This window comes from Perognathus longimembris, chromosome 5, assembly GCF_023159225.1.
Source record: "Perognathus longimembris pacificus isolate PPM17 chromosome 5, ASM2315922v1, whole genome shotgun sequence".
Taxonomy (NCBI): Eukaryota; Metazoa; Chordata; class Mammalia; order Rodentia; family Heteromyidae; genus Perognathus; species Perognathus longimembris.
Window position 1 is genome coordinate 46,600,322 of NC_063165.1, and position 72,089 is coordinate 46,672,410.

Below are 72,089 nucleotides of genomic sequence, written 5' to 3' on the forward strand. Positions count from 1 at the left end.
AAGAAAAGATTTATTTATTTTGCAGCACTAGGAATTAGACCCAGGGTTCCAAGCTCACTCTACAAGCATTCTACCACCTGAACTGTACCCCAATCCCATTATTATTATTATTACTATTATTATTGAGATAGGGTCTTGTTAACTTTGCCCTGGGTGGCCTTGAACTTGGGATCCTTCTGGCTCTGCCTCTCAAATAGTTGGGATTACAGGTTTGTGCCACCATGACCAGTTCAGACATAGAAGAGATTTTAGGCAATACACATTAACTTTTCTCTTTACCACTTTCAAAGTGATGTAGTTCTTTAAAAGCATGCCTTCTACACCTGATGCGTTTTCCTCATGTTGATTCTACAAAGGGTAGAGGGTTTCGAACAGGTCAGGAAATAGTGGCAGATCTTTGTTACAAAGATGTACCGTTCCAGCCCCAAGATTTTCAATCAGCAGAGAACATACTCTGGGGGCAGAATCAGGCCTGGCTCTAGGCCACACCTAGTGGCGTTGTTTACTTCTCCAGGATTCCTTTGCATAATAGACTGTGCTTTCTTCAAGAGCATAACCAAGCACATGCCAAAAGTCAATGGCACACTCAATTCCATTGAAAATTTCATCACTGGGTTAGCCCACCTTGGGAAAATGCTTTAGGGAAAGGAGATGGTGCACCAGGTGACAGATTTTAAGACAATCCTTTGGGGCACACAGTCATAGTGCCTGGCATATAGTTTTTGTGTTTTTTTCTCTCTCTCTCTCTTTTTTCTCTAGTCTGTGGCTTGAACTCAGGGCCTGGGCACTGTCCCTGAGCTTCTTTTGCTCTAGGCTGGGGTTCTACCACACAAGCCACAGCTCCACTCCAGTGTTTTGCTGGTTAATGGGGGAAATTAGCAGTCTCTTGGATTTGTCTACCAGGGCTGGCTTTAAATTGTGATCTCAGCCTCCTGAGTAGCTGGGATTACAAACAAGAGCACTGATGCCTGACTTCTACCTGATTCCTGAAGTACAGACAATGTACAAGGTCCACTAATTGAGGAAAGAAATTGTAGATGGAGGATGTTGGAGGTGTGGGAATGCATGGCAGGTGGGACTGAGATCTAGACGCAGACCCCAGATAAGGCTAGGAAGATAGCCAGGTTCCACATCAAGGAAGAATTAAGTAGGTTGGCGGTGGTGGCACACTAGGTGGGGGGGAGCTGGAGGTGGTGAAGCCCAGCCACACCAGGACTGGGTGTGGAGAAGCCCAGAGTCTCCAGTGTTTTTTGTGACCACTAGGTGGAGTGTCTCCCAGACAGGAAGACCCCAGGGCCACAGAATCTATTACAAATGGAAGTTGGACTGAAGATATGTGTGGAGCCCCAGGGAACCCAGTAGAAACTGTGAGGGATTCTGGATTCCTTCTTCTTTAGGTGCTTCAGTCTTCCCTGGGCCCTGCCTCCCAGCTCAAGACCACCATCTCAAGTGAAACTTCCATTCAGAGTAATTTTTATTGATACCAATAAAATGGCACACAAACAACACACCGAATCTACACCCCCCCACACAGAAAAAAAGTAGCAAATTTGCATTGAAAAGTAGACAATGAAAGGAGCTGTGCTATCAGGAAGACCATTAGGTCTGAAAGGTCATGAAGGGTCACCATACCTAGCGAGTCTGTGATAAATCTAAAAGACATCTAGTGCCAAACGCCTCCTCTCCAAGGTCCAAATTTCTTCCTGAAACTCTATGCACACCCCCAGATGTGGCAAGGGTGTGGGAGAGAGGGCGGCTTGTAAATCACAACCAGCTTATCCACAAGCAAAGTGGACCCAGCTGCCCCTGTGGCTTTGGTGATGGCTCAGTTCTTGGCACTCACCCTTTCCCAACTCCCTGCCCCCACTGGGAGGTACAGGTGCATCCCAGAAGCTGGGAGGAAGTAAGTGCAGGCTTGCTTCCCCCACCCCCCGCTGTGGGGATGGGGATGAGGGTGGGGGATGGGGGTAGGAACCCAGCTTTGTTCTTCAGGGTGAACACATCTCAGTTTCCTCACCTACCCTTGCCTTCCTGGCTGGCTGCCCAGTAGTGTCTGCCACTCCCACAAGAAGGAGCAAAGAAATGCATCCCCAGAGGAATCCGCCCACTTGGAAGACCCAGCAACAGTCTGCAAATTCTCCATCAGCAGCTCTTCAGCAGTGCTGCTACTGGAGAAGTCCCCATTTTAAAAAGAAAAGTCTGCTTCATAAGGAATTACTGCAATGTAATGTTGCCATGTAGCTAGCTAGACTCAGGTGAAATGTTCACAACCCGTCCCTTGCCTTCTTGTCATCTATTTTTTTCCTTCCTGTTTTCCCATTTGATTTCCAGATTTAGGCAACTTTGGTGATCATGCAGCCTCAATGACAATAAAAGCACCTATTGACCAGCAGGATTGTCCCCTCAAAAAGAAATTGCTGGTGAATGTTTGCTCCCAAGAAAACACCATACCACTGGGAGATAGTGTGGTCTTACCTGGGCCAGGAGAGAGAGCTGAGTGGAGCATACAGAAACCTGACTTGACAGGAAGATGGTGAGTGAGGTACTATGATGATGGATGGACAGGAAGAAGGGATAGTTGGATATCGAGGGCCCTGATCTGAGTCTGTCTAGGACAGGGACCAGAGTGGTAGTGTTTACAACCTTCAAGCCAAAAGAAAACTAGCCCTTCCAAGAGTGTCAGGTCTGTCCACTGTAGATTCATTCCACAGATCACAATCCACAAAGTAAGTTCTCAGAAATCTTTCACCCATCTCTCCCCCTTTCTGTCCATCCAGAGGGAAATCTGGTTTACACGATGAATTTTGTAGAAAGCAGGCTGATCTGGAAGGAAAAAGAAAAAAACACCTCCGATGTGCTCATTTAGCACCTTTAATTCAAGGGTCACTCATCAGGAGCCTGCTGTGAGGTAGTAGACAAGCAATGCCCCTGTTTGGGTACATCAACACATGGTCGAGTAACACCAAGAGCTGCAGTACAACTGGATCACGGCTGGATAGATAAGGCACAAGGCTGATCTCCCTCTCAGGCCTTGGTTAGGCTGGACCTGAACTGACCTATTGGTCCAGACCTGTGCTGCTGCATCTCATACCAGTGTAGGTTTCAAGTCATCCTTGAAGTTCACGATGGGCTTGGAGTGGGCCCACAGCTTTTCCCAGGAGGCTGGCCCCCTAGCAGGCTCAGGGTCAGTGTCTGATGTGTCACTGTCACTGGAGTCAGAGGAGCTCTGGAAACAGATTTCACAGTAAGGCCGATGGCAGCGGCAGAAGAACTCGTCGGAGCTGCTGGACTCCGTGTCTAGGTAGTTGCAGTGAGCAGACATGGAGGGCCAGAGGGACGACCCTGGGAGCTGCAGCTGCTGCTGTCCAGGCAGATCTGATGAATGGGGCACGCGTGGGACAGTGGGTCTTTGTGCCTGGGTAGGAGAAAAGGGCTGGTGGGGAAAGGCTGCGTGGTGCCCCATTGCCTCTGGGGACTCAGTCTGGCATTGTTCTATGCCCTCCAGGGTACTAAGCTTCCCTGGAGGACCTGGGAGTGGTGAAGCCTTCTTGGAAGAGAGCCTTGGTATCTTAACATTTGCACTCTGGAGGTTCTGCTGAGGACTCTCCTCATTCTTCACATTCAGCTCTTTGTGTGCCCCAGATGCAGTCCTGCCTGCCCTATGCCTCCCATGGGAGGGTGTGGAGCCAGGGAGATGTAAGCTGGCCCGTGGGGCTGCCCGCCTCCGCCTCACCACATATGGGCTGAAGCCCAGGTCCCTGGAGTGGAGCAGCTTCTGGGGGCTGCGGGTAGCACTGCTCTTCCTGGGCTTCGGAGGGCAGGATGGGGATGTGGAGAGGGGAACCTCAGGGTCCAGGTTCAGCTCCTGCAAAACTTCCCATAGCTTCTCCCTGACCACTGAACTGACCCTTGGTAGCATTGCTGAAGGCTCCTCTGTGCTCTGTCTCTGGGGCTCACAGGCCCCTCCATCTGGCATGTAACTCTGATGGGAGGCCATGGGTCCCTGGTCTCCTCCTTGTGGACCCTGGCCTTGCTCCACCCGTAGCTTCTGGCTACAACCTGAATGTACATGACCTGTCAAGTTTTTGAAGTCAGATGTCTTCTCCTGGCCTGGGGAGGGGCTGGCATTCCTGTCAAGTGCTCCAGGGCTTTGCACATGTGGAGAGGATGCTGAGCTACACTGGGAGTCTGCAGCAGCCATGAGGGTATCACTCTGAGAAGCAGAGGGGCATCCTGAAGGCCCTGGAATTTCCAGCTCATGGGCAGAGGCTGCATCTGGGATTGGAGCAGCCCGCTCTGGTGCGTCATAGGTGTATTCACCATCCATCAATCTCACTAGCTTCTCTTTGGCATTGTTTACTTGTTCCTGCAAGCTTTCAATCACAGCATTTTTCTGTAAAACACAAGCAAAATCATCATCAAAAGGTGTCACTAAGGGTTCCATTCTGCCTTATAAGGTGAAGAAAGTGAGACATTGGAAGACTTTGGTTTACATCTCAGGTCTTCCCACATTCTGGCTCAGGCTCTGAGGGGATTCCTTCATCAGAGGCAATGAGTTGATCTGCACTCTGCGGCTTATGTTATGGTACCCACTCAGTCTAGGCTACCATGCTGTCTTATTGCCTTTCTCATCACCCACTCAGCTGCTTGCTGGGAACAGTAGGGCCCTGTCACCTGTAGGACGCCAGCCTGATAGTGTTCCAAAGGGACTCCCTCTGGGTTTTCCCACACTTGTGATAACTATTGTTAAGTCTGAAGCACATGACCAAATGGAGAAATAGGTATTTTTCCTCTTGCTGAGCAGCCTGGAAAATGTGAAGAATGAGGAGAAGGATGGTGATTCCTCGTCCCAACAAATTACCCTGGAGCCAGGAGAGGCCAGTGAGACTTGGGACTTAGCACCTCCCCAGGCTGGATCTCTGGGGATGAGAGATGTAGTTCCCACATGACAAGGACGACTGTCAGTATCTTCTAAAGAATGGGTACATCAGAATTTATGTAGCAGCTTAACAAGAAACAAAAGCGGGAATTGGCAAGTAGGATTACATCAAAACAAAAAGGCTTCTTGCACAGCAAAGGAAACAGTTGCCATAGCAAAGAGATGAAATCAACAGGATATGAGAAAACACAGGCCAGCTATTCACCTAACAGGGGATTAGTAGCCAGAATACATAAAGAACTCAAAACAACAACAGCAAAAGGAGTCTAATTAAAAACTGGGCAAATGATCTGCATGGATATTTCTCAAAAGAAGAAATTCAAATGACAGAAAAATGAAAACAAGTTCAACGTCTTCAGCTATCAGAAAAATGAAAAATCAAAACTACATTAAGATTCAATCTTACTCCAGTTAGAATGGCTATCCTCGAAAATAAAACCAAATCAAAACTGAAAATAAAAATGCTGGCATGGATATGGAGATAGAAAACCTCTTCTATACAGCTGGTAAATTCATCCAGTTACTGTGAAAATAATATGGAGGCTCTTCAAAAAACTAAAATATTCAATGGGCTATCAGTCAGCCATAAAGAAGAATCTTGCCATTTGCAGGAAAATGGAAAGAACTAGAGGACCTCATGTTAAGTGGAATAAGCCAGACACAGAAAGACAAGTATTTTGTATTTTCTTTCATGTATGGACGTGTGGAAAAAGTCCTAAAAATAGTATAGGGCCTACTAGGGTCTAGGAAGGGTGCCAGAGAAAGGTGATGAAAGAGGGGAAGAAGTAGAATAGATGGACATGATGTATGCACTATATGGACATATCAGTGAAATCCATTTGCTTATTTAATTTATATGTTATAATAATTACATAAAAAGAAACATTCAGACAAATAAACACAAAAAACAATGATTGAGGCTACATCCCTGATGGCTTGACTTAGTTACTCTAGAATGGAGTCTAGAAGATGAATGAAACTAGGACAGTTCTGCAACTGCCCTTTCCTGCCTACTGCATGCACATTAGTGGATAAACAAGCTGTGGCCCGGAGGGCTGGCAGGTGACAGCTGTGGAGGTGTGCACATCCTCACTGCAAACTTGCAGGGCAGGAAGTAGGAAAGCTGGCAGTAGATGGGTAGGGCACGACCATATTCTGGCTATCTTTCTGAGGGACAGCAGTGAGCTGGTGATGTAGCTTCTTGTTTTGATACTCCTGTTTTCCCTCTAGTTTAGTCTATGTCTTTACTATCAGGACAGAACCAGGAAGTGACTCTCAGAAGGAAGGGATGTTCAGGGAAGACCTTCCTGCCTAGTTTTCCTGTCCCTCCCTTCAAGGTGGTGGGGCCAATCAGATGGTATATGATACCTGGGAGATTCTAGATATCTTCCTGTGGATGCCAGTGTGACTGTGAAGGCAGAGAGAGAGAGAGAGAGAGAGAGAGAGAGAGAGACAGACAGACAGACAGACACTGACCTTGCCTTCTCTCCCTTCCTCTCTCCCCCTGCCCCCTTCTCTCTCTCTCTCTCTCTCTCTCTCTCTCTCTCTCTCTCTCTCCCACTTTCTTCTTGTCTCTTCCTCCTTCTTTCTCCCTTCCTCCTTCCTCTTCCCCTTTCCTCCTCCTGAAATCTACTGTGAATGATGCTGGCCTAAGCACCCTTTACTTTACCTCTTCCCTCACTAGGAAGAAGCCCTATCTATGACAACACAGCAGTGGGTAAAATCTGAGACCAGCCCCTTGTTTTCTGTGCCTTCCTCACAAGCTCCTTTAAGTGCAGGAAAATAGCATCAACCTGGAGATGAGGATAGTCTTTATCAAAGCAAACATCTGAAGCCTGCTAGCAACAGATTTAGAAACATCAGCGTAAACAGTGGATTTCCTTCCTCTGCAGAAGGAAGGGGCCTCTGTGTGCACCATAAGTCACATTCTAATTAGAGGCCTGGTGCAAGGCCCAGTCCTCACGAGGCCAAACTCAACCTCCTGTGGGAACTGCTTTTAAATGAGCTTATTAATGATTACTTTTGGCAAGGTGGGAGAAGCAAAATGTCCACAGGAGCATTTTCATAGGGTGTAGGCCCTGAACAGACACAGAGCCCACCTCTTGCTTCTCTGGGAAGGTTTGTCTGCTGCCTTCGCAGGGGACTGGGAAGTCAGTGGCAGATGCTAGCAGCTTCTGGGGGAGCCTCCACTAGATAGGCAAGAATGAGGTCATGGGAAAGGAAGAGGAAGGCCCTAGAAGCCGAGGGCTGCAGATAGGGATCTGCAAACCAGGAGGCTGCACCATGGTTCAGCACACACGTGGGCTGGGAGAGGTTATTTGTGCCTAGCTAATGGACAGGGCTGGCTCTGGGGCTGCAGATCATGGACCCTCTCTTTCCTGCTGGCCACAGAATGAAGGACTGGCTGCTACTTCTTAAGCCTCTGCTAGGTGCAGTGGGTGTCAGAAAGGCAACTTGGTGGAGCCTAGGAACCTGCTCCCATCAGGGTCTGCCCTCTGCAGACGGCATGGCACCCCTTAGGAGAGCGGATTCAGCTGCTATGTGGGAAGCAGCATAGCGTGGCAGTGGTACAGAAAGCACATCACGAATTACCATAAGGCTAGAGGGCCATTATGCTTGGCTGTTCCCGTACTCGCTGATTGTAAATGAAAACCATCCGGGTAGTGCTGGCCAGATTTCTGGCTTTCTGTGTAGCTGGAATAAAATGCTGCTTTGAATACTTTACAGAATCTCCAAGACAATAATGTTCTCTAGCCAGGTGAGACGAAATCTGCCTTTGAAATGATGTCCTAACTGTTTACTCCATAGTAGGGAAATGTAGGTAGAAAAGATCTTGGAACTAACTTACAACATGATGTGGGAGGCTAGGGCAGGGTCTGTGGGGGGCCAGGCAGATGCCACTCCTCATCTGGGGTCTTGTTAGGACCTCATCACACCATCCCTCACAAGACAGCCCATACCTGTGGGTACAGTCCTGTCACTAAGTGGTACAGTTTTCCTAATAGCATCTATTCAGGTAGAGTGTGTGTGTGTGTATGTGTGTGTGTGTGTGTGTGTCCGTGCCAATCTGGGGCTTAAACTCAGAGCCTAGGTGCTGTCCTGGTTATTTTTGCTCAAGGCTAACATTCTACCACTTGAGCCACAGCTCCACTTACAACCTTTGTGGTGCTTAAATGGAGATAAGAGTGTCACAGAGTTTCCTGCCCAGTCTGGCTTTGAACAGCAATCCTCAGCTCTGAGCCTCCTAAGTAACTATAATTATAGGTGTGAGCCTCTGGTGCCCTCAAATATACTCAGGTATGTTTTGCACCATATGTGTGTGTATGTATATGTATATATATGTGTGTGTGTATGTGTATATATATATATATATACATATATATATGGAATGTGATTTAGTTAATGTCAAAATACTGACTAATCCCCCTGGGCCTTTTTCCTGAGGAATGCAGTCCTCAAGCTTGTCCATGTGCATGCCTCAAGCCCACACAGTGCTTGACTGGGAGAAGGGCCAACTCTGCTTCCAGCACAAAAGAAAGCAGTGCTAGGGCTGCCTGGGCCTGTGCTGAGATGGCTGTGATGACGCTCCGAGCTCTTGCTCTGTCCCCTTCTGCATCAGTAGACATGCCTGGACTTTGTCCGGACAGGATGATTGGGATAGTTTAGTACCTCGGGCAGACAGTGAGGGTCCTGAAAGATCCCCAGCAAGAGGGTTCTACTCGTATATAGAAAAACTGTATCACCCAGACATGAATGTCTTGTGCAACTTGGGGCTTTGCTAATGCTGCTCCCTTTGCCTGGAATGCATTTCCCAGCCCATTTGTACTTTTCAGTTTCAGTTGTCCCCTTCAGAGCCTATTTCTGACTGCTCTACATTAGGTTCCTAAATACTCACCATCCATGATTCTGACTTACCACCCTGATCCCTTCCTTTGTAAATCTTATCACAGTATGATGCTATGTTTACATGATCAATAGCCATTTGCTTCCCTAGACAGTTTGCTTCACCAGCATCTGGCACACGGACTAGCATGTGGTTGTGACTCAATGTACACCTGTCCAAAGAATGTACCGGTGGACAAGGGTCCTTGGGGAGATGTAGAGGCTTTGCTTGCTGCCGGGCAGAGTGCAGGGTGGAAGAAGAGAATGTTGGCCAATGGAAGCCAGTGGGGGCCGCGGGAGCCCCAGGGGCCACCCCCCTCCCCCCCCCCCCCATGGCTGGAGTTCTTCCCAGGGGATCCGCTGGGCAGGACGCAGCTTACCTCTGTGAGGAGTCTCTCCATGGAGCTCTTCTGGTCCCTTGGCTGGCAGCCTTGCTCCTCTCCAAGCTGGGTATGGAAGGCTTTGTTGGGAGTGCTGAAATATTTAGCCATGCGTCTGATTGTTTGGTTTTCTCCTTCAAATGCCTTCCATTGCTTCAGCTGTTAGTAAAAAGAACACATGTTATTTATTTAATTACACACCCAGAAACACATTCCCTGGCTCTTTCTCATAAATACCAAGGACTGATACTGTCCCAGATGTCTCTTCAAAATGCCCTGAGCTCTGCAGGCCTCATGGATATAATGAAAGAAAGAAGAGAGAAGGTTAAGATTACGTAGCTTTAATAAGTGCTAGGGAGAGCCAAATGCTGGTGGCTCATGCCTATAATCCTAGCCACTCCGGAGGCTGAGATCTGAGGATGGTGATTGGAAGCCAGCCCAGGCGGGAGTCTATGAGATTCTTATCTCCAAGTAAGCACCCAAAATCTGGAAGTGGAGTTGTGGCTCAAGAGACAGAATGCTATCCTTGAACAGAATACCTCAGAGACAGAGCCCAAGCCCTGAGTTCAAGGCCTAGGATCCATGCATGCACACACGAGCGTGCACACGCGCACAAAGTGCTAGGGAAGGAGATGATGAAACAGAAAACCCTTAGCCTCTCTATCTACCTATTGCCAAATGGACCAAAGAAAAGCAGAGTAGAAATATACTTCTGGAACTGTATGCTAAGGCCAGAGGTTAGGAGCTACTACAAGGTTATGTTTCAAATGAAACAGTTGTATGTAGCAAGGTTTTGTTGGTTGGTTTTGTGGTACTGGGATTTAAAATCTGGGCTTTGCACTTGCTAGACAGCCACTCTACTACCACTTGAGTCAGGTTCCCAGCCCTTTTTGCTTTATTTTTCAAAAGGATCTTACTTTTTTTTTTCCCTGGGCTAGCCTAGACCATAATACTCCTATATATGCTTCACAGGATGTTGGGATGGTAGATGCACACGATCAAGTTCAGCTTTTTATTGGTTGAGATGGGGTCTCCCAAACATTTTGCCCCAAGCTGGACTCTAAACATGATCCTCTCCATCTCTGCCTCTCAGGTAGATACGGTTGCCGGTATGAGTCATTGCACCTGGGTTTTGTTTGTTTTTGAGGTAGGATCTCTCTCTCTCTAGTCTGGTAGGCATTGACCTTGAGGCTTACCTGCCTCCACCTCCCAGGTGGTAGAATTACAGGTGTGTACCTTCACATCTGGCTTGTCATTGCTCTTAATTATTCTTCTGTTGTTGAATAATGATGTACTTCCTGCTATTGAAAACCTGGTTCCTCGTTCTTTTTTATTTTTATTTTTTGGCCAATCCTGGGTCTTGGGCTCAGGGCCTGAGCACTGTCCCTGGCTTCTTTTTTTTGCTCAAGGCTAGCACTCTGCCACTTGAGCCACAGAGCCACTTCTGGCCATTTTCTATATATGTGGTGCTGGGGAATCGAACCCAGGGCTTCATGCATACGAGGCGAGTGCGCTACCATGAGGCCATATTCCCAGCCCTTCATTCTTTTTTTTTTTATGTCAACTGATTTTTTTATTGTTCAATAAAAATGACAGAGCTTACAGGTATATGTATCCTAATTTAGCTTTGAGTCTGTCTTTGATAAAGATGCCAAACAATTCACACTGTCCATCTAAACCATGCTTTCCTTTTTTTAAATTTAATTTATTTATAAACTACCTCCTCCCTCATTTCCTCCTCCTCCCATGAGTTGTTCAGTTAGTTTACACCAAATAGTTTTGCCCTCGTTGGTGACCTTCTAACCCAAATCACTGACGAAGACTTAGACATATAGAAAACCAGATGCCAATAAAAGTGGTGGAAACTTTGATCCAACATGTGACCGGACTTTCCTTATCCAATGAAAGAAGACTCAAGTAGAAGGAGAATGACTGGTCTAGGGACCCACTACTAGTTAGCAGTAGCAACCAGGGCCCAGTAATGGCATGCCCCATAGAGCTGACAGAGACTGACTTGGCTATGAGTATCCTGGAGGAAGTTCTTCAGCAGAAACTATGGCCTTGAGGAGCCACTTGTGAAGGCATGGGCTGGTCTGCTTTCTGAGCAGCTGGGACGCTGTGTCCACCTGGTAAATGCCGGCAATGCAGGTGACAGGGGGGTCACAGTAATAGAAACCTCTCTTTCCCCTAGCTAAGTTGCGCTCTTTGGAGACAGGGCCATGTTCGTTTGAGAAATGATACTAGAGTGTCTCTGGGTAGTTTCCAAGGGAACCTGGGACTTTGTTGTTTACGCCTTCATCCCTTCCTAAGCCTGGAATCCAACAGCACTCTCAGATAAGACCACCTCAATGAGATCTGTAGTTAATGATGTCAGGGGGGAAAAGAAGGAAAGAAAGAAAATGAAAAAGAGCCCACTGAGCTCAGGTAAAATTTGGAACCCCATACTCAGCTCCAGCACTACTGCCTCCCCCAGGTCCTCTGGGGTGCTCTGTTGACTTGGCTTGGGTTGCCATGGCACTGCAAGCCTATGGCATGTTGCTAGGTTAGACCTAAACCTCTTTCTCTCTCAGAGCCTCCTTGAGGTCCCTCTGCTACAGAAGGATTCTATCCATTCTCCCTCATCCATGGCTACTGCTGCCTACACCACAGGGCCAGTCTCTGGTCTCCCTTGAATGAAGCCTGTAAGCTTATAGAATGCCCCCCGCCCAGACATAAGATCTGCCCTTGGCTGATGTTACCTGAGGGGCAGGCAGAGCACCTCCTACCTTAGTTGCATGAAGGTATAAAGACCCCCTGAGAGAGAGTTCCCACACCATTTTCCTTTACTCCTCTGTGGGAACTTGGCCTTGCCGGCCCTGCTGGCAATAAACTCTTGCTCTACGTGACTGTCTATGGTCTGTGGTTTTCTGGGATAATTTTCCTTTCAAAGCCAACTCCTAAATTGTTCTCTCCCCAGTTTCTCTCAGTATCCCTCCCTCCCACCCTTCCTCCTTTCCCTCTTTCCTTCTTTATTCTTTCCTTCTTTCCTTTCCCTCCCTCCCTCCTTTTCTTTCTCTCTCTTTCTTTCTCTCTTTATTTCCTTCGTTCTTTCTTTCTCTTCCCCCATTCCTCCCTCCCTCCCTCCCTTCCTTCTTCTTTACTTCTTTTTATGTGCTGGTTCTGGGGTTTGAACTGAAGATCTGGACACTGTCCCTGAGCTTTTTTTCTTAAGGCTAGTACTCTACCACTTGAGCCAGAGCTTCCACTTCCAGCTTTATGGAGTTCCATGGACTTTCCTACCTGAGGCTGGCTTTGAACTGTGATCCTCAGATCTCAGCCTCTTGAGTAGCTAGGATTCTAGGCAAATTTTCCTATCTTGTCCTCACACTTCCAGTCAGCCTTCACTAGAGGCCCCAAGGAGCCACACATAGAGTATGAAGCATCTTGGGGACTTTGAGTTTCACCTGACACTGGCCAAGAATGCCAAGGTGAAGCCCTCCAACCCCATGACTTTCCTCACCTTGCTTCTGAGGGTCCCGATCCTCCACACTTTGACCCTTTGGGTTTCTGGAATACAGCCAGAGCTTTGTCTGGCTCAAAGCCCTTCCTCCAGCATGGGCCCTCCCTTGGGTTCTCAGCTTCTGGGCTTGGTGGGCATGGTGGGTTGAGGAAGGGCCCTCTGGGAGATGCAATCGTGGCTCTGAATATGCGACCTTACACCACAAAAGGCAAGGTGAGGAAGGATTTAGGGTTGGAGATAGGAAGATTATTCTGTGTTATCCAGGAGAGTCCAATCCAAGACAACAGTCCTTATAAGAGGGAGGCAAGAAGATTAGCATCTGAGGAGATAAGATAATGGCAGTTGAGGGTGAGGCCTAAAGGAAGAAAAGTTGACTTGAAGGGCCACACTGCTAATAGAGAAAGGGAAGGAAAGGACATTGAGCCTAAGAATGCAGGTAGGTGTGCTGTCAAAGTCAAAGGAAAGTCAAGTAGGTGTAATTTTTTTTTTCTGGAGGGTTACAGATTTCTGAGTTCCAGAATGGCAAGATAATACATTTCTATTGTCTTAAGCCATCAAACTTGTGGTAATTTGTTATAGCAGCAACAGGAAGCTAATACGGTGGGATTAAATGAAGGAGTCTCCTGCATTACACCGGAGCTTTCTGAAGCTCACCATGTATGCTTTTCTTGCTTTCTCCCACTCTCCCTTGTTGCCATTAGTGCTTCCAAAATAGCAAAGACTTGTGTTTATTCCAAACATACACACATGACATATGGTCTCTCCCACCACCACCCTTTCTCCGGTCATCGTGTTATCCCATCTGAGATGCCTCCCACTATCCCTTTCCCATCTGCTCAGTGAATTTTTACTAGTCCTTTAAGACTTATATCCAACACCCCATTTTCTTGGAAGGAGCTAAGTACCTACAGAGGATGAGGTCACTTTGTGTGTGTGTGTGTGTGTGTGTGTGTGTGTGTGCACATGCACACATGCACACGTGCACACTGCTTCTGAGGCTTAACTAAGGGCCAAGGAGCTGTTCCTTAGCTTTTTTGCTCAAGGATAGCACTGAACCATTTGAATCACAGCTCTACTTCTAGCTTTTTTTTTTTGCTAGTTAGTTGGAGAAAAGAGTCCCATGGTATGTTCCTGCCTGGGCTGGCTTTGAACCACAATCCTCAGATCTCATCTCTAATATGGAGGTCAGATCTGGCCAGCGCCATCATTGGCTGTTGAGGGGTGTCAGATTGACTCCATCTCAGATTAGTTAAAGAGAGCAGAAGCCAATTCCATCTTCACTAAGATCTCTCTCCCACAACCAGGGAAGTTCCTCTTCTCTGTGACAAGATTGTGTAAACTGCTTGACCACCTGAGTAGTGGAACATTCAAGGTTAAACCTGAACCCTCCCATGAGTAGGCGTATCTGCCTGCGTCATGTGAGCCCCGCCAAATCCATGCGCCAAGTCTAACTAACATGATAGATTGGTTCAGTTACTGTGAGGCAGATTGTAACTCCATTGGCCACCTGCATGTGGCAAGCTTGACCATATGGTGTTTGCCTTTATAACCCGACCCGAGCGAGGCCCGGGGCACACAGTCCCAGCTCCTGAGTCTGGGCCGTGACCCTGGCCAGTCAGTATACTTTTTACTTCCCCAATAAATCCATCTTTTTGCTTGAGACTGTCTCTGAGTGGTGGACTCTTGGAGGGATAGGGGATCCCCCTCCATTGGGGGGACCACATTACATCATCCACCTGAGTGTCGCCCACTGAGGCCACCTTTCCAAAGCACTAAACATGTGCATTTACGTTTCTCATGTCTTTTCCCTATTATATTTAGAGGTGTAGCATGTGGTTCATGACTTGTTCCCAGTAGTGGAAAAAATGGTTGAATTGATCCCTGAATTAATGAAGGAGACTTCCTTCCTTCCTTCCTTTTTTCTCTGTCTCTCCTTTCTTCCCTCTTTCTTTGTGTGTGTGTGTGTGTGTGTGTGTGTGTGTGTGTGTGTGTGTGTAAGTACTGTGACTTGAACTCAGAGCCTTGGCACTGTCCCTTAGCCAAAGGCCAGCACATCCACTTCAGCTTTTTGGTGGTTAATTAGAGGAGAGTCTCACAGATTTTCCAGCCCAGCATGGCTTTGAATTATGATCCTTAGATCAGCCTTTTGAGTAGATAAGATTACAGGGGTGAGCTACTGGCACCCAGCTAAGACATTTTCCTTTAAAACTCTCTGCAGTGTATCAGTGCACCAGGACACAGGCAGATGACAGTAAGGCAAGGTGGAGAGTTTACGGCGCAGCCCAGGAGATGCTTTAGGGGCAGGAAGAGAGAGTAATGTCCTACCTCGGGACACATCAGCCTTTCAGAGGGAGCAGGGAGGGGTTGGTGCATGGATTGCATTCCCGTCACAAAAGCAGGAGCTGGCAGATTGCTGGTGATGACCTCAGTGCTGAGCATAAACACTGAGGCATTTCCTGAGTGCCTGTGTACAAGCTACTTGGGCCCCTCGCCTCAGTCATCTATCTCACCCAGCTCTCCATCACCCCCTAGAGGCCCTTGTGGGTACTTGTGCTTTGGCAAACACAGAAGGAAGCTCACTTCCCTGCTAAATACCCATTGCCCTCCATATAGCTCCCCTCACACACTGTCTTACTGTCCTCAGGGCAAGTGTCGAAGGGAAAATTACTCTTCTACCAGAGACCTGTGAGCCCAAAAGGAAAATCCATCTAGCCACAAACCTCAGCAAAGTCGTACAACTTAAAAAAGAAATTTACCTTCAAAGTCTAAGACACAATAAACATACATGTACGTGAATAAGTAGTGTGTGTGCCAGTACTGGGGCTTGAAATTGGGACTTGTGTTTGTGCTTGGCTTTTTACACTCAAGACTGGTGCTCTACCCCTTGAGCCACACTTCCCCTTCTGGCTTCTTGCTGGTTAATTGGAGAGCACAGTCTCTTGGCTTTGAATCTGATGCTCAGATCTCAGCCTCTTGAGTAGCTAAGGATGACAGGTGTGAGCTACCAGCAACGGCTTAAAATATTTTTTTTCTTAGATTCCCATCATGGTCAGTGTAAGAGGAAGAAGAGCATGAGAGAGAAAATGGAAGAAGAGAGCTGATGAGAAAAGAGACTCAGGAAACTAGGATGGAGCCAGGGAGGAGAGGGTCAGGGCTGCTCACCCTTTCGGCTCCTGTTCCCAACAGTGTCGCCGGATATCTCTAACTGTAAAGGAGGCCAACCACACAAACGCCTACCTCTTTCAGCCTAGCCAGGGGAGGTAAGCAAGGAAAAAAGGGGTTGGCAAAGATGTTAGCCAGTCAGCCATGCTAGTCTTGGGGCCTAAGAAGCAAGCGCCCCAAAAGGCTCTTCCTTATTTGCTTCCTCTCCCATCTCCCAGGGAGGAACAGTCCTTGCTTTTCGGAAACCAGCTCTGCTACATCACAGGCATCCTCAAGGGCGTCCTTCAATCCAGTTCTGACAATAAGATTTGGCAAATATTCCTCTGATTTCTGGCACTGATACAACACTCAGCCTTAGGTTCTAACACTGTTGCCGCAGATTTTCCTGTATTTCTTGATTCTGCTGAATACCTGCTGGAGAATTAGTGAGCACAAAGGACAGTGTTGCCAAGGCTGGGCCACAGGCACCAAGGAGTGGCTGCAGAATCAGCTGCTGGGGGGTGGGGTGGGGTGGGGTGGATGAGGGAGCTCTGGAAGGAGGGAGAGGAGCACTAGGAAGGACTAGAAAGGAAGCTAGTGCCAGACCCGGGCTTCCTGTGAGGTTGGAGGTGACCAGGGACCCTCAGGCCCAGAGGGACAGTCCAGGTCATCCTCCCTTCCAGCTTGCAGTCTCCTTCGCCTCCCCTCTGACTTCTTCCTTCCTCTTTGTTGTCTGCATAGTTCTGATCCTAGCTTCCTCCTGATTGGACTGCTTTTATTCTCCCCTTAATCCTCATTATATGAAACACATTCTTTGATTTCTTCCTGTTGTAAAAGGTATACAGGAACATTCTATATTTATCTCAATAAAAAAGAAAAGGAAAAGCATTTTAAATCACAGCGTTCCAAACCTATCCCCCCCCCCCCCCCGGCCGGGAATCTGCCATCTTAATTGGAAAGAAAGACCCTCCCTCTCTTGGCTCCCTCTTCCCTTCCTTCCCTCTCTCCCTCCCTCCCAGACACATGGAGGAAAAAGGGGGAATTGGGGGGAGGACAAAAGGGGGGTCTGGGAAGGAGTGAAATCAGCTGGAGGGTTGGTGAGAGAGCAGGTACAGGACATGTGGCAACTGTGCCACCCACTCCGACATGCCGATGGGGGGCGGGTGGCAGGGCTCCCTTGGACCAGTGAGGAGGGGTAGAGGAGGCCCATGTGCGGAACCTGACCTGATCTTCAGGCCAGCAGACACCGGAGCATCTGAAGGACCAGGCAGCAGAGTTCTCTCTCAGGCTCACCTGGGGGATGAAGATGCAGCAGTTCACCGTGGTGGTGCAAATGAAGATGCCTCCTGACGTGAGTCCAAACACCAAGTTGGGCCAGGAATGCAAGTACCTGGTGACCACGAAAAGCAGCCCTGCTGTGAGCACCAGGAGGTTGACCCCAACCATGATGGCCAAGGACTGGTTCACAGGAGGAGAGCTGACGTGGTCAGTCAAGCCAGCTAGGTAGGCACCGTACAGCAACAGCAGCCCCTGGAGGAGGAAGTGGGGGGACCAGAGGCATAGAGAAGTGGAACTGGGTAATGCAGTAGCTAGGTGTGGCGGTGCATGCCTGTGATCACTACTACACAGGAGGGAGAGGCAGGAGGATCACTTAGTTGAGGCCAGCCTATCAAAGGTCAGTGAGACCCTACTTCAAAAGAACAATCTGGGCATAATCCCAGCTACACAGGAGGCAGAGGTAGGAGGAACAAGGTCTGAAGTTGGGCTTGGCAAAAGTAATACAAACCCATTTGAGAAATAAACTACCAAAAAAGGGGGTGGGGCCATGACTCAAGGAGTACAGAGTCTGCCTAGCAAATAAAAAGCCCTGAGTTCAATCCTCAGTATCACCATAGTACGGGGGGAGGGGGGGGAACCAAACAAGAAAACTGGGGTGGGGAGCAATGTTCTCATCTGTAAAACGGGGTTAGTCATATCTGCCTTAAAGGGCTGTGGGAGGGTTTGCTTAGGGGTGGTTGGTATACCTTAGGTACTTATTAAATGCTACCTTCTCCCCTCTCACAGGGGGCCCTGCTGATCTCTGATAAACTGGGTAGGGCCTGACAGAAAGGGGTGGCTGGCACTAGGAGGGCCCCCTGCTGCTGTGGTTCTGCTCCATAGGAAGCTGAGGGGCTCTGCTTGTCTGCTGGGATGAGGAGGGGCCCCCATCAGCTTGTCAAATTCTATGCCTGCAAGATGGAGGTGCTGCTTAGAAAGCAGGTGGCTTTTTCCGCTCACCCAAAGGCCCTCACCCTGTGGGGCCCTGGGTAGTGGGGCAGCTGGGACAGAGAGGGAAGAGAGGACCAAGGCAGGCTGGGAGCTAAGGATCCTGGGCAAGGTCAAGACACCAGGCCCTCCATCTGTACTTGTCCCAACTTGGTGACATTCCCCATCCCCAGGGGGAAGAAGGGAGTCTAGTGCCTGCTCTTTCCTCTCCACATGAGAATAGGACTGCTCTCTGAGCTCCCGCTTGCACTCAGGACATGAAAACGCACAGCACATAGCTTGCAGCACTCTTCCCCAGCCAACCTACTGACCTACGAGTCACTGCTCTCATGAATACCCTGTGACATTCAGACCCCACACCTGCCTGCTTGCCAACAGCATACACAGTGCCAAATTACCAAGAGTAAGACACCCTGGGTGGGTGCTCATGTCGGTAATCCAAGCCACTCAGGAGGTTAGGATTTGGAGGTTCATTCAGAGCCTGCCCAGTCCCGCTCCCCAAAAGAAAAGTCTGCTAGACTCCATCTCCAATGACCAACCAAAAGCGGGGCTGGAGGAGTGGTGCAAGTGATAAAGCATCAACTTAGAGAATGAAAGAATGCAGAGCCCTGGTCCCAGATACAGTCTTGCCCTGTGTCCTCACAGCCTGTTCTCTGCTCCTTGAAGCTGAAACTCAGCTGGCAGAAGAGTCCTGAGGGACCCTTAGGGCCCTGTTCCAGCTCCCCTGGTACTCTAATGAATGGGAGGTGAATGAATTCAAAGATGGGAGGTTGGAGAGGGCAGTATGGGACACAGTGAGGCAAAAAAGTTAGGCAAAAAAAAAAAATGGTTGCAGGATATCTGACCCAAAGGTTGTTTTGTTTTTAACATTTTTTAATGTTAGAAATTGAACTCAAAGGTCTCAATCGTTAGCACTCTACCACTTGAGCCACTCCCTCAACTTTTTGCTTTGTTTATTTTTCAGATAGGGTCTCATGCTTTTTGGCTAGACCAGCCTGAACAATCCTCCTAACCTATACCTTTCATGCAGCTGGGATTATAGTATGAACCACTACACTCAGTTTATGGGAGATGGTCTTGTGAAGTTTTGCCCAGCTAGTCTCAAACAGCAATCTTCCCAATGTCCACTTTGTAAGTAGCTGGGGTTACAGTTGTGAGCCCTTGGTATCTGGCTCTTTGTTTGGCTCTTGTTAACTTTGCCTGGGTTGGCCTCAGACTCATGATCTTTCTGCTTCAACTAGCTGGGGTTACATGCATGGGCCACCATTCCCAGCCCTGACTCAAATCTTCCCTAAGAAACAGGGATTCATGAATGCTAGGCAAGCACTCTACCACTAGGCCATATTCCCAGCCCACTCGTGAGTTTTTGGTTTTTGGTTTTTTTTTTTTTTTTTTTTTTGACTGTTAAACAGAGTCTTACAGACTTCCTTGCCCAGACTAGTTCTAAACCATGATCCTCAGCACACAGCCTCCTGAGTAGCTAGGATTACAGGCATGGGCCACTGGCATCCAGCTTCATGCCCACTTTACTGCTGACACACAGGCTGCATCCCAAAGAGATGTGGTTTACTGACCTTGCACCCCAAAACAAGAGTAATCCAGACATCTGAGTAGTGTGAAGCACAGAAGTGTGTGTTGGTCAGAGAGCAGGACACATCTCTCCCTGTCACCTAGGAGGGACACAAGACCAAGACTGACATACCCTCACTTACAGAGCCACACAGCAGATGTCTGAACATGGTGGAGCATTTCCCCTCAGCATGTCAAAATTGGAAAATGTAGGTGGTGACATCAGAATTTCACTGAGAATGACAGATGATAACGGTAAGTGCATGAGTAGATGCTGGGTATAGAGGGTTTACCCCTCAGTCATGGTTTACAGCAGTGCCCCAGCAAAGTCATAGATGATGTCATAGCATGGACAGTTATTTGCAAACATCGGGATACTCACACAGTGGACCCTGGGACACTACAATTCTATTGCAGCCACTCCTTAGCCCCTTGCAAGGCTGTGAACCTAACACACTTCCTATCACTGGAAAGCTAGGCGCCAGGCATATTAAGTGCCAGAATTATTCCTCTTGATTGTCACCTGAACGCTAAGGGCAGTAGTAGTACTATCTTCATCATACCTGCCAGAAAAGAGACTTCACGAAGTCAAACCAGTTTCCCAAGATTGAGTGACTAGTGAGCTTGGTAGAGCTGGGATTTGAATCCAGGCTGACTGGTGCTACAAATTGCTTCAAGAGAATATAGCTATCTCTCAACAGCTAGTAGAGCTGTGTGCCAATAGCTCACACCTGCAATCCTGCTACTCAGAGGCTGAGATCTGAGGACCATAGTTCAAAGCTAGCCTGGGCAGGGAGAACCATGAGATCCTTATCTCTGATTAACTTCCAAAAAGAAAAGAAAGGAAGGAAGGAACTAAGATAGAAAGAGCTGGAAATGGAGCTATGGCTCAAGTGGTAGAGTGCCAGCCTGCCAGCTAAGGGACAGTGGCCAGGCTCTGAGTTGAAGCTCCATTGCTTTGATTAAAAAAAGACAAATCAACCAAAAGAAACCAAGTAGGGGTAGGCAACTTCTCATAGCTGGAAGTTCTCATCATGGATGACATGGAAGCAATAACTGACTAGGCAGATTCCAGCATGCTGACATCTCAGGGGCTGCTCATGGGAATCCCCTGCAGGGGCAGTGGAAATATTGGGAGTGGCAAGACAGCCTGCAGACAAGGAGTAGGGCACCATGCCAGCTACAGCTTTTCACTGTCCTTGCTGTCATCTTCCTGTTGCAACGATGGCCACTCAGTGGACACTGCTGGGAGAATGGCCTTGTGTCTCATGGAGGCCAGCCCCGGTCAGGATTTGGACTCCCCAGGGCCTGGAGCCCTCACCGTCATGCTGACCCCGAGGATCTGGAGGCACTGGATGGGGTCAGTCAGCACCCATGTCACAAGCAGGATCACGTCAGCCATCACCAGAACAGCCACCAACCCCAGAAGCTGTAGGTCTTTAATAATCTGCAAAAGAGTCAAGGTCAAAATGTCCCCTGGCTTGCTGGCCATCTGACACAGGCATGGGAGAGGCACACAAGTTGCAGCCCTCCCAAGGAACTTGAAATGTAGCTGCCAAAGATGAAACGGTGAACATGTACATGTGTTTATCGTTACTGCCATCCAATATTTTCACTTATTTTTTCGCTTCCTGCTTTTTTAAATTCAAAGGGCATTATAAAATAAATGGGCTAATATTGAATGTTTCTGTGAGCATATAGAGAAGTATGGAGTGTGTGTGTGTGTGTGTGTGTGTGTGTGTGTGTGTGTGAGAGAGAGAGAGAGAGAGAGAGAGAGAGAGAGAGAGAGAGAGAGAGAGAGAGAGAGAGAGAGAGTACGTGCGCCCATCCTAGGGCTGAACTCAGGGCCTGGTGCTGTCCCTGAGCTTTTGTGCTCAAGGCTAGTGGTCTACCACTTGAGCCACTTCAAGTTTTTGTTTTGAGATTCATTGGAGGTAAAAGTTTCCTGCCCAGACTGGCCTTGAACAGTGATCCTCAGACCTCAGCCCCTTGATTGGGAAGAATTACAGGCATGAGCCACTGGTACCTGTCAACGTGAGCATTTTAACCTCAAAAGAAACAACTTACCCTAAGATGGTGGGGCTGAGAGATGGGGTGGATACCAGAGGAATTATTAATAGTGTTTATGTTCACAACTCTTTGACATAATATGAAGAGACTATTCCTTTTGCAACTCTAAAACTTAAGAAAATATACCTACCCTGACAGGATAGAACACTGAAAAATGGCAGGGAAAGAGGAAAGAATTGTGGGGAAGGCCCAGGTAAGGGGTGTAGGCAGCACTGATGAATTGAAGCAGGAATGGGGAGCTGAGCTTTGCCAAATGATGACAAAAAGAATCACAAATAGCGACATGATTCACCATGTTCATCAGATAAAAATGAATCAGTTGCCTAATCTCTGTTCAAAACCAGAAACAAAGGGAAGCTCTTCACACCAAGCAGAGAAAGTAGACATATTAGATAGGCTGGAGGTGTGGTTCAAGTGGTAGAGTGCTGGCTATGAACAAGAAAGTCAAAGAGAGGGTGAGGTCCTGAGTTCAAGGCCCAGCACATGCCCATGCATGTGCATGTTCATGTGCATGCACATATATTATGCAGAAAAACAAGAGAAGGAAGATATGACTTCCCCTAAGACATTAGGCCAAGTGAGAAGACAATGAGGGAAAATTGCCAAGTACTGATAAAGGAAAAGAAAGGAACAGAAAAGCCTCAGTTTCAACTTCTAAACTCAGAAATTTCTCTTTCAGAGGTTAGAGATGTAGCTCCATGGTGAATTTCTTGTCTAGTGTGAATGGGGGTGGGGTGGAGAGAAAAAAGAAGAAAAAGGAGGAAGAAGAGGAGGAAGAGGGATTCAAAGGCAAATATTTTTAGTTATACAAAAGCAGAAAGAATCCAGCCCTTGTACAGACATACAGACACACATACATGTTAGATATTTCTCAGGCAAAAGGAAAATGATATCAGAAGAAAACATGGATCTATGCAAGAAATTAAGAGCACTAGGAATGGTAATTCCATAGAAAAATATGTAGTTTACTTTTATGATTTAAATACCATTAAATAGATTGTTTAAACAAAAATAAAGACAATTTGTATATAAAACTTATGTATGTAAAAGCAGAAATAATAAGACAAAGATTGGATGGGGAGAAATGGAATTATACTATTATACATATGTATACCACACACAATTAACTAGAAGCTCTTCTAGAAACTGAAAAGAAAGAAGTAGTTTCTAACTTACTATCTAAGTAGCATTACCTTGACTCAAACTAGAAAAAGATATTATGAGAAAAGGAATTTACATATCCAATAAGAGCACAATTCTAGGCACAATTTTATAAAAATGAACATAACAATATACAAAGGGAATAATATATCAGGATCAATCGGAATTCATCTCAGAAACACAAGGTTGGTTTCACATCATAAAAATCATTTGACATACTCATTATATAAGCAAACTGAAAAAGAAAAACCATACAATCATTTCATAGGCACAGAGGGAAAAAAACTCTGGAAAAAAAATTTTTTTTTTGGCCAGTCCTGGGGCTTGGACTCAGGGCCTGAGCACTGTCCCTGGCTTCTTTTTGCTCAAGGCTAGCACTCTGCCACTTGAGCCACAGTGCCACTTCTGGCCATTTTCTGTATATGTGGTGCTGGGGAATCGAACCCAGGGCCTCATGTATACGAGGCAAGCACTCTTGCCACTAGGCCATATCTCCAGCCCCTCTGAAAAATTTTATTTTATTTTATTTTATTTTTTTGGCCAGTCCTGGGGCTTGGACTCAGGGTCTGAGCACTATCCCTGGCTTCTTTTTGCTCAATGCTAGTACTCTGCCACTTGAGCCATAGGGCCACTTCTGGCTGTTTTCTATGTTTGTGGTACTGGGGAATCAAACCCAAGGCTTCATGTATATGAGGCAAGCACTCTTGCCCCCAGGCCATATTCCCAGCCCCCACAACATTAATTCTTTATTTTTCCCAGCCCCCACAACATTAATTCTTTATTTTTCAACATTAATTCTTTATAAAAACTTTCCAAAGTGGGACACTGGTGGCTGGCTCATGCCTGTAATCCTAGCTGAGATCAGGAGGTTGAGATATGAGGATTGGGGTTCAAAGGCAGCCAAAGCAGGAAAGCCTGTGAGAGTTTCTCTCCAATTAACTAGCAATAAGCCAGAAGTTGAGCTGTGGCTCAAGTGGTAGAGCACCAGCCTCGAGTGAAAAAGCTAAGGGACAGTGCTCAAGCCTAGAGTTCAACCACCAGTACTGGCACAAACAAACAAACAAAACCCCCAACAATATAGACACTTTCAGAAAAATCAGAATAAGCAAGAACTTCCCCCAAGTGGATAAGTAGCATCTGTGAGAGAGCATTAACTAACAGCCATGCTTATTTAGAAAAGCTGAACATTTTCCTCCAGATCAAGAATGGCTCAAGGACATCCGCTCCCACCATCTCTATTGGAAGTTGTATCATTGTTGGTAGCTGGAGACACCAGACCTATGTCTATTGATGACCTGATCTAGGTAGAAAATTGAATAAATTTTCCTTTGAAAAAGCTTGGAGAATGAATATGTAGTTTAGCAAGAATGCAGCATACATGATCAGCACACACAAATCAATTGTATTTCTGTATAGGAGGAAGAACAACTCTGGAAGTAAAATAAAAACACAGTATATCAGATAGCACAACAATATAAAAGGTATAAATAAGATGTTAAAAATTCTCAACGATATTGGGCTGGGAATATGGTTTAGCAGTAGAGTGCTTGCCTAGCATGCTTGAAGCCCAGGGTTCAATTCCTCAGCACCACACATATAGAAAAAGCCAGAAGTGGCACTGTGGCTCAAGTAGTAGAGTGCTAGCCTTGAGCAAAAGAAGCTCAGGGACACTACCAAGGTCCTGAGTTCAAGACCCAGGACTGGCAAAAAGAAAAAAAATTGTCAAAGACCTTTGATGAAAAATACAAAAAGTGCTGAGAGAAATAAAGGGAACCCTAAACGAATCAAAGAAAACCTAAATAAACTGTTTGTGGATCAAAAAAGCACATTGACGAGAAATCAGTTCTCTACAGTTTGATCTATGCATTAAATACTATCTCCAAAGAGATTTTACAGAGGTTGACAAAGTGATTTAAAGAATTTCTATGGAGCTGGGTGCTGGTGGCCCCAGGCTTATAGTCCTAGCTATATAAGAGGCTGAGATCAGAGCCCAGGCAGACAAAAAGAAAAAAACAAACCTCTTATTTCCAATTAACCAGTAAAAAGGCTGGAAGTGGCCTGGCTCAAGTGGTAGAGCACCAGTCATGACCATAAAAAGCCAAGTGAGAATAGAAGGCCTGGAGTTGGAGCAACAGTACCAGTATGAAATTAATTAATTAATAGATATAAATAGGTTAGCTAAAACAACAATGGAAGAGAATAACACAGTTGGAAAACTAATACAAGATTTAATACAAAGCTACAGAAAGCAAGGTAATGCAGTTTTTGACAAAGATGCAAAAATAATCTAGTGAGGAAGGGACAGATTTTTCAACAGATGATGTAGGAATAAGTAGGATCTTAAGTAAAAAATAAGACCTCTGCACTAGGTGTAGTGGCTCATACCTGTAATCCCACCAACTCAGGAAACAGAGACTGAGAGAACTGTGGTTTGAGGCCTAGCATACAGTACATAAAACAACATGGTAGAATAACTACAAAATTCATCACAACAACTATGCTAGTAAACTAAGCCAGACACACAAAAAGTATATATTGTATGGTTGCATTTATATAAAATTCTAGACAATGCAAACTAATCTATAATGACAGGAAGTCAGTCAGTGATGGCCTGAGCTCAAGGGCAGGGACTGGAAGGATGGAGAGAAGCCTGAGGAAACTTGGAGGGATGGTAGACATGTTCATTGCACATCATGTTTCATGGGTGTCTACATATGTCAAAACTTATCATGTCATGTGTTCTCAATATATGCACTTCACTGTATGTCAGTTATATCTCTAAAAAGCTATTTATGAAAAAAATCAGTGTTTTAGAGGGATGGATGAAGCTTTTGTCCTTAGAGGTAATCTTCATCTGGGTGGTTGTGTGTATGCTAAGGTTTTGAACTCACCATGACTCAATGATGGTTGCTAAAAAAAAAAAAAATTGCCATTATTCCAAAGAAAAGATTGAATGTGCTTACAAGGTCTGGGCAGTGCCTCTAGCCAAAGAAGGTGACGGTCAGTCAGACTTTAGGTCTGGATAGCCATATAAGAAAACCTGATAAAATGATGGGGGTGTGGTTCCTCAAGCCTGCTATCCAGGACTTGTGAGTGAGTGGGCTGAGTCTGTCTGCTGAATGCTGAATGCAGAATGCCTAATGGGCCGCCTCTTGCTGGCTCTCTGCTCCAGCCACATGCTTCCCAGTACTTTTCTGTGCTGCTGCATAAAGAAGAACTGGGTTCCAGGGAGGGAAATGACTGCTTGCTTGCTATAGCTTCTTTGTGGGCACTCTCCTCCTTCCACTTCAAGCTCACATCGGTGCCAGGCTCTTTGGGCATCTTGTTCTCCCTCCCACTAGTGCCAGGGATTGGCTAACTCCCAGGTCGCACAGGGTCTGGGGTGGGTGTCCATGCACTAAGGCCCAGCTCCCACTAGCACCAACTCACAACCTGGGGCTTCATGAGATCACATGGCTCAGAAGTTTGATGTGAGGAACACGCTTTAGACTGCTCTAAAGGGATTAAGCCCAGCTTCTCCAATTTTTGATCTACGGTGAAGCTGCCATCTGCACCCCAAGCCTTGGTACCTACTCACCACTCTCTTGTCCGGGACCCTCTGGGTAAACACCTTGTAGAGTCTCCAGCTCTTCCCCAGAAGGGGGCCAAACACCAGGGAGGTCCCAATGCATAGCAGGGACAGCCTCACCTACAGGTGGTGATAAAAAGGGATAAAAGCAAGGGTCACAGAGGATCCCGCATTGGTTCTCCATGCATTCTGAGCTTCTCAGGCCCACCGAGGGTGTGGGGAAGAAAGTGGGCATGGATGTGTATTTTCCTCCTCTTGGTGCCCATACCAAGGATGCAAGGGGTCACCCACTCATATGAACAGCTGGTGAACAAAAAAAATGATCATAACGTAGACATTCTATTCCAACTAAAATTTCAAAATGTCACCTACCTGAATGAGAGTTTCCATTGAGCTCCCCATTAAGACATCTTGAATCCCAAAAAGGTAAGCGCTACTGTAAGTCAGACAGCTACCCAGTAAAGTTACTATGTTTAGATTAGGGCTGGACATCTTCACAATCCTAGACAGGGAGAGAAGAAAGGCAATGTCATGACTCTTCTTCTAGGCTCAGAAATCTACAAGATAAAAAGTTCTTCCCAGCTGGGCACCAGTGGCTTATACCTATAATCCTAGCTACTCAGGAGGCTGAGAGCTGAGAATCATGGTTCAAAACCACAGGAAAGGCCATGAAGCTCTTATCTCCAATTAACCACCAGAAAACCAGAAGTGGTGCTGTGGCTTAAGTGGTAGAGCACTAGCCTTGAGCTGAAGAGCTGTGAGGGACAGTGCCCAGGCCCAGGGTTCAAGCCCCACAACTGACTAAAATAAACAACAAGAAGAAGCTTCTTCCCCAGTGTCAACTCCATGCTTCCGTCCTCTGAGTTCTCATGGGTCTCTTATCTATCTGTCTAGCCATTCATTTAATTTTGTGGTGGTACTGTGACTTAAATTTAGGGCCTGGGCATTCTCCCTTAGCTTTTTCATTCAAGGCTGGTGCTCTACAACATGAGCCATACTTCCACTTCTGTCTTTTTTTTGGAGGAGGGGAAGGTAGAGGATTAATCAGAGGAAAGACTTGCATGAACTTTTCTGCCTGGGCTGGCTTCAAACTGTGATTTTCAGATCTCAGCCTCTTGAGCAGCTAGGAACACAGGCGTGAGCCACCAGTGCCTGCCTTTCATGTGTCTCTTTTTTGCCCATTTATTTGCAAAAAGAACTAAATTCTAACACTTCTTGGTCATATAATTCCATGTCTCTTAAAAAGAAGGCTGACAACCCACACACAGGTGTGTCAGAGAAGTGTTAAGATGCACCCCTTGAAGCTTTGGGTTGCTAAGGGAGTGTCACATGCAGCCACGTGTGCACATGACTGGCAAGCAGGTTGATACGCAGGAAGAAGTTCAGAGCTGTTGGCAAGAAGCTGTATGGTAAATTATTAATTTGGAAAGAGGTTTGGGATTTTGTTTTGCATATACTATTTACTTTATTGGATACTTAAAATCATTTTGCTTTCTCTACTTGATCAAGAAAGAGGTAAGAAGAATGAAAAGCAGAAAGTGGGGCCAGGATCTCTTCTTAGAATATTTTGAAATGAGATTACAGAGCAGGTCAGAGGGCAGTGTGTCCTGGGCACCAGCGCAGGTTAAACGTGATTTTGTTATTCTAAGAGGAAACTAAGTTTATTGGATCCTGATTGATAACAAAGGAACAATCAGAACAAGTAGCTGGGTGCTGATGGCTCTGTATTCCTAGCTACTCAGAAGGCTAAGATCTGAAGAGTCTCAGTTTGAAGCTAGCCCAAGAAGAAAAGTCTACAAGACTCCACCTCCAATTAATTAGCAAGATGCTGTGACTCAAGTGGTAGAACCCCAAGTTCAAGCCTACATTCCAGAACATACACACATAAAGGTAACACAAAGGAATGTGATTATAGTGTAACATTTTAGTCTGAGTTCTGTGTTCAATATAAATGTAATATTACTGTGAATAGGTGATTTGATTGCTATACTTTTGTGTGATATTGGAGTTTGGACTCAGAGCTTTATGCTTGCTAGGTGGGTGCTCTAGAGCTAGAGCACCATCAGCACACCTCCACTTCCAGCTTTTGAGTGGCTGATTGGAGATAAGGATCTCGTGGACTTTTCTGCCCGAGACTGACTTTGATTGGCAGTCTTCAGATCTCAGCCTCCTGAGTAGCTAGGATTACAGGTGTGAGCCACTGTACTCTACTTGTATTTGTTTTTTGTTGTTGTTGTTTTTAGTCACCTTTATTCAACCAGTCACAGAATCCCTTCTTGTTATTCCAAAATCTTCTTCTGCATTTTCCCTTACCACCTAGCTATTCCTGTTTCCACATTTATCCAGGATAAAATCATGCTAGGAGCAATGAGTGGACTAGAGTCAGGTATGATGGATGAGAATACTGACATGTGGCCACAACTCTGCAAACTCTAGGTGGTACAAGCATATTTAGTTTCAGTTTTTGTATAATCATCAGCTTGTTGTAATGCTGATTTTCCTTGATCTAATACATTTTACAAATTGCTTTCAGAATTATTTTCTTAAGTAGCCCCTTTATCACTTTGCAAATGAGGGTAATATATAAAGAACATTCAAGTGTTTACCTTAAGGCCCTGCCTCCAAGATCTAGCTCCCTGCCTGCACCCAAGTGTTCATTCAGGTTATCACCTGTGTCTCCTCATTTTCAGATTGAGGTCTTATGGAAGGTAGCCTTGCTTTCTTTGTCTCTTCATGGAAGAAGGGAAATATGTGACAAAATTCTAACCAACAGATAAGACTGAAGCTACCTAACATCTTCACAAATTATATAGTAGTTGTCACAAGGAGTTTCATCGTGATGTTTCCTTTCAAGTGTACAATGTACTCTATCAAACTCATCCTCTCCATCGCTCTCCCAGGTCTGTCTTCTTGCCTTCTGAGAACAATGTCAACAGATTTCATTGTTCTACTTTCATACATGTAAATGGCATATTTCAGCCATATTCACCTCCATACTTTTTTCTTCTTCACTTCCCATTGGCTCCCACCCAAAACAGAACCTATTTTGCATTCCTTTCATTTTGGTGTTTAAGGACTAGATTCCACACATATGAGAGACCATGCTATATTTGGCTTTTTTGGTCTAGTTGATCTTGCTCTACATAGTGATGTCTTATTCCACCCATTTTCCTACAAATGACATAATTTTATGCTTATTTATGGATGAATAATAATACGCCATTATGTATACATGCCATATCTTCTTTACTCATCAGTTAATGGGCACCTCAGCTGATTGAATATTGTGGCTGTAATAATAGTGATGCTTTAGACATGAGTGTGCTGGTATCTCTACTATATATTGGTTTACATTCCTTCAGATATATGTCCTGGAGAGTGCTACAGCACTGTTCCTGAGCGTCTGTGTTCAAGGCTAGCACTCTAACACTTGAGCCACAGTCCTGCTTCTGGTTTTGAGTGGTTAATTGGAGATGAGAGTCTCATGGACTTTCCTGCCAGGCTGGCTTTGAGCCACAGTCCTCAGATCTCAGCCTTCTGAGTAGCTAGGATTATAGGCGTGAATCACTAGCACCTGGCTCTGTCTTAACTTCTAACAAAGCACTAGGAAAGAAAAATCCTACCATAAAGAGACCAGTGCCAATATGTACTTTGATTAGAGAGTACTGCTGGCCTGGCTGGTCGTGGCCTAGGCAAAATTCAGGCAGTGGGATAAAAAAAATGGGTGAGCGCCTACAAATCCAATCCCAGAAGCTGTTCCTTTCATGGCCACACACATGTTCCTGCTCATAAGCCACAGATATCCAATAGTGGCTTCCTCACCAAACACCGGGTTGGCTCTCCATTGTGTCTACATCACTGATGAGTGGGTATATCACTTAGTCCTCCCTGCACCCATTTTGTTTGAACACTACAATCAGGTCTTGTTGATGTGATTCAGTACCCAACGCAATCAAGATTTAGAATTCTTCCCCTTTCTGACTTAGTACAGAAGAACTCAATTCCATTTGCTGTGATGAAATAGACATTACACAGTCTTCCCATCTCAGCTGCTGGTACAGGTTCACTCTGAATGGATGTTCGATGGGCTTACATACATATATTTTGATGTGTTTTTTTCCTGAGCAATTTCACTGAAAGTTTGCCTCAGAGAAAGACAAAATGAATAGAAGCTGATTTTTTTTTCTGTTTTGTTTGGCCCAGTGAACACCTGCAAAGCCACTTAAAGGTGAATCATCTCCAATTCAGTAGAAGAACCATGTTTGTCTGGGGAATGTCTTTGTCATTATGGTAGGAATTCAGCCACCAATGTCATTTATATTTCTCTGTTGAACTCAAAGATGAAACCTTTAGGGCTGAACATTTTAATGCAGCCACAACACACCTACTTCCATAAAACTGGAAGATTTAAGCATTGCAGAGTTTATTATAAACAGTGGCAGCTATGTTAACTTGTGTTCCATTTATGAAAAGTTAAAGGTCTGGATGGTCTAAAACAGGTGGGACTTTTAAGACGATTATATAACTGTCTCATTATTTCTCTACCTCTATCTATTGACTGGAAATGTGAGCAAAGAACTTTCTTGATTTTTTTTCTGTATTCAAGTAAAGCTTCAATACATCTATCTACATCTAGAGAGCTTCTATAATTCTGGGTTATCATTTCAATAATTTTTAGCACATTCGGATGCTTAACTTCACATGTATGACATTTTAAAATTTTTTCTTTTGGAGATGTATTTGGAGTTATTGAGTCTGAAATGTGGCCCAAGACTGGGGGAGAAGGTATTATTTTCATAAGCTGTAACTACTAGACACCTTTTCTAAGATGTCACAGGGCATACATTCTGAAGTGCTTCATGCACTGATGTAAATGGTGCCATTGAGCTTTGAAACCCAGTATGAATGTCTTTCCAAAAAGTTCCTTAGTAAAATAGGATATAAATAATGAGCACTTCCTGAATTTCCTTTCAAGCCACTGTTTCTCATCTGTGCCACAATGGGATAATAAATCTTTTTCATACAAAACTACAGAGTTCTAGAATGTTATCTAAGGTATGCCCATAAATCTGATGTATTTTTCTGGTTTGCTTGTTTTTCATATGTGAATCAATGTGAACTTAATTCAAATTTTGCACACCTCAAACTAATAGTAGTGTGACCTCTAACTATTTATATATTTATTTTTTTTTTGTCAGTCCTGGGACTTGGACTCAGGGCCTGAGTACTGTCCCTGACTCCTCTTTGCTCAAGGCTAGCACTCTACTACTTGAGCCACAGTGCTACTTCTGGCCTTTTCTATACATGTGGTGCTGAGGAATTGAACCCAGGGCTTCATGCATGCTAGGCAAGCACTCTACCACTAGGCTTTATTCCCAGCCCTCCTTTCTCTCTTTCTTTTTAAAACTGAAATCCATCCAAAGGCACCAGCCTTGAGAGAATCTAAGAATAGTGCCCAGACACTGAGTTCAAGTCCCAGGATTAGCACAAAAAAATTCCTTGTCTTCTCCTCTAACCTGTTTCTCTCACAGTATTCCCTTACTCAGAGCACAGGAACTCTTTCTATTTGCTTGAACCAAAAATCCTGAAGTCAGTTGGGCAATCAGGAGGCTGAGATCTGAGGATATTAGTTCAAAGCCAGTCGAGGCAGGAAATTATTTTTCTCCAATTAACCACCAAAAAACTGGAAGTGGAGCTGTGGTTTAAGTGGTAGAGCACTAGTCTTGAGAGAAAAAGCTAAGAGATAGTGTCTAGACCCTGAGTTCAAGCCCCAGGACAAACAAACCTTAGAGTCACTGTTAATTCTCACTCACTTCCCACATTTAGTCTATCCTGAAATCTCAGCTCTATCCTTGAACTATGTCCAGAACCCAATTACTTGCCCCCACCTCTGCTGTCACCTCCTGATCAAAGTCTCACTTGCAGTATACTGCTAACCTGTGGAACTTCTCTAAAGTCTCTTTCCAACACTGCAGCCTAAGTGGCTCATCACACATAAATCATATCATCACTTCTCCACTCAAAATCCAAATGCTTTCCATTTTTCAAAGGAAAAGCCAGCTTCTTTCAGGGTTTTCAAGCCTTCTTACTTGGTCCCCATTTTCCCTCTCTCTCACCTCCCACATCGCTTTGGACAGTTCCCCTCAGCCTCAAAGGCCCTCTGCTCCTCATGGGAACAAAAGGGGTCTCTCTCTCTCTCTCTCTCTCTCTCTCTCTCTCTCTCTCTCTCTCTCTCTCTCTCTCTCTCTCTCTCTCTCTCTCCCCCCCCCCCCCACCCAGTCTGAAGTGGTATTCTTTCTGCCTGGATATTTCAGATCACCTACCTGTATGGCTCATTCCCTTTCTCCCTTTACATCTAGTTCACTTGTGACCTTATCAATCAAGGCAACAATGGCATCCTCTTTTCAAATTGTGCCCCTTCAGAAGCAATGCCTCTGTGACTCTGATCATATCAAATAATATTTATCACAATGGCAAAAAAAAATGAAGGGGGCTGGGAATATGGCCTAGTGGCAAGAGTGCTTGCCTCGCATACATGAAGCCCTGGGTTCGATTCCTCAGCACCACATACATAGAAAAAGCCAAAAGTGGCGCTGTGGTTCAAGTGGCAGAGTGCTAGCCTTGAGCAAAAAGAAGCCAGGGACAGTGCTCAGACCCTGAGTTCAAGCCCCAGGACAAACAAACAAACAAACAAAACAAACAAAAAAGTTGAAAGAAAAAAACACCCAACAACAATGTCCCTTCTCCAGCATTCTAAGTCTTTCTTATCTTCCTCTATTCTCTCCCTCCTCTTCTGGCCATAGTACTTGTTACCTTCTGCATAAAATAAAATTTACATCATTGTTACTATTGCTGTCGTTCATTGTCTTTTCCCAATTACGGTGGGTCATAATGAACTCCTGGTACTAGACCCATAGGTGGACACAGAAGGCACTTGCTAAACAAAGAACGAAGTATGGATCCCTCTCATAGGCTTGCTGAACCACACTTGCTCATTGGTAGCCTATGACCTCCAGTTCCCTGGCTCTTTTTGTTTTGTTTTGTTTTTGCCAGTCCTGAGGCTTGAACTCAGGGCCTTAGTACTGTCCCTGGCTCCTTTTAGCTCAAGGCTAGTGCTCTGCCACTTGAGCCACAGCTCCACTTCTGGCTTTTTCTATACATGTGGTGCTGAGGAATCGAACCCAGGGCTTCATGAATACGAGGCAAGCACTTTACCACTAGGCCATATTCCCAGCCCCTCCTTGTTTCTTTTTGCATCTTCACAGTCTATGTCTTCCTTTCTTTCCATCCAGTTTCAAATCTCTGGCTAGTTGGCTGAACACTTCTTTCAGGAATAAACAAGCTCAGCGCTGATGGCTCACACCTATAATCCTACCTACTCAGGAGACTGAGATCTGAGGATCTCAGTTTGAAGCCAGACCAGGAAGAAAAGTCCATGAAACTCTTATCCACAACCAACAGGCAAAAAAAATCAGAAGTGGAACTGTGGTTCAAGTGGTATAGCACCCAGACTTGTGCAAAAAAAGCTAATGGACAGAGTCCAGGCCCTGAGTATTCCATAACCATACTTTGAATAAATGAGTGAACTCAATGATATGAAAAGCCCATCTGTTCCTTATTTTCCTTTGCTTCCTTCATCTCACCTTTTCCTGGCAAAGCTCTTCTCTGTTAGGCGAAAGAATGGGGACTAGACAGGTGAGTCAATGGCTCTAAAGTGACAGTGATCTCTGGAACTCCAAGGAAAGGGGGATCCTGAATTGGCTCAATGCCAATGTGCTAAGACAAGTGGGGCACATTCTGGGCTATGGTAGTCATTTGGGGAGGGAACCCTGGGTTCATTCCTAGAAAGGCCGAGGAGAACTCCCTGACATTATTGAACACACACACACACACACACACACATACACACACACACACACACACACACACACACACACTTCAGAGATACATTAGGACTCTGACTTTCCCACCTGGCAAATCCACACATCCCAAGCCCTCACTGACAAATCTTTCTGGTTGTCTGAGTGAGCATTTGGCTTCCTTCTCAGCATGGTGCTAAAAGTAATCTAAAAATAAGTAAGATCCCAACATGGTGTCCCTGAAGCTCTTCACACTCCCAGTCTCTACTTCTTAGAAAGTGCAATATCCAGAGTATGCATTCACATATCACATGTAAATAGATGCTCAATTGTCTCCAATGAGATCAGGCCACAGGAAAGATTCTTTTTCCATTGGCTGAATCCTTGCTAGACAATTCTCCAAGGAGATGCTTTTGTCCAATATGTCTTTTACATCATTTGTCAAGGACCATCATGTGACAGGTCCAGAGATACGACAACAGCTCTTGTCCAGCAATTGATGGATGAGACCTCATCTTCGTGATCACACAGATTTCCAACTCTCAGCTGACATCAGCATCAGATGTTAACCACATGCACTGTGCTCCCTGGCTTCAGAAAAACTTGCTGATTTTGGACTGATTTACTGCTTGCAGCTGGGCTAGGAAGCATAACTTCTTAAAAAAAAATCTTGAAGTCAGTAAATGATGTTTTCCATAAGCTAAAACACTCAGCACTAAGTCTGTTTTCCTGTAGTCCTAAGTACTTGTCTAGCTTTGTGTTAACATGTAGAGGATGTGCTCCTCAACCCACAATTCTGTCAGCTCAGACTTACAGCTGCTCAAGCTGGAAGAACCTAGAAGAGCAAAGGCCACAGGACAGAAAAATGGTTACCTGTGCTCAGACCTGATGACATCTAAGCACCCTTCCAGCTCCTCCCTTCTCAAATCATTCCAGAGGCAGGTTCTTTCCCCTTACTGCAAACTTATTAATAAACCAGTCACATCCATTTTTGCCTTTCTTCCTTAGCCAGGGACAACAGGCTGGCCCGGTTATCAGAGATGAGACCAAATTTACAACCCATTCAAGCAATCAACCATCCAAATAAAATATGTAGCTATTTTAAGTACAAAAGAAAACTTGTGAAATATCCTGACCCCCAAGTTTCTCTTCATTCCTGTGCTTTATGACGTGCAGTGTTATGAATGAGCATTCTGTGTAATTTGAACAATCCCCAAAGGTGAAGGACGTAGGAAGGGAAAAGGGATGCGTGTCTCCTCACCACATCCTTGGTTTTTAACTTTTGTACTGCAAAAACAATTTTCTTATTCTTTTCATTTTAAAATAGAATAAAATAGAAATGTAATATTAAGTTCTTTTCTCAGTATCTCCTAGGACATTCAACAAAATGTGAATATACATTTAGATTCACAGTGTGCATATTTCAGAAGTCATGAATTCTGAAACAAAAACAAAGGATTGATTTAAAAATGCATCCTTAAGCTGCACAACAGTGGCTCACATCTCTAATTCTAGCTACTAAAGAGACTAAGATCTGGACGATTGAAATCCAAAGCAGGCCAAGGCAGAAAAGTTCTCAAGTCTCTTCCAACTAACCATTCTTGCCTGGGGGTATGGTTCAAGAGGTAGAGCACCAGCTGAGAGCCTGAGTGCTGAGTTCAAGTCCTAATACTGGCACACACAAACAATATATTACTGCAAACCCTTTTTGTTTTTGTTATTGTTTTGTTTAGTTTTGTTCTGTTTTGGGCCAGGGTCTTGCTATGTATGTAGCCTTGATTAGTCTTGAACTCAAGATCCCTCTGTATCTGCCTCCTGAACACTGAGATTATAGGCATGTACCACCTATCTGGTTCCTTGAAGTTGTTGTGTTTTGTTTTGTTTTGTTTTGTTTTTTGCCAGTCCTGGGGCTTAAACTCAGGGCCTGAGCACTGGCTTCTTTTTGCACAAGGCTAGCACTCAGCCACTTGAGCCACAGCGCCACTTCTAGTTTTTTTTTAATAGATATGGTGCTGAGGAATCAAGCCCAGGGCTTCATGCGCGCTAGTCAAACACTCTACCACTAAGCCACATATCCAGCCTTCCTTGAGGGGTGTGTGTGTGTGTGTGTGTGTGTGTGTGTGTGTGTGTGCGTGTGTGTGTGTCTGTGTCCATGTATGTGTGTGCTAGTATGGGGGCTTGAACTCAGGACCCAGGTGCTGTCCTAAGCTCTTTTGCTCAAGGCCAGCACTCTACCATTTGAGTAACATCTCCACTTCTTGGCCTTTTAGTGATTAATTGGAGATAAGGGTCTCACAGACTTTCCTGCCTGGGCTGGGTTTGAACCTTGATCTTTGAATCTCAGCCTCCTGAGTATCTAGGATTAAAGTGTGAGCTGCCTGTGCCTCTCTTGGTTCCTTGAAGTTTTAAAGGCTGAAATTTGGAAATTTAGGTACAAGTCCAAATGCCTACGACCTCATGAGAATGGCTCAAGTTTAGTGACTGTAGTGCAAAGACATACTGGTAAATTCAAGAGAAGCTGCTGAGAGGGAGAAAGGCAAATCTTCAGATTTACTGGAAAAGGCACTTGCATGGCCCTACTTAGTATTGTGACCCAATTCCACATTGACTAAAAAACATGAGTTTCCAAATGTATTGTTTTTACATCTCATCTTATGTGCAATATATTTCTATGTACTTTCAAATCAGGGAGACAGAGAACCAGCAGTAGAACCACATGCAGAAAAAAGAATTCCTCTTTTCTTCTAGAACCCCAGGCTCAAGGGTTACAATCTGGCGTGGGTGCTAATTTATGAGGCGACTTAATTATTTCCCATCTTGCAGGAAAAGGCCTTGAGCAATTCCTGGCAGGAGATATGTAACATTTCCAAAAATGGCAGAGCAAATGCCCTGCTTTGAAGTAGGGCAGAAAGTACAAGTATGATTGGTTACAGGAAGCGTCCAATCACAGGAGTCTGCTGCTGGAGCAGAATTTTCACTATTGGTTCCAAGGTGAGGCCCACAGCCCATTTCTCTGGGGCAGGAAAGTCTCACTTCCCGTACTGGGGAAGTTTCATTTCCATCTTTGCCTCTCTTTAGGGGCAGGAAAAGGATGGGCCTTGGTATATCTTAAAACCTGAGAGGAATTTGGAACAAATAGACTGTTGGGATTGTTTCCCACTGGGCCAGAATCCAGGGATCCATTATTCTGGGACTAGGTGTGGCTCAGTTTTGTCTCTCATCAGCTCCTTCTGAGAGGCTCTGAAAAGTAGTGACTTAACTGGTTTTAAATCTTAGTTTTTGAACCACCTGCGCTCAGTTTGTTAAACTAACTTTAATTATTAGATTCAGCAGGGCCACAGGGTTAGGACTTAGAGGAGACAGAAGAATGCTGTAAAGGCATGGCCTGCTCGATTCCCATTTGCTGTCTGGGGCAGGCTTGTAATCCTAGGATCCTGACAAGCATAGCTTGAAAACCAGGATCTGCCCAGGTGCCCTCATTTTAAGATAAAGGAACACGTGTGAGCGATGGACGGCTCTGGACTGCTAATCCACATGTTCTGACTCTGGCTTCCTCCAGTGTCCTTTCACCTTCCCCAGTAGTCCCAGAGACCTGGGGTCCTGTAGCCATCTCACTGATTGGTGAACCTGTTCCAGAGTTCTTCCTAGCCTTACCCTAACCTGCTATAGTGGAGTTGCTGAGCCAAGACTTTTCATCTGCCTCCGCAACTAGGCCTGCCCCAATGACTGGCAGTGTCCATTAAGAGGAGACAGAAGGGGTGTGGGAATGTGGCTTAGTGGTAGAGTGCTTGTCTAGCATGCATGAAGCCCTGGGTTTGAGTCCTCGGTACCACATACACAGAAAAAGCTGGAAGTGGTGCTGTGGCTCAAGTGGTAGGGCATTAGCTTGAGCAAAAGTAGCTTAGGGGCAGTGCCCAGGCCCTGAGTTCAAGGCCCAGGACTGGCAAAAAAAAAAAAAAAAAAAGAGGAGACAGAGGGGAAGGCTTGAGTATCTAGGGTACATGGAGCCTATATTGCCTTCTTACCTTCTGTGGGGTTTGCCTGCTCCTTCAGGGTCCTGCTGCTGGCTCAGACTTCTGACCTTGGCAGACTTCTCATTTTGCTCCTGTGTGTTCACTGGCTGCAACTCAGATTGAATTTTTTTGTACTGGTACTAGATATTTTTCCTCAGCCTTATTGCCCAAGGCTCATGCTCTACCATTTGAGTCATACCTCTACTTCTAAGTTTTTGCTGGTTAATTGTAGATAAGAGTGTCTCCAATATTTTGTCTGCCTGGGCTGGCTTTGAACTGAGATCTTCAGGTAGGATTACAGGCATGAGCCACTGTCCTGGAATCTGATGTGAAAAGAACAACAATTGATTATGTGTATGAGAGCATCTTTCATAGGTGCATATACTGAGGCGTAGTGGAAACAATGTGAGCTTTGAAATCAGACCAACTAGATTTAGTGGTTACGTATGTTGGGTGAGTTGTTTAACTATGCTGAAGAATTTTCATCTGAAAATGGAGAAAGCAGTATTTTCTCCTAAGAGATATTACTCTTAAAGCACAAAGCACACGAAACACAGGATAGAAAGTAGCAACTGCTGAGTTCTGGCAGCTTACATCCATAATCCTAGATACTCAGGAAGGTGAGATCTGAGGATCATACCAGCCCAGGCAGAAAAACTCTATGAGACTCTTAGCTCCATATAACTAGCAAAAAGCTGGAAGTGGAGCTGTGGCTCAAGTGGTAGAGCATCAGCTTTGGGTGAAAATAAACTAAGGGACAGTGATCAGGTCCTGATGTCAAGCCCCTGTACCAGCCCATACACAAAAAAGCAGCAACTATTAATTTTAAGTCACATTGTATTTGCACATACAGGATTTAAGTATTGATTTTATGACTTTGAGATACTAAAGGATCTTGAAGTACCTTTAAACTATCACAATTGACATTTTTTTAACTGTATTTTTTTTTGTCTTTTCTTTTTTAGTACTGGAGAACGAACCCAGGACGTTGCACTTGCTAGGCAAGCGCTTTGCCACTGAGCTACATCCCAGCCCCACAATTGACATTAAAGTCAGAATCATCCGAGTGCATTTTCTGTACTTCTTAGAATAATGGTAAGTAGGATGGATAATATTAGAACAATAGCTGACATGGATTATATATTTAACATGTGCTGGACACAGACTGTTTGGTGCAAGTTTCATTGTATGCTGAGATAAATGGAATCATTGCTGCTCTCTTTAAATAGGAAACAGGCGATTCAGCAAAGATCAATGGCACCATCAAGCCACAAGACAAGTAAGAGAAGGAGCTATGATCTCAGGTGGGATTTTACTGCAAAACCTGAGTTTTTCTGTCATTTAATCCACACTGTCCACACACATAACCAGTGAATAATGTTGTGTGGAGCTTTCAACTCTTTTGCTTCATTTTCCTAACCAGGCTCATGGAAAAATAATCCCTCTTTCATTCCTGAAGCATGATGCTTCTGCAATGGAAGATTTAACTGGGATTGGAGAGGGGTTAACAGGACTGGGCCATGTGCTACTAAATGATGTCCAAGACAGGAATCACTACCTACCTTCCCTCTCCCTTTCCCACCCCACAAGGTGGTGGAACATTGTGTCAAGTAGTACTGGCTAACTTAACTTTCACCAGAAATCCCTATGCTTTTTCTCAGAAAGCTTTTCATTTGAAATTAAGACACAAGAACTTGCAAAAAGAGTACAGAGAGTTTCTGCCCTTGCCTAGCTTCCCTAATAATACCTTACACAATCATAATCCATGATCAAAACTAGAAAATTGACACTGGTGCAACATTATTATGTGAACTACAGTATCTATTTGACCTTACCTATATATACATATGTATATATATATACATAGTATATACATATACAATCTTCATATATGCATTTGTGTGTGTTTCTATGAAATTTATAAATAAGTATATATAAATTAATATAACTATCTTGATGTTCAGGATCTGGAAACTGAACTGTACACACACACACACACACACACACACACACATACACACACAATTTAAAATAGAACTGTATACAACCCAGCCATTTCATTGATCAGTATATATCCAAAGAAGTTGTTGCAACACATCATGTGCCCCTTAACTCACTGTGATGGGAGCAAGGCATTAAGGGATACCAGACAGTGGAATTAAGATCTGAAGTACCAGGAGACTCGTAGCCTTCTGCCAGCTTCAGATCCCAAGGTTACATTAATCAAGGTTTTATTGGCTCCATATAGGGAAGTATGTGCAAAAAGTAAGGTATAAACTTCAACATGTGACAATATTTTGTATATAAGGAAATTCAGATCCCATATATAAGCCTGGCTCAAACAGGCTTAAAAGGATGAAGTCTAAGAAGACAGCTGTCAATTTGCTGACTCTGGAAAACAGTCAGATTAGTGACCTTCAGAGGAATGGGTTGAAGAAAGCATTGGAAATGAATAGTGGAGGTACCTCAAGATAGTCACTTGGTTAAAGAGATTTGGTGGTGATAAGAGGAGACACTAAGCCCAGAGCTTCAGGGAGAGGCCTGACAAAGAGAATTTCTTTTGGAAGCCTTCTAAAGAGTCTCCAGAGGAACAGCGATGGTTTTGCTTAGTTGATCTGTATTTACATCCTCCAAATTGAACTATTCAAAACCCAGAAAACTATTTCATCAGGTCTAGTTGATCCATTCAGAGGAGACAATATGAGAGTTTATAAACTCTTATATAAACTCAAAGGCAAGTAATTACTTTAGTCTGTTGTATTTTTGTACCTGGGCATACACTATTAGCAAAAGATATCACTAGTCTTCTTCTTCTAATAGATATTAAATAATCCCTTTATGGTTTTTGGATTGTAGTCAAAAGTGCTTCTCAAAGCTTTTGATTTTTTTCCTACTTTGAACCTAGCTTGAGCCCCTCTGTGAGCCCCATGTTCTCCTCTCAATAGCCTTTCACATTTGTTAAAAAGAGTCCATTTTCCTTCAACAACAATGACTGTCACTGGCATTGTGTGTGTGTGTGTGTGTGTACTTGGATTTTTACAAAGTCTCAGTCCTTCCCTATGTGGCCAATAAAGTTTCTTAAAAGAGTTTCCAATTTTCCTGAGGCTTTCCAAAACCTACCTTTAAATTTATGCCCAGTTAATACTCTTTCTATTTTTTACACTTTCCCTCATGAACATTAAATAATTGGAATATGTTTTCTGAGCTTATAGATTTCATGTGTTACACTACTAACATTTATTTTAATCCCCACTCATGGTTATCTCATAAAACCAAGCACTAGTTATTGACATGCACCAAAACTAGGTCATTTTCTCTAGCTGTAGGTGATTTGAAATTTCCTGTTACAAGAAATTTATTCCATCAAAAGTCCTTATTTAATGATTAACCTCTTTGCCCCTTGATCTGAAAGCTATTTGATGGCTCAGATGTGGGTCAAGTCTCACACTTTTAAATGCCTGGAATAATTTCTAAGTTTTCAAATTGCTAGCATTTCCACATTCCCATCATTGGCTTGGCTGTCTAGTTCATAGCAACAGTTCTCAGACATCACAACCACCCGGATAGTTTTGTTTCTGTTTGTTTGTTTTAAAAAGCTACCTAGGATGGGGCTGGGGATATGGCCTAGTAGCAAGAGAGCTTGCCTCATATACATGAGGCCCTGGGTTTGATTCCCCAGCACCACATATACAGAAAACGGCCAGAAGTGGAGCTGTGGCTCAAGTGGCAGAGTGCTAGCCTTGAGCAAAAGGAAGCCAGTGACAGTGCTCAGGCCCTGAGTCCAAGGCCCAGGACTGGCCAAAAAAAAAAAAAAAGCTACCTAGGAGATTCTAATACAAGTTTGAAAACCACCGATTTAACTGTATTCCAAAGAAAAATCTATTTTTAAATTTTTTCCCCAAAAGATTGAATAGATATTTCTCCAAAGAAGACTCAACATCATTGGTAATCAAAGAAATGTAAATAAAAACTGCAACCAGATACCATCGTATACCCCAAAGGTTAGCTGGAATCAAGATAATGGGGGCTTGGAATGTGGCTTAGTGTTAGAGTGCTTGCCTAGAGTGCATGAAGCCCTGGGTTTGAGTCTTCAGTATCACATAACCAGAAAAAGCCAGAAATGGCTCTGTGGCTCACACAGTAGAGTACAAACCTTGAGTGAAAGAAGCTCAGGGACAGTGCCCAGATCCTGAGTTCAAGCCCCAGGACTGACAAAAAAAAAAGGTAATGGCAAATGTTGGTGATAATAAAGAAACCTTGGACTTCTCCTACATAGTTGGTGGCAGGAGACTATTACATGAAGCAGCTACTTGGATAAACAGCTTTGAACTTACACAGTTACTATATGATTCCAGAATTCCTTTTATATTCAAGATGAAATACATGTTCACTAAAAATCTGTATATGGGCAGGTGCCAGTAGCTCATGCATGTAATCCTAGCCACTCAGGAGCCTGAGACCTGAGCCAGGTGATCAAGGTTCAAAGCCAACCCAGGTAAGCTAGTCTTTGTGATGCTTATTTCCAATCAATCACAAAAAAAGCAGGAGGTAGTGCTGTGGCTTAAGTGGTAGAATGCTAGCCTTGACAAAAAGAGCCCAAGGACAGTGCCTAGGTCCAGAGTTCAAGCCCCAGAATGAGCAAAAAAAAAGAATTAAAAACCTGTATAAGCATGTCCAGAGCAGCACATTATTTGTAATAAAAAGTAGAAATCAAATACCCTTTAACTGACAAATGGATAAACAAAATGTATGGTATCTATACAATGGGATATCATTCAGCCACAGTAATGAACCAAGTCCTGCTTAATGTCATACACAGGTATGTCTAGTAAGTATGCTAAGATTATGCTAAATGAAAGAAGCCAGACACAAAGAGACTCATTTTGTATTGTTTCATGACTGTAAGATGTCCAGCATAGGCAAATCCATAGGACAGAAGGGTGCCAGGATCTAGAAAGAGGGAGAAAAAGGACAGGGATTCTTTTTGAGGTGTTGAAGATGTTCTGAAGTAGTGATTTTCAAACCTTACAATTACTAATGATGTCTGTTCAACCCTGTTATTATACTAAAACCCATGGATCTGCAAACTTTTCAAAGATGCGTTTGATGGCATATGAATAATATTTCAAGACAAGGAGAAGCTATATTTTTCCTTTGTCTGAGACATGGTTCTTCAGGGATATTTGAGAACAAACCCCTTTGCTAATAACATTTCTTTCTTTCTTTTTTTTTTTTTTTTTGTCTGTCTCCTACAAAACTAGGCTACCTACCTTTTTTTTTTTTTTTTTTTTTTTGCCAGTCCTGGGGCTTGAACTCAGGGCCTCAGCACTATTCCTGGCTTTTTTTTTTTTTTTTTTTGCTCAAGGCTAGCACTCTATCACTTGAGCCACAATGCCACTTCTGGTTTTTTCTGTATATGTGGTGCTGAGGAATCGAACCCAGGGCTTTATGTATACAAGGCAAGCACCTTGCCACTAGGCCATATTCCCAGCCCCTGCCTCCCTCTTATTAAAAGAAACAACAGCCTAGGCTTTCAATGTGTCACAATGAAACATTTGGCACTAGGTCACTTTTAGAATATGAGGAAAACAGTCTAGAGAAAACAAAAATAAGTCCGGTGCCAGTGGCTCATGCCTGTAATTCTAACTACTCAGGAGGTTGAGATCTGAAGATCACAGTTCAAAGCCAGCCCAGGCAGGAAAGTCCATGAGACTCTTATCTCCAATTAACCACCAGAAAACCAAAAGTGGTGCTGTGGCTCAAGTGGTAGAGTGCTAGCCTTGAGCTGAAGAGCTCAGGGACAGTGCCCAGGCCCCGAATTCAAGCCCCACAACAGACAAAGAAAAAAAGAAAACAAAACTACCATGACAGGGTTCCTATCCAATGAAGACAAACCATTCTGTAGCCTGGAAAAAAGGATGCCAGTGAAGTATGACAGTGGTCTATGAAGTCACAAATAGCCCTTGAGTATGGCAGAATGAAATTCAACAATACTTGAAGGATGATCATTACCCTCTTAAGTGATGATGTAAGCAATAGAATAAAAGCTTAAGGAAATAGTTCCTCAATACATTTTCCAGGCCAAAATCAGTTGCTAGATTAATAGGTAATGGAGCTACCCATAAAGGCTGACATGCAGATGACTAACCCACCTCCTCATAGACAGAGACAGGAAAATAGTCAGAATTGAGGCACCAGTGGTAACCCAAGCATCTAGACTGGAAGAGTTTGAAATCAGGAATCTCTATCAGGCCATAAGCTAGACACAGAACCTTGAAAGTAAGAACAGGTTGCGGTGAATGAGGATCACAAATACTGCTCCTTCAAAAAGTCAGAAGAAGTGTCTGGGAATGTGTGGCTTAGTGGTACAGTGCTTGCCTAGTATGCATAAAGCCCTGGGTTCAATTCCTTAGTACCACATAAACAGAAAAAGCCGAACATGGCACTGTGACTCAAGTGGTAGAATGCTAGCCTTGAACAAAAGAAGCTCAGGGACAGTGCCCAGGCCCTGAGCTCAAGCCCAAGGACTGGCAAAAATAAAATAAAAGTAGGGGCTGGGGATATAGCCTAGTGGCAAGAGTGCCTGCCTCAGATACACGAGGCCCTAGGTTCGATTCCCCAGCACCACATATACAGAAAACGGCCAGAAGCGGCGCTGTGGCTCAAGTGGCAGAGTGCTAGCCTTGAGCGGGAAGAAGCCAGGGACAGTGCTCAGGCCCTGAGTCCAAGGCCCAGGACTGGCCAAAAAAAAAAAAATAAAAAAAAAAATAAAAGTAAATAAATAAATAAATGAAAATTCAGAAGAAGCTGGGTGCTGGTGATTTATATCTGTAATCCTAGCTATCCAGGAGGTTGAGATCTAAGGATTCCAGTTCAAAGCTAGCCCAGGCAGGAAAGTCTGTGAGATTTGTGTCCCCAATCAATGTGGTTCAAATGGTAGAGATCCAGACTTGAGCAGAAAAAAAAAAAAAAGCCAAGCCCCAGTACCAGCAAAAACAAACAATAACAAAATTGGTCAGGAAACATTTTGAGGAAGAGAAATACAGAGGGAACAAAAGAGCAGCCAGTGAATGCCTCTCACAGGCTTCCAGGCAGAAAATTCTCAGTCAGGAAGGGGAGGGGCTATACAGGCCCAAGCTGTAATTGATGTCTACACCTGCAACATTCAGGGCAGTCAACTCACCACTGAAATGGAATGAACAGGCTTGGAACAGGCACTGGCCACTCCCCTTTACTTCTCCCTTGGGACAGTGCTCACTAATCATGGAGGGATTGAAGTCTGGAGAATGAAAACAGACAAAGACCAGACTCAGGAAACAAGGGATTTCTGGGCTGATTCTCAACATCCAAAGGGGCTGTGGCTGAATTGATGTCCATCTAGGCTGCTGTCAATATCACCATGGCTGATTTGCTGAGGCTGTAGGGGTAACTACACAGGAGGGCCCACAAAGGAGTAGTTATGGTTTGAAGGTTGTAGTGGAGCCTGCCATAAGGTGGATTTAGCATTTAACAAACCCAGATTACCAATTCTCTAGTGCTCAGAGCCAGTGGATGCTCTGGTGCTGGGGATGGGCTAAGCTGTTCATGGAGAGAGTTAACAGGGAAGCCCCCAGATGCAAAAGAAGGATGTAGAAGGCAGAAGACAATTGGTTCTCTATAGTCCTGGGCTGAATGGTTGTGACGCTGATGAAAAAATTCTAAGGATAGGAAGTCATCATTTAGATGTTACAGAAACAGCTCCACCCGTTTCTTTTCTTTCTTCTTTTTTCTCTCCTCTTTCTTAAAAAAATTCAGAGTACGGAGGTATAGATTTATAGAAAGAAAATCCGTTTTCCTAGAAAACTATTATAAATAAGCTCCTCTAATTTGCCAGCTCTTTTGTGCTAAGACAGGTTTTCTAGCAAACAAAACAGACCAATAAATCTATCAGGGGCAGAAAGGCAGTGGGGGACAGCGGCAGCCACACGATCCAGGAGTGACAATGATTAATTCCTACATCTGCTCAGTCAGATAGAAACAAAGGTCACTGTGCATAGATTAGCATGGTGATCAACCCCACCCCCACAACACACACACACACACACACACACACACACACACACACACACACTCATCATGCATCATTGACAATGGCAAAATCCAAAATGCCTGGAAAAATAAAAGCTTACTGTCTGATCAAAAGCAAAAGACAAAAGCCAGCTAGCTTCTCAGTAGGGTGAGGTGGGAAGATGTCTAGTCAGGCATGATGAATGTCAGATTACTGTCTAACCTTGTTAGCATCCAAATTGACTGGATTTTGGATGCTTGGCTACATTTATGACAACAAAAAGAACAGGAACTTTAAGAACAAATCTTGATGGAGTAATCTGACCAAAGAAAGAAACACTATTATGGCAAAGCTGTTGAACTTGTGTAAATATCTGGGGGTATTAGCTGGCTTGAGTAGCCATAACAAAATATCACAGGAAACTAGAAGTCCAAGGTCAAGATCTAGATTGGGTCAGGGTTGGTTTCTGGTGAAGGATCGCTTTCTGGCCTGTGCACAGCTGTCCTCTGGCTGTGTTCACAGGCCCCTTCTCTGATCATTCTCACAGAGACTTCTGCTTGACCTCTTTTACTCTAAGGATGTCAGCCCTATAAAATCCTTGAACCACACTTATCTCAGTTAACCTCCCAAAACAATCTCCTTCTTGGGGGTAAGAGTTTAGATGTAGGAATTTGGGGGGAAATAAATTCTGTGTACAGCATTCACAATGAGGTAGAGTGGGAAGTAGATTCTTTGTCCTTCTGTTCACTAGTGCACTTCCTGTTTGTGACTGATACAATGACTAGATCCTTGGCAGCTTTCATTCAGCATGATGACACATGCCTGTATCTCTGTTCCTTGAGAGGCAGAGGCAAAACCATATCACCAAAATGAAATAAAACCAAAAGGGCTGGAGGCACAGTTCAAGTGGCAGAGTGTTTGCCTTAGATTCAACCCCAAGTTGAAGGAGTAAATAATCAATAATAGGCTAGGAAAGGGCATTTTTAAATACACAAATTGTAAACATATTGCAATGAATTATCACAAAGAAAACTTCTATGTTACTATAACAAAAGTAAAAAAAACCAACAAGATCTCAGGGAAGGGACATTGTACATTTCCCATTTAAATATATTTAAAAAATAACAAGCTTTAAATATTGTCTTTGCATACAAGGGAATAAACATAGCTTCTTCAACTACTGGTGCTGGGAGAACTGGGCAGCCATATGCAGAAAACTCAAAGTAGACCCAAGCCTATCACCATGCACCAAGATCAACTCAAAATGGATCAAGGACCTCAACAATCAGACCTGAATCCTTGAAACTACTGAAGGACAGAGTAGGAAAGATGCTAGAACTTATAGGCACAGGAAGGAACTTCCTGAATATAGTCCCAGGGGCACAACAAATAGGGGAGAGACTCGACAAATGGGACTACTACAAATTAAAAAGTTTCTGCACAGCTAAGGACATAGCCATCAAAATAGAAAGACAGCCAACCATATGGGAAAGGATCTTTACCAGCACAGCAACAGACAAAGGCCTAATATCTGTCATCTACAGAGAACTCAAAAAACTAAGCCCCTCGAAGCCCAGTAAACCAATTAGGAAATGGGCAAAGGAGCTAAAGAGAGACTTCACAAGAGAAGAGATAAAAATGGAAAAGAAACATATGAGGAAATGTTCAACATCCCTGGTAGTAAAGGAAATACAAATAAAAACAACCCTGAGATACCACCTCACTCCAGTTAGAATGGCCTATACTCTGAACTCAGGCAACAACAAATGCTGGAGGGGGTGCAGGGAAAGAGGAACCCTTCTCCATTGTTGGTGGGAGTGCAAATTAGTACAACCACTTTGGAGAACAGTATGGAGGTTTCTCAAAAAGCTTAATATAGACCTACCCTATGACCCAGCCATACCACTCCTAGGCATCTATCCTGAACAGCAGGTCCCAAGATGCAAATGCAAAAAGACATTTGCATTTCCATGTTTATCGCGGCACAATTCACAATAGCCAAAATATGGAAACAACCCAGATGCCCCTCCACAGATGAATGGATCCAAAAAATATGGTACCTATACACAATGGAATACTACATAGTGATTAGGAATGGTGAAATATTGTTATTCGCAGGGAAATGGTCAGAACTTTAACAAATAATGTTGAGTGAGACAAGCCTAGAACACAGAAAGCAAAGGGGCATGATCTCCCAGATATATGACTATTAAGATGGGGTGACGGAGAGACAGTAGAGACCAGGTCTGTGAAACCAAAAACTGCTTGTCAAATGGTATTTCCCACAGGATTGGGTCAGCGACCCAACACTATGTAACTAAAACCAAACAACTACTCAATATATAAAGGTCAAAATTGACCTCTCAGTGGAATACAATAGCTCAAAAGCTATGTATGTACGTTCATGTAAGACTACTGTTGACATATTGTCTAATATTGACATTACATTTAAAGCCCTAGGTGAATTTTCTTTGGCGTAGGCCACGTGGCTACTGTATATGTTCTTGGTACATTGTGTATTGTATATATGTCTACCTGACCTAGGGAAGGGAAAGAAAAACAGGGTGTAAGATATCACAAGAAATGTACACACTGCCCTACTATGTAACTGTACCCTTTTTGCACAACACCTTGTCAAAAAATTTTTGTTTAATTAATAAATAAATTACAAAGAATATTGTCTTTGGTCCTCACAAGATGTAAAGGAAACATTGCCAAAGGCAAAACCCTGTGAGTTTTATAGTCTTTTTTTATTTTTTCAGGCAAGGTCTCATTATATAGCCTGCTGATAAGCAGGCACTCTCAATGCTGAACCCCACCTCTAGCCCTGACTCTGCTGGGTTTGTTGAGATAAAGTTTCATTTTGTACTCAGGCATGTACCTGGGCGCTATTTGCTTACATTAGGCTTCTGGAAATAGCTAGGATAACCGACATGAGCCACCACATTCAGCTCTCTCCATTGGGAAGGGGGTCTTGTAAACTTTTCTGCCCAGAATTGCTCTTAAACTTCAATCCACCCAATCTTAGCTTCCCAAGTAGCTACAATTATAAAGAACTACCGTCCTTCCTTCCTTCCTTCCTTCCTTCTTGCCTTTCTCCCTTTCTTTCTTCCTTCTTTCCCCTCTCCCTTCCTTTCTTTCATCCTTCTTTCCTTTCCTTTCCTTTTTCTTTTGCTGGCACAAAGGCTTGAACTTAGAGCCTTTCATTCTTACTTGGCTTTTTAAGACAATTTTTATTGTTATTGTAAAAGTGATATACAGAGTGGTTACAGTTACCTAAGTCAGGTAAAGAGTACATTTCTTTTTGGACAATGTCACCCCTTCCCTCACTTAGCTTTTTATTTACAGCTGACACTACTACTTTCAACTTTTTTTTATTGGTTAATAGGAGATAGGAGTCTGTGAATTTGTCTGCCTGAGCTGGCTCCAAACTTCAGTCCTCAGCCTCCTAAGTAACTAACTGATTACCTGACTTGGTCTTCAATTCTTGACCCTCCTGCCTCACTCCAAAGTTCTGGGATTACAAGAGTGCCCCTCCCCCAGCTAGTTGCACCTATCTGTAACAATAGGAACACAAATGAGTGTGTGACCACTTCATCAAAGGCTAATATTCTTGTAGGTCTGTCTGCAAATGGACAATAGAGCCAGAGCCCTGAGTTGAAACTACTCCTGTTCATTATTCCTTACCATTTCTGCCGATTGACCCATTGCCAATACCCAAGAATGCTGGATCTTCTCACCTCACTTTTTGCTTTATATCTCTTTCCTTTCCCCATTCCTGCATGTCAATGGTTTCCAGCCTCATGATCTACCACCTGTTCTTAGCTCTATGATCCCCCGGAACCAATGACTGATAGCACTTTTGCTCTTCTTTGAATGAAGGGAAAGGCCTTACAGAGTCTGCTTCTGGCCTGTCTGCCCCATCCAGCCTGTGATACTGCAACACCATCTTCCAACTGGACTAGATGGCTGGTATTTATTCTAGGACTAACTGATTTCCCTTCTTCCCTTTTGGTCACTAACCATCAAATCAGAGATTATAAAGATGGTCCCAGGGACTGGGAATATGGCCTAGTGGCAAGAGTGCTTGCCTCCTATACATGAAGTCCTGGGTTCAATTCCCTAGCACCACATATATAGAAAATGGCCAGAAGTGGCGCTGTTGCTCAAGTGGTAGAGTGCTGACCTTGAGCAAAAAGAAGCCAGGGACAGTGTAGTGCTCAGGCCCTGACTCCAAGGTCCAGGACTGGGGGGGGAAAAAAAAACAAAACAGAAGATCCCAGAAACTCTGGTCATGCACAGTGGTCTGCAATCTATCTCCTGCCCCCTAAAAGATTAGTCCTGCTCTCCTTTCTCTGCAGTCACCTTGCTTTTTGCTCAATCAAACCACAAAGAGGATGGGCCTGGAACAATCAATACAAAAGGAGCATAGCTCTTATCCCTGCAGAAAGCCATTCATTTTTATAAAGTTATTTATTAAAAATGGAAAGCACATTTTTTTACTTGCTTATGTTTTTCTACCCAGGACATGCATTTAAAACTTTCAGAAATCCTTAAATCACATTTTTGCACAGGATCTTGAGCACATAGGCATTCAGCTCTGCAAATGTTTACTATTCACACTGATTGATACATCTCACTCAGGTGATAACATGAGGCTTTCAGAATTGGAAAGAAGAAAGAACATAAGAGCCTACCCCTTCTCTCAAATGCCTAGATAGCCTGAGTACTTTTCTAGTCATGAACAATTTGTGAACCTAGAGGGTCTGAGAGATTCTGAGAAGGAGACAATAGCCTGCTTGAAAGCCCTGACTCTTGCAGTATATTGAAGTTTCTAGAAGCAGAGAAGCAAACAGAGCAGGCTGCAGGTGTACAAACATCCATTCCTTGTCAGGTGGGCTCCTCCACTGGGCAGAGTCAACATGGCAGTACAGAGAGGGCAAGAGGAGGAATGAGAGGGGTCCAAGATGGAAGCCATGTGGTTTTGTAACTTCATATCAGAAATGACATCGTATTAATAGGCGAGTCAGTAAGTTCAGCCTAAACTCAAGATTTCACATAAGTCTGGAGATGGAAATCATTGGAGACCATTTTGGAGGCTGCTTACATAGTTGTTCATAAAATGACCTATTATCCTTTTAATACCTATGGACACCATAGTTGCTTCATTTCTCCCATTTTTGTGGGTAACTGCATCTTCTCTTTACTTCTTTCTGATCTATTTGATTAGAGGTTGGTAAGTGTTATTAGGCTTCATAAAGAGTTTTGGGCTTCACTGATTTTTTTTCTATTGTTTCTTTGTTTGGTTTCCATTTTATTAATTTCTGCTGATGCTTATAATTCTCTTTCTTCTCTTACTTTAGGACCAATTACTCTCCCCCCTCTCTTTTTGTATGGTGGAATATGAAGTCATTAATTTGGGACATTTTTTAATTTCCTAATATGGACATTTATGCTCTAAATTTCCCCCCTACTAAAAGAATGTAAGGGACTGGGGATATGGCCTAGTGGCAAGAGTGCCTGCCTCATATACATGAGGCCCTGGGTTCAATTCCCCAGCACCACATATACAGAAAATGGCCAGAAGTGGCGCTGTGGCTCAAGTGGCAGAGTGCTAGCCTTGAGCAAAAAGAAGCCAGGGACAGTGCTCAGGCCCTGAGTCCAAGGCCCAGGACTGGCCAAAAAAAAAAAAAAAAAAAAAAAGAATGTAAAAGCATCCAACAAATCTTGCTACATTGCATTTTCATTTTTATCCAGTCCAAAACACTTTCTAATTTCCTTTTTGGTTTTGTCATGGGTTATATTAAGTTTTCTCTTTAGCTTCTGAATATTTTAGGATTTTCCAGAGATACTTCTGTTACTGGTTTCTAATTTAATTCCACTGTGTGCAAAGGACATACTTCAAATGACTTGAATTCCTTTCTTTTTTTTTCAATTTTAGCAAGAATTTATTTTAGTATAACAGAATAGAGAGAAATAGGGGAGAAAAAAAAGGAGAAACATTTCTCTTGTTCCCCATGCTATAAAGAGTCCAATCTTTCTTTTAATTCAATGAGACTTTGATCTGTCTTGCTAAATGTCCCATGTGTATTTGAATAGGATGTATAGTCTGCTATTGTTGGGTGCCAATTAGGTGAAGCTGGTCAAAAGTGTTGCTCAAGTTTCCTGTCTTTGGTGATTTTTCTGTTATAGCCTAAATTTTTAATAAGAGTTATCAACAACACAGTATATGCATCTGAACTTAAATATTGTTACTTTATTTATAATAATAATAATTATTATTTTATCAGTCATGGGGCTTGAACTTGAGGCCCGCGTGCTGTCTCTGAACTTTTGCTCAAGGCTTAGAGCCACAGTGCCACTTCTGGTTTTCTTGTGGTTTTTGGAGATAAGAGTCTCATGGACTTTCCTGCCTGGACTGGCTTTGAACCTCGATTCTCAGATCTAATAGCTAAGATTACAGGCATGAGCCACCAGCACCTGGCTTGCATTATTTTTATTTATTAAAATAATTTTCTTCTGGCATGCACAGGTGGGTGTTCTTTCTCTTCCCTTTTCTTTCCATCTTCCCTCCATGCCTCCTTCTTTCTTTCTCTCTCTCTCTTTTCTCTCATACAAATTTTAGAGACCACAGAACTGACATGAAATGAGGTATCTGATTGTGATGCTGTTCCTTTGAACAACTTTCATTGTTCAATAAAGCCCCTTTGAAATGGGTTATTTCATATTTCCTGGTTGACCTTGTAAGCTACTTAACTGTAAAATGTATTTTTATTCATGGTGCCTCCTAGCAGTTTACTTTTTATGCCAAGTCACGCTCTCACTGCAAACAAGACAGGCAGAAAAATCTTTATTAGAATGAAAGAAATATAGATAGATATTAATACTTTCATGCTGTTTACAAGTGTTTTTTGTCTTTTTTTTTTTTTTTTTTTTTTTTTTGCCAGTCCTGGGCCTTGGACTCAGGGCCTGAGCACTGTCCCTGGCTTCTTTTTGCTCAAGGCTAGCACTCTGCCACTTGAGCCACAGCGCCCCTTCTGGCCGTTTTCTGTATACGTGGTGCTGGGAAATTGAACCTAGAGCTTCATGTATGGGAGGCAAGCTGTCTTGCCACTAGGCCTTATCCCCAGCCCCTGTTTTTTTTTTTTTTTTGCCAGTCGTGGGGCTTGAACTCAGGGCTTGAGCACTGTCCCAGGCTTCTTTTTGCTTGAGGCTAGTACTCTGCCACTTGAGCCACAGCACCACTTCTGGCCATTTTCTATACATGTGGTGCTGAGGAATCAAACCCAGGGCTTCATGTATACGAGGCAAGCACTCTACCACTAGGCCATATCCCCAGCCCCTGTTTTTTGTCTTAATGTGATTTATAAATGCTTAGTAAGCCATGCAAAACTGTATATAAAAGTAATGGGTTAGAAGAAAGATACAATGGGCACTAAGACTTAGATCTTATTTATGTTTGTAGTGAGTATTGATATAATAATTGTTATCCCTATTAAAATATTGGCACCACTACCGCTTATTCCCATGATCACAGCTGATTTCCGTGGCCTTAAATATCAAGATATGGTCCCTGACAATTCATCTCTGGTAGATAGTAGTTGTCATCAAAATTAAAAATACCCTCTAGACTGGATACCAGTGGCTCATACCTGTAATTCTAGTTACTCAAGTGACTGAGATCTGAGGAGTACAGTTTAATGCTAGCTCGGGCAGGAAAGTCTATGAGACTCTTATTTCCAATTAACCCAAAGCCAGAAATGTGTGGCTCAAGTGGCAGAGTGCCAGCTTTGAGTGAAAAAGCTAAGAACGTCCTTAAGATCAAGCCTCCAGTACCTGTGAGTGTGTGCACGTACATGTGCACGCAACACATACATATTACTCTCTGGATATTTCCTCTACAATCAGTTAAAGTCTTTAAACATAAGACAGCTATCTCCTCTGCTTCTTCATCTGCTCCTACAGCTTCATGGAGAGGGCCAGCATGGTTCCCAGGGCTGCTAATCCTGCCACTGCTTGCACTAGAGAAGACATAGCTAGAGTAGTAGCTTACAACTTCCTGTCTGGCTGGAAAAAGCTTGCCTGGATTGCTTGCCACTATGGGGCTGCAACAGGGAGAGGATGTCATGTAAAACAACTTCCTTTTCTTATTGGTCAACCAGGAATTAGCTTGTGCTACAGCAATGTGGAAACGCAGTACATGTTGCTTCTCTCACATGACGTGCATGCTTTTCCTAGTATTGTTGGCAGGAGCCACCATTGGGATTTGAGTATTTTCCCTCCCAGGATCACCCAACAAATATTTACTGAGAAGCTATGATGCTCCAGAGTATTTTCTGAGTGCAAGAGGCACAGTAGTGAGCCTGACACACCAGACTGGGTTCCCTGGGGTCAAAGACTGCATATTGTGCTGGAGGATACTGACAGAAACAAATAATTGAATAAATGAGGTAGTAACTCACTATAAAGAGAATTAAACAGGGCAATGGATGTGGTAGGAGAGGGGGTAGGGAAGGTGGGAGAAAAATGAGGGAGGAGGTAACACGTATGACAAGAAATGTGCTCATTACCTTACGTATATAATTATAATCCTTCCGTACATCACCTTGACAATAAAATTAAAATAAAAAGATGTAGAAGAGAAAGAAGCAGTCATGGGAAGATGCAGGAAACTGTCAGGTGGAAGAACAGTAAGCAGGCAACAGCCCAAGGGCCTGACCATGAGGAGGAGCCAGTGTGTTTGAGGAACAGAATGAAATGCAGCCAGGGCCACCTTGAGAATGTCCTAGGTCTAGTGTTGCATGTCACAGCCATGCTAAGGTTGATCTACTCACACAAACAGGCCATCTTGTCTAACAGCTCCCTGTCCTCAATGCCTGAAGTGGCATTGAGATGAAGACAACCGGCCTATTCTCATCATATCCACAGGCAATAGAGCACAGCCACTTGCTTGCTGACTGTGGCTTCATGAGCTGGCCTCTGGGGGAATGGCTGAATTCTGACAGTGGGCTCCAGCCAGATATCAGCCAGGGGCCTGGGAGAGAAAGGACTACGTACATGGCTGAATACAAAAGATGGGATGGAATGGGACCTGAAGGAAGGGGAAGATGGCAGCAAAAGCAAGATTCTGCAAGTCTCTTAACAACAACAACAAAAACACACTGCCATTTTGTACCATGGGCCACGCCTGAAAGACACAGGTTTAGACTTGGATGTGCGGGTGACTTCCAAGCCCACCAGAACCATGTAGCAGAAGAATTCATCAGGCAGTGAAGCTTCAGGGTTTTTTGTTTGTTTGTTTGTTTGTTTTGCTTTGCTTTTACAGTACTAGGGTTTGAATCCAGGGTCTCATACTTGCTAGGCAGGTGACCTACTGCTGAGCAATGCTTCCAGCCCTCTTTTGGTACTGCTTATTTTGAGATACAATCTTGTTGCCTTATCCAGCATATGCCTGAACTGCAGGCAGCTAGTTTTTCACTTCCCACCATGGCTGGGAGGAAAATCACACACCACTACTTTCAACTACTTCTGTTGAGATGGCCTCTTCTGAACTTTTCTGCCTAAGGTAGTCTAGAATAGTAAGCTTCCTGATCTCAGCCTCCCACTTAGCAAGAGAGACAGGTATGTATCTTGGTGCCCAGCTATCGGTCGAGAAAGAGTCTCACATACATGCCCAGGCTGGCCTCACACCATGATTCTCCCAATCTCAGCCTCCCAAGTAGGTAGGATTACAGGTGTGAGTCACTAGAAATTAACAACACTGCACTGTTTAATCTGCTTAAGACTGTCTAGACTGTTCTGACCTTAAACTCTGATGCTGGTTTGAACATTTTCTTTGTAGTCGCTGCTTTCATTCTTTTCTTTTTGTCAGTTGTGTTGTGGGGTTTGAACTTGGAAACTGTCCCTGGGGCCTTAGTACTCAAGCCTAGTGCTCTATCTACCACTTGAGCCATAGCGCCACTTCTGTTCGTTGAGTGGTTAATTGGAGGTAAAAGTCTCACAGGGACTTTTCTGCCAGGGCTGGCTTTGAACCGTGATCCTCAGATCTCAGCCTCCTGAGTAGCCAGGATTACAGGAGTGAGCCACCAGTGCCTGGCCATAGTCTCTGTTTTTAACACAAATACCCCGTCTATTCTCCTATATGGATTAAGATTCTCATTGGTTTCCATGGGTGCCCATGTAGTTATTAGCTCAGTACTGAGCTGAGACTCTTCTAGAGGGAATTCCACTACAAGTCCAGTGTGCTTCAGGGGGCCTTTTGCACGTGACACCAGACCACAATGGGAGCCAGCTTTTGCTGACACCAGCAAGACACCTATGGTGCCCGGTGATGCTAGCACTCTGGGTTTTTTGGTTCTGCTACAGGAGATGAGAATCTGGGATGGGGCTTACCGGTTTCTCCTGCAGCGAATTGTGAAGGCAAAAAAGAAGAGTATCAGAAGCAATCCACAGCTGAGAAAAGTCCACACGATGCCCAGGAGGGCAGGAGATAAGGAGATGCTTGGACTGCTGGGCTGGGAAGAGGTCTGAGGACAGAATGAAGAGTAGCTGTTAGGAATGAAGGACCACCTATGGATAGCACAAAGTTGGAAGTATTTGTCCTGCATGGGAAGTTCTTCCTCCCTCTCCATTACTACCACCACCACCACCACCACCACCACCACCACCACCACCACCAGATCTTCTCCGTGGCTAGTCACTTACAACTGTTGTCCTGCAGAGATCATGGATGGGTCTCCTATCCAGTTCCTGGCCAGGAAAACTGTCGCAAAATTCAGAGCAGCTTATTTCAGACTCCATGTCCCCACATAACCTGTTCAGTGCACATTTACTCACAGTCTTGGCTATCCACTGGTCTGGAGGCAGACCTTTGACTGAAACACAGCAGCAACTCTGATCTTTTCTTCAGAGCCCTCATGGTAGAGCTGGCTTCTGGCTCAGAACCCAGGATAAACAATGAGTTCAGGCAGAAGCGAAGGGTTCGGTCATTAGGCTCCTTCATCAGACTCCCTCCAACATCAGACATCCTTCATCTGCTACCCTGATGCCAGCTGCACCGTGGGATCAAGAGTGGGCATCTGAGCAACCCTTCATTCCATTCCGTGATGATTCTGGCTCACCACCGGAGGGCAGTCACTGCTCCAAACACTCCCACACCAAGGCCTAAAGGAAGGAAAGCAATTAGACTTCCAACAAGCAATATCCATTTTAGCTATATATCAGCTGAGGTTGCTGAGAGCTGTCATTCATGTTGCTTTTTTTAAAATATTGTTTGTTTTTTAACTGTTAGATTCAGTGAAGTGAAATACACTGGTCAGATAATAACAGAAAGAGGAAGAGAAGGTGGCTCCTCAGAGGATGCTTGCAATGTGAATATTGTGATGGAGGAGAAGGAGGAGGAGGAGAGGAGGCAGGACGCTAGAGGCTTATATCTGTAATCCTAGCTATTCAGGAAGCTAAGATTTGAGGATGCAATTTGCAGTTAACCCCAGCAGTTTATCTCCAATAATTACCAAAAAGCCAGAACTGGTGCTGTGATTCAAGTGATAGAGTGCTAGCCTTGAGCAAAGAAAAAGCTCAGAAACAGTGCCTAAGCCCTGAGTTCAAGCCCTGGGTTGGCACAAAAACCGACAAAAAAAGAGAAAGAAAGGCAGAAAAACAAGGAGGAAGGGAAGAAGGAAATAGGAAATAAGGAAAAGAAGAGAAAAGTAAAGAACCTCAACCATACAGAACAAAGATAGAAGAGCCAACAGATTCAATTTAGCACCAGTAGACAAGGTGAACATATCTCTAATTATTATAATAAAAAACCCTCGGGGGCTGGGGATATGGCCTAGTGGCAAGAGTGCTTGCCTCGTATACACGAGGCCCTGGGTTCCATTCCCCAGCACCACATATACAGAAAATGGCCAGAAATGGCGCTGTGGCTCAAGTGGCAGAGTGCTAGCCTTGAGCAAGAAGAAGCCAGGGACAGTGTTCAGGCCCTGAGTCCAAGCCCCAGGACTGGCAAAAAAAACAAAAAAACAAAAAACCCCTCAATCTCTTAATAGAGAAAATCAACTTGAAAATCTTTTCTTAGGGAATTTAAGAGGGTGTGCTTGATGCTTGGTGTTTTTGTAATGGCTCAGCAAAGTATTCTTTGATTGTAAAGGAAAACTGGACAAAGATATTAATTACTATAATTTCAATAGCCACTGGACTCAGGGCAGTGTTGAGAGCAGAACAATAGTGGCAGGTGTGGAATGCCATCTTTGAATTCTTTGTGCTTAGGCACGAACAATATAGCACCAGGTGCTGCCCATTCGCTGGCCTCTGATATGTTCCTGAATTATTTACCAGATTCATTACAATTAAATCCCAAGAGAACTGAAACCACTCTCTTCTGTCAAGACATTTAACTTCTTGTGCATTCTGGCCAGATGATTGAATGCAAAATTAAGAAGCAAATGTCAAAACCTGGCTATATTGCATTCTTGGTGAAGAGTCTAATGGTTTAGAAGGTCCTCTTTTATCTTTTTCTTTCTTTCCTAAAATTAAACATCCCTTATGGAGCCTTCTAGCCTGGATCACGGCTACACATGATGGATTACAGATGTAATTTTTTTCTGTATTGTCCTATTAATCATATTGGTAAATTAATCACACATTAAGGCCATCATTAAGTCCATTGAATCATTAAGTCTATTAAGCACCCTTCTATGGAAGAGGTGTAGGTGTGTGCGCGCGCATGCATATTTTGTTCTCACTACTATAGTATTAGTGTGGTATAAACGACACTATTCCTTGTTGTCAAATATGGAAACTGAAATGCAGGGAGGTGGAGAATCTTGCTCCACATTTTCTAAGAAAGGACTTGGAGTGGGGAGCTTTCATTTCAAGGCCAGTGTTCTTCCAGTATACAATCTACAAGCCTGCTTAGGAAATGGGAGGCAGAGGTGGAGTGAAGGGGTGTGGACTTGATCTGCTCATGTGAATGTACTGTACTGAGGGGAGGAATAGTGATTCTGCCCTCATCCTCGTGTTTCAAAACCTCTCACCTCCTGCCCTCCCAGTTCAGGATCTTTCCACCATCTGGAGGACATGGGGTGTGTGTGTGTGTGTGTGTGTGTGTGTGTGTGTGTGTGTGTGTGTGTGTGTGTTTTAAAAAGCACCTCAACTAAGCTGGGCACCTGTGGCTCACGCCGGTAATCCTAGCTACTCAGGGGGCTGAAATCTGAGGATCACAGTTCAAAGCCAGGCCAGGCAGGAAAATCTGTGAGATTCTTAACTCCAATTAACCACCAGAAAACCCTGAGTGAGTGGCACTGTGGCTCAGAGTGGTAGAGTACTAGCCTTGAGCAAAGAGCTCAGGGACAGTGTCCAGGCCTGAGTTCAAGCCCCACAACTGAAGAAAAAAAAAAGTAACTCAATTTTTAATTTCAATTCTTTCATTTTTCCCTTTTTTGAGATGAGGGTCTTGCTATGTGGGCCAGACTGCTCAATCTCCTGGGATCCCCTACCTCAGCAGGGACTATAGATGCATGAACTGCAACTTTTTTTTTTTTTTGCCAGTCCTGACACTTGGACTCAGGGCCTGAGCACTGTCCCTGGCTTCTTTTTGCTCAAGGCTAGCACTCTACCACTTGAGCCACAGCGCCACTTCCGGCTTTTTTTTCTATATACATGGTGCTGAGGAATCAAACCCAGGGCTTCACGTATATGAGGTGAGTACTTTACCACTAGACCATATTCCCAGCCCTGAAACTTTTTTTTAAATGCAGGTCTTGGGGGCTTGATCTGCGAGTCTGGGTGCTGTTCCTGAGCCTGTTTTACTCAAGGCTAATGCTCTACCCCTTAAGCCACAATTCCACTTCCAGTTTTTGTTTATTTCTTTCTGTCTTTGGTAGTTTATTGGAGCTAAAAGTCTCACCCAGGGTTTTCCTTGTCTAGGCTGGCTTTGAACTGATATCCTCTGATCTCAGCCTCCCGAGTACCTAGGATTACAGGCATGGGCCACTGGTGCCCACCCAGCCTAAGCTGCCACTTAAAAAAAAAGTTCCTAGTGCCAAGGATCAAACCCAGGGCCTCATGCACACTAGACAAGCCTTGTATCTTCGAGCCCTATTCCCACTCTACAGAACATTTTTTCACTTGACAAAATTATGGCCAGGCTAGTTACTGCTTTGGAGTCTCCCAGGATCCAGGGAAGTGTTGCAAGTAGCAGTTTTCTATAAACAGCAGGTCAAGTGAATGCCAGGCACAGCCCAGAGTCCCTGGACCAATTCTCTGCCCCATCCCAGTACTTGGAGTCTGGCTTTATTCCACTCACCCTGGGGCCATGGATCGCAATAAGTGGTATTATGATAGACAAAGCCTGTGCTGAATTTAAGTATTAGCCTTGTCATTTTCTAGCTGGGGTGCCTGAGTCCTGTCACTTCTCCAGTTCTTAGCATCTGCTCAATGTAACAGGAACTATACTCCCTGTATCTCACAAGTTCTGTTGTTGATTACATCATATGGCTATTTATAGGGTGCATGCACAAGTAATGGATACACACCAGATTCTCAATAAATACTGGCTTTTTCATTTCTGCAATTTAGGGTCATCTATTCAGAAGAGTTGGGACACATATAACTGAGGTTATTCATCTTATTTCTCCAAAATTCCTAGCAGGATCAATCTCAGGTTCTGAAATATTAATGCTTCTTTTAACATTAAGAACATACTCTTTATGTTATATTTAAGATCAGATTTTGTAAGAATAATAAATTACAGATCCCTAAGGGCAGAAATCATGCTCTTTAATTCAGTACATATTGATGAACTATTACCCATTAGTTAGTGTGGTAAGATCCAAGGATGCAGTCTCCAACAGGCTAAAGTGGTTTTGCTCTAGCACCTAGCACAGGACATGGTACCTATTTGTTAGCATGACCCATGGATGTTCAGAAAACCTACAGTGGCGAGCCCTAGAGATTCTTGTAACTTAGGAGAAGCAAAGGAATTCACTTTCACTGATGAAAGATGGGGAACTGGGTACTGGTGGCTCACACTTCTAAGCCTAGCTAATAGGGAAGCTGAGAATCATGGTTTGAAATCAACCTGGGCAAGAAAGTCATGAGACTCTTATCTCCAATTAACCACTACCATGAAGCTGCAAGAGGAGCAGTGGCTCCAGTGGTAGAGTACCAATCTTGAGCAGAAAAGCCAGGCAGGAACTTAAGGCTCTGAGTTCAAGCCCCAGTACAGTACAGAAAGGAAGAAGGAAAGAACAGGGGCGGGGGGAGAAAGAAAGAGAAAGAAAGGGAGAGAGACAGAAGGGGGGAGGGAGAAGTGGAGCATCTCCTACACTCTGACTCTAGTGGACACTGCTTTTAGACACCTGTCCTGATGTGTATTGCTGACTCTCAGACACAAGCTGGTACAACCACACAAGCTGGCCCCGGTTGTTGCTGCCTGATGTTCAGCTCATATGGACCGGCTGGCATTCCACACTCTTCCAGGGACAAGGGCTTGAACACTGAGAGAAAAATTTAAACAGCCACGGATGAAAAACCCTCACTAACTTCAGAGTTGCTGGGCTATTTGAAAGCATTTAGGTACTATTATGCAAATCATACATGCCAGATTTCCATAAAACCCAGTCACAAATATCAATTAGTGCTCATTAATATGCAATAAAAGTCTCATTCAAAAACTAGGAAGAGCCAAGAATGAATTCCACTTGGCCGCCCTCTTTTAATGAGCAGTGAGGAGAAGGACCCTCTGCCATGTTCCATGAGCCAGATAGTCAGGTGCCCTAACAAGTCAAGCTTTAGGCAACCATAGAGAAGAGAGAATGTTGCCTTGAAGGTTCCAGAACTGGCTTTGGATAGCTTATTTGACCAAGAGCCCAGTCTGGCACAACATAGGCCAAATGAACTTAGCTAGTGACTTTGCTATCTGAGCCTTCCATTAAAGGATATTTGTGAGGGTGCCACACAGCTGGGAGAGGGGCAGTAAGACCTCATTCCTGATGCTTGTTCAGGCTCTTAGACTCTCATACCTCATAAAGGAGGCCTAGAGCCAAGGCCCTTGGAACCACTGAGGCTCATCTCTGGAAAACCTTCTGATAGAAATTTTTTGTAAGTGACCTCATAGGCTGTGTCTGGAAGCTCCAGTTTCACCCGGACATTGGATTTCCCTCAACTGTTATTCAGTGTTGCTGTGCAACCCAACACATTTGTGAGAGAGCAGTTTGGGCTCTTTGAGGAGAAAGAGATGAAGGATATAAACATCAATATTCGATGAGTCATTCTGTAGTCACCTCTCATTTTCTTTTTTTGTGTGTGTATGTGTGTGGTGGTGGTAGTGGTGTGTGTGTGTGTGTTTGTGTGTGTGTGTGTGTGTGTGTGTGTGTGTGTATACTATGGGCCTCGGTGCTATTCCTGAGCTTTTTCTTTTTTTAGCTCAAGGATACTGTTCCACTACTTGAGTCACCTCTGGCTTTTTGCTGGTAGAGATTAGAGTCTCATGGACTTTCCTGCCTTGGCTGGCCTTCAAACCAGGATCCTCAGATCTCAGCCTCCTGAGTAGCTAGGATTACAGGGGTGAGCCATTGGCACCCAACTTTGCAGCCACTTACTTGGCTGTTCTCAATCTGGTTTGGGGAAGTAGGATAGAGAATGGGATTTTCTAATTGTAATCTGATGTAGTTGCTATCAAGTTTAAGTACATACCAAAATTACCCCAAAAGCTCCTCAAAAATTCTGGTTACAGTTCTCATCTCCAGAGTTTCTTACTCAGTAGGTCTGGACTGGAGCCTGGAACTTTATATCTTTCTGATCTCTCTCTCTCCCTCCCTCCCCTCCCCCCTCTGAACAGAGTCTCATGTAGCCTAGGTTGCTCTTCATCTCGTGGTCCTCCAGACTTAGCTTGCTGATTGCTGGGATTATAGGTGTGCCCTTTTATAGGTGTGATGTTGGCTGCTGCTGATGTGGAAATCATACTTAGGATCCCAGACCTGCATGGAAATTCAGGACCTTCAGCAGAATCTTGAAATAGTCCATAACTTGTTACTCCAGGCTACTGTGAGGAGGGTGTGTGTGTGTGTGTGTGTGTGTGTGTGTGTGTGTGTGTGTGTGTGTGTGTGTCCTCTCTCTTTCTCTTTCTCTCACACACATACACATGCACAGCACATAGCAGCGCTCTCTCTCTCTCACATTCACATACACACACAAATGACAAGCCACTTGAATCATTCTCTAGAAATTAATTTCAAAGAAGTACTATTGAGAAATGAGACACCTAGGACAGCACTCAATTCTTCCATTCTGTAAGCCATGATCCTTACATATATTGTGGTTATGAGATACACATGAAAGCTATGGGCTATACTGAGGAGAAATATAAATACATAATACTATACATGCACTACTAAAGGAGGATCACAGGCCACTCACCAGCCTATAAAACCCAGTCATCCCAAGTGAAGAGCCTCATCTCAAACCCCAACTCAGGTGAAGGCAGGGATAAAAAAGATAAAACTATTCCTTATAAATGCACATATCTCTTTGGGGCTATCCACAAACAAAGCATGATGCTCTGAGATGATAAAGGCTATGGCAAACTCCATTACACATTAAAGCAATTTAATTACCATCTAGTCTCCCAGTCTGTCTTGTAATTGGAATAATGTATTTAAACCTAAAGTAATTATCTAAACAAATGTGTTTAGAAACCTATTATATTATTTGTCCAATTTATTCTGTGTTCAATTTCTTATCTAGCCCATCTTCCTATCTATTAGCTCTTTAAAACAAAACAAAACAACAAAATCCAGCTCTGTTAAGCTGAGCATGGTTGTGAATATCTGTACTCTCAACACATTTGAGGTCAACCTGGACTACATAGCAAGACCCTTTCTTTAAAAAACAAAAACCAGGGGCTGGGGATATAGCCTAGTGGCAAGAGTGCCTGCCTCGGATACACGAGGCCCTAGGTTCGATTCCCCAGCACCACATATACAGAAAACGGCCAGAAGGGGCGCTGTGGCTCAAGTGGCAGAGTGCTAGCCTTGAGCGGGAAGAAGCCAGGGACAGTGCTCAAGCCCTGAGTCCAAGGCCCAGGACTGGCCAAAAAAAAAAAAAAAAAAAAAAAAACCAAAAACCAGCCAAACTACAGAAAATAACAAGATGAACAACAAAACCTGGCTCTACTGAGACATAAATGGCAAAAAATAAACTGTCCTTTTTATTTTTCAATAGCAGGGCTCGAACCCAAGGCCTCACACTTGCTAGACAAGTGTCTACCCCTGGAGGTATGCCTCCATCCCTTTTCTTGGTTTATTTCTGACTTAAGTTCACACTAGGATTTACCCAGGCAGCCCTCAAACTTTCTGGGCCTGGCTGCGGCCTCAAGTTTAGCTGGCTACAGGAGAGTAACACCTTACCCAGAAAACTGTGTATATTTACAGTGTCCATTTTGGATGTGAGTCCTAGAGAGAGGGTGGAGGGGGAACAAATAACATAAAGGAGGGTGAATATGGTTGAAATGCTCAATGTTTATGTGTGAAAAATGGAACACTGACACTTGTTGAAATTTGTTTGAGAAGGGAAGTAGGGTGGGGAACCAAGAAGAAAGGGGTGGATCTGATCAAGGTACACTGTAAGCATACATGGACTGGTCAAAAGGAAACTGCCCTGTACGAATAACTGATTCTAACAAAAATGAGGAAAATTAAAAGGTCCAGTTTATAAGTCACACAAACACACACACACACACACACACACACACACACACTCCTATGAAACAATTCTTGCATTTAAAATAAAAAATAAAATAAAGAACAGATAGTAAAAGTCCTCCAGCTTTTCATACTTCTTTTGTCTATTCTCAATACTACAATTTTTTTTGCCCATCCTGACACTTGAACTCAGGGCCTGAGCTCTGTCCCTGAGCTTCTTTTTGCTCAAGGCTAGCCCTCTACTGCTTGAGCCACAGCTCTTTTCTGTTTATGTGGTGCTGAGGAATTGAACCCAAGGCTTCATGCATGCTAAGCAAGCACTCTACCACTAAGCCACATTCCCAGCCCTGATACTATGAATTCTTATATGAAGTTTTCAGTTTATCCATTTTTGTTGCTTGGCATAGACCCTTAAGTTCCAAAACCCTTATCTTCTTAATTATCCTCATGTCAAATAATCAGTTTCAGCAGATTGACTGTATACTTAGAAGACTTCTCAGGCTGGGAATGTGGCTTAGTGGTAGAGTGCTTGCCTAGCATGCATGAAGCCCTGGATTCAATTCCTCAATACCACATAAACAGAAAAAGCTGGAAGGAGAGCTGTGGCTCAAGAGGTAGAGTGCCAGCCTTGAGCACACAGAAGCTCAGGGACAGTGCCCAGGACGAAACTTGAGATGGGAAGGGAAGGATCTTTCTCAATGCAACTGTTAAAGGAAGGTAACAAACACACCAGATAAGGCTTTGTGAGAAAGTACTGTAACTGAGAGCTCACGCTTCCCAACACGCCACCCCTGATGTTCTTGCCTCCAATGAAGAGCAAGGATAATTCCACTGCCCAGCATGGAATAAATGAGCAAGGGGAACTATAAACAGTCTGACCAACCATATACAAGAAAGACACGGTACAACTGAAATCCTGCAAACTCCTCTCCCCACTGAGCTCATATAATCCACACTTGGCGCAGAGGAGTCCTCCCTGCAGGCTCCCTGCTTACGCACACAGGCCATCTTACAGAACAGCAGTGGGAGATGGAGGAAAAGACAAGGGAGGAAGAGGACCCACGTGAGACTCTGAGTCAAATGGATTCCCTTTGGCTCAGAAATGCCAGTTTAGGGAATCTCTCCCACGAAAATAAAAATCAAAGTATATAAGGGCTGTGGATTCAGTTCAGTGGTAAAGCACTTGCCTGGAATAAACAGGGTCATGGTTCAGCAACATAAACCAACAAAACCCCAAAGGGTACAGAGAATATAGAATGGATATTATGGCGTAAGTTGTTGCATAGAACCAAAAAAGGGAGAGGGGGGATAAATCCCTACCAATGGAGACATAATGAGAGAATATAAGGAATTTTCTCTAATGGAATAGTGTAAGTATTGTAGTTGGACATATTGAAATGGATCATTTGTAGAATAATGAATGTAATATAATAAAGAGATAAAACAAGCAACAGAATAACTGGTATTATGTGAGTCCATGTACAGACAAAGTAGAAAAGAACTCTATGTTTGAATATAAAAAGGAGTGAAGAAATTCACACTGAACTCTTTCATTGTTTGGTTTCTTGAAGTTCAAAAGCTCAAGGACAGTGCCCAGGGCCACGTGCATTCTAGGCAAGCACGCTATATGACCTACAACCCCTGGCCCTTTCCGAATTTTTGACATTTATCTTCTCAGAAACATGGAGAAGAAAGTTAGATTAAAGAAATAGCCAGGTACTGGTGGCTCGTGTGTGTTTCCTATCTACTCAGGATGCTGAGATCTGAGGATTGCAGTTCAAAGGTAGCCCAGGCAGGAAAGTCTGTGAGACTTTTATCTATAATTAATTACCAGAAAGAAGGAAATAGAGCTATGGCTCAAAGTGGTAGAGCACAGCCTTGAGCACAAAAGCTCAGGGATAGTGCCCAGGCTCTGAGTTCAAGTCCCTATGACTAGCGTGTGCACACACACACACACACACACATTCTATATATTGCTTTCCTGAGTGTGAATTACTTACATAATTTTAAAATGTAATAATGTTAAAAATCTCAAAAAAAAGATTTACTGGAGCTTTATAATTTTAAATCACACAAGCCCCCATAATAGTTTTTAAAATTGATCCTGGTAGACAAAGGCAGATAGCAGCATTTTCTAGAAAGGGAACCCACTTATGTCACTCAATAGAAGCCAATTAAAGCACAGAACCAACAGTGACGCTGGACGAGGCTCGTAGTTATAAAATGAAAATCAGATCTATTTCTCCAAAGCCTCAGCCACGGAGAGTCCCAAGGGGTGCCTGCACCAGTGAGCGGCCAGCAGAGGCACGAAGAGGAAAAGCACAGGCTTTTGTCTGAGAAAATCCTCTCCCTCTGATACTAACAGCTTTGTTGGCTCAGAATCCACTTCAGAGCTGGCCCACACTTTGGCAGGAATGAATATGAAACTGTAGGGGAGATACCACCAGCGGGGCTGAAATGGTTTGTGTTAGCATCCAGTGGGAAATGGTGGGAGCCCAGCTCGAAGCCACCTGCAGGTCTTCCAGTTGCCACCCATAGATGGGCACAAGCCAAGGTAATGGCTCTGGTACGTGGCTCCACTTCTGCCATTTTGGTATGACAATCGACATTTCCAGATCTTCTGTGAGAACAAGACATATGACATTCAAAAAAAAAAAAGGAAATACATGCAGAAGCTAGCAGGAAGTGAAGAATTCACTTTCTAAATCATTCACTCATCTTCCAACACTTTCACTCTTCCCACTCACACCTCTTCTATCTTCCTACTTAGCCTCTTTTGTTAGATTTTTTTTTTTGTTTTGTTTTTTGTTTGGCCAGTCCTGGGCCTTGGACTCAGGGCCTGAGCACTGTCCCTGGCTTCTTCCCGCTCAAGGCTAGCACTCTGCCACTTGAGCCACAGCGCCGCTTCTGGCCGTTTTCTGTATATGTGGTGCTGGGGAATCGAACCTAGGGCCTCGTGTATCTGAGGCAGGCACTCTTGCCACTAGGCTATATCCCCAGCCCAGATTTTTTTTCCCTTAATACTTTTTGCTGGTTACCATACAAACTCATGCTTATTTAGGCAAATGTGGAAAATATAGATAAGCCAGAATAAAAAAACAATCAGTTATAACCTGACTGAGTCTTATTTTTGAAAACATTAAGTCTCTCAAGCCATCTGCATCTGTGTATCTTGGCAGTGTAGGGGGATGGCTCATCTATATATGACTGTGAAAGAGAGTGGGGGTACGAGTGATTGGTGGTACAGCATGGCTTCTGGGGCCAGCACATCTGAAATGTGGCCATGTGTCTTTGTGCGTTGGGCCTCAGATTGACCACGACATCAGCCTACATGCTTCTTTGCCTTCTTTCTCCTCACAGCTGCTTTGGCAGTCAGCAACATCTGCATGCAGAGGTTCCTATGAGTGGTTATTTCATCTTCTGTTATCCCAGTTTCTCACCCATTTTCAGATAATTGGATCCCCATGACCCTAGTAGGCCACTGCTCTGTTCCCTTTCCTGTCTCCTGTCACTTGCATTCTCTTTTCTTTACTCTGATTGTCTGGGTTTGAGCCTGAGCCATAACTACAGAATCACTGGAATACCGCTGTTCAATTAAGCTCTAACTCTGTTTACCTGCTCCAAAGATACACTAATATTCATGTGGCTCTACCACCAGAGTCCACAGCACACAGCAAATCAAGCTTTTTAAAGACCAAGGTTTGTTGCCCTGGAGTGTTGCCAGATCAATACATTTAAGTCCTTAGTTCACCTTTAGGCTCTCAGTATTTCTCTAGTTATGCTGGACACCAGGGGCTCATGCTTGTAATCCTAGCTGCTCAGGAGGCTGAGATCTAAAGATTATGGTTTGCAGTCAGCCTGAACAGAAAACTCCACGACTCAAATGAATCAGTAAAAAGAGCTGAGCTGGAGGTCCAACGATAGAACATCAGCTATGAGTAAAAAGCTGAGCAAGAATGTGAAGATTTGAGTTTAAACCCCAATACACACACACTCTCTCTATCCCCCCCCCCACAACATACATGACGTTCACTCTGTCATCTCTTTCAAGGTGTTCCCAAACACCCTTGGATGAAGAGTTGAGAGTCTGAAACCAGAAGAAACCAACAAAAATTTCCCTTCTACTGGTATTCATTCGGGTTAAAAACAATCATCTTGGTTTATTAAGAAATGTGTTACAATGGAAGGACAAGGGGTAAACAAATGCAGCAGTGGGGCCAAGCACGGGTGGCTCATGCCTGTAATCCTAGCTCCTCAGGAGGCTGAGATCTGAGGATCACGGTTCAAAGCCAGCCTGGGAAGGAAAGTCCATGAGACTCTTATCTCCAATTAACCACCAGAAAACCAGAAATGGAGCTGTGGCTCAAATGGTAGAGTGCAAACCTTGAGCTGAAGAGCTCAGGGACCACACCCATGCCTAGAGTTCAAGCCCCACGACCAAAAAGTAAAAAAATAAAAAAATGCAGCAGTGGTACTCAGCAGAAACTATGTTGAAAACGAACAACTTGTGGATGGGAACGGGAAGGAAAAACTGTGAGAGAGTAAGGGAAGGGGTGATATTGTCCATAAAGAAATGTACTCTTTATCTGACTCATGTAACCCCTTCATATATGTACCTTTGTGATAATGATTTTAAACAAACAAAATGTGGCCCATTTTGAATAAGAACCTGCAGCCTAAAGAGAGAGCACATGTGGAATGTGGTCGCTGCTCTGTCCACGGATTATTGCTGGGCACCAACTTAACACCCCACCACTAGCTGTCTCTCTAGCACAGGGGCACTAGGTTCAGAGCAGGTCTAGGTTCTGTAGGATGACTGTCAGCCTCACTGCTTAGACTTTGGTTGCCTGGTTACCCAAATCTGAAGGATACTGGTCCAAATTTGGATTCAGGTGTCAAAGGGGTCCTTAGACCTCAGTTCCCCCACTGAGGGGAAGGGTTTATGATGGAGCCTGAAGGATGCAGCACACAGCCTAGGAATTCCATGTGATTTGGAGGGCTCTGAGTGTGTGTCTGTTGGGGTGACAGGGTAATGAAAGGAGGTGTGAGATGGTTTCTGGTCAGCTCTGGAACTGTACTGAATGAACTTAACTGACCCTTAGAGAAGATTGCACAGTCTCTAGATGGAACTGGACACAACAGAATGTTCTGGATGTGCCTTATAGGAATACCCTCAAAACTTTGCCCAAGCTTGTCTACAACTGCCAAGAATGGTTTAAGAGTTTACCCAATCTGGGCTGGGAATATGGCCTAGTGGCAAGAGCGCTTGCCTCGTATACATGAAGCCCTGGGTTCGATTCCCCAGCACCACATATATAGAAAACGGCCAGAAGTGGCGCTGTGGCTCAAGTGGCAGAGTGCTAGCCTTGAGCAAAAGGAAGCCAGGGACAGTGCTCAGGCCCTGAGTTCTTAGGCCCAGGACTGGCCACAAAGAAAAAAAAAAGAGTTTACCCAATCTCTAAGCAAAAGTTACAGAATCCCTATAGCATATAGACCAAGGTGCACGCGTGTTCCTGTCTCCAGCTGGCCCATGGCAGTGCTGCCAGGCCCCTCTCCTCCATTCTTCTCACTTTCCTCAGCCCTCACAGGCATTATTGGTCCCCTATTCAAATACCTGTTCATGTTATTCTGTCCTGCTGTCCCTTTTATATCACAAAGAGACACTCTTCCTTCAAAGCCCAACTTAAAAAATCACTTCTTTCTTGGAGAAAACTAGAGTTTATCTTGGAGTAACTTTCTGTCTTCTAGCCTTGAAACTCCCTTTGCCCAGACTCATAGTAAAATAAGTAACAATAAGTAGAAATGTGATTAGCCAGGCTCCAATGGTTTACCCCTGTAATCTTAGCTACCAAGAAGCCTGAGACCTATGGATTGCAGTTTGAAGCCAGCTCAGGCAGAAAAGTCCATGAGACTTTATTTCCAAGGAGTCATAAGTGAAGAACTGTGTCTCAAATGGTAAAGCACCAGCCTTGAGCAACACACACACACCAAGGACTGGCACCCTCTCAAAAAAATCCAATGGTACCATCCTTCCTTGTTCTAGCAAGTTCTTTTCTCTTTCCTCTCTGGATCCATACTTTGAAGAGCACACATTACCAAGCCCTTCTTTCCCAGCCATTTTCAACAACAACATGTGCTTGAGCTAGACACTGAATGATTATTTTTCTGTGTGCTCATCCCCTTGCTCCCAAAAGTAGGGTGCTCTGCGAGGTGGGGTTCACTCACATGGGATTGTTTCAGGCCATATCATCTGTCACTGAGAACTGTGTGATGAGGATGAGCACTTCAGAAAAATGCCTTGAGAGATTCAGATGGAAACCAATAGCCCATGGAAACACATGAATATTTTAACAGGCTCTGAACAAGACTCTTGCTCATAAATGTTTAAATACTTTGGTCACATAATGCTCAGAGTCAGCTTGTGCTGGGATGGGCCAGCTGTGAGAGGGAGAGGAGAGTTCAAAAGCAGTGGCAGGGAGTACTCTACAGAGGCTCTTTTAGGGACCTGAAGACATTTTAGGGGTACTTGAGTGCTCCCCCAATTTGCATGGGCGCTCATTTTCCTAGTGCTGGCCCTGGGGAGAGGGAGCTGTCAAGGGAGGGTGCCGCTGGCTGACATATGGGGTGTGGTCAGTCCCAACCTCCATTGCTTGCCTTACAGGAAGGTTTTCAAGTCAGGCACTTACTGCCAGGCACTAGAGGCTCACGCCTGTAATCCTGGCTACTCAGAAGGTTGAGATCTGAGGATCATGGTTCAAAGCCAGCTTGGGCAGAAAAGGTTGTGAGACTCTTATTTCTAATTAACCACCTGAAAGTGGGAAGTGGAGCTGTGTCTCAAAGTGGTAGAGTGCTAGCCTTGAGGAAAAGAACTCAGGTTCAGTGCCCAGAACTAACAGAAAGAAAGAAAGAAAAACAAAAGGAAAAAAAAAAGCAAGCAAACATGCAGGGATTTATTTATTTCTCCATAGAGATGTTCACAGCCATTTGATTCA

The 72,089-nt window shown here is 44.2% G+C and overlaps 1 protein-coding gene across 2 annotated transcripts; it reads right to left on the reverse strand.

Moving 5' to 3' along the window:
• Window positions 1-2,999: 2,999 nt before the first annotated feature.
• On the reverse strand, window positions 3,000-57,520 carry Gpr156 (G protein-coupled receptor 156). Of its 2 annotated transcripts, none has more exons than XM_048345990.1 (9): window positions 57,098-57,520; window positions 56,786-56,919; window positions 26,847-26,976; window positions 26,484-26,594; window positions 21,009-21,122; window positions 19,681-19,776; window positions 17,135-17,371; window positions 9,202-9,360; window positions 3,000-4,393 (listed from the first exon to the last, which is right to left on the reverse strand). In XM_048345990.1, the coding sequence occupies exons 1-9, from the start codon at window positions 57,191-57,193 to the stop codon at window positions 3,086-3,088; spliced, it is 2,385 nt and encodes a 794-aa protein (XP_048201947.1). In that variant the 5' UTR covers window positions 57,194-57,520; the 3' UTR covers window positions 3,000-3,085. The 2 variants fall into 2 exon arrangements, with proteins under 2 accessions (XP_048201947.1, XP_048201946.1); XM_048345989.1 differs by having other exon boundaries at window positions 20,997-21,122.
• Window positions 57,521-72,089: the final 14,569 nt, after the last annotated feature.

Bases quoted from the DNA above. Each gene is read 5' to 3' on its own strand.
- Gpr156 (XM_048345989.1), bottom strand. From the start codon at position 57,193: ATGGAGTCTGAAATAAGCTGCTCTGAATTTTGCGACAGTTTTCCTGGC. The intron at 56,920-57,097 runs GTAAGTGACTAG...TTCTGTCCTCAG, and splicing joins ATCTCTGCAGGACAACAGTT to ACCTCTTCCCAGCCCAGCAG. The intron at 19,777-20,996 runs GTGAGGGCTCCA...TGTCCCTCCTAG, and splicing joins TCCTCGGGGTCAGCATGACG to GTGACAGGGAGAGATGTGTC.